The sequence below is a fragment of the Chamaea fasciata genome, unplaced genomic scaffold (genome assembly GCF_029207755.1).
Source record: "Chamaea fasciata isolate MVZ Bird 193981 ecotype frontalis unplaced genomic scaffold, bChaFas1.0.hap1 SCAF_5, whole genome shotgun sequence".
Classification (NCBI taxonomy): Eukaryota; Metazoa; Chordata; class Aves; order Passeriformes; family Sylviidae; genus Chamaea; species Chamaea fasciata.
In genome coordinates this window covers 51,827,780-51,898,368 of record NW_027094090.1, presented here as the reverse complement: position 1 = coordinate 51,898,368, position 70,589 = coordinate 51,827,780, and the positions used below count along the sequence as shown (strand labels likewise).

Below are 70,589 nucleotides of genomic sequence, written 5' to 3'. Positions count from 1 at the left end.
AGCTAGAAGTTTGGATTCCTTTTGCCATCTCTTAGGTGACTGTGACCTTTGGGCCATGATTTATGGTAAAGTTCTGCTACCGATATTATACTTCAAGCGTGTATTTGGGTCTTTGCCTCCGTTTAGATTGATTCTGAGCTTGAATAACATGGGAGATGGTAAACGGGTTTTGTTGGTAAAGGGCGGGGAGGAATTTAATACCGTTTTAATGGGAGCAGTGTGTTCTTTATTTACCTAAGTGGCTGTCAGACTGCCTTTCAGGACAAAATGGGAGATATGGTGTCTTTTTCCAGTTCGTGGAGCTGGGAGAGAAGAGGGATAGGCAAACTTTTGGGTAGAGAAAAAGGCACATTGGGTTTGCGGTGGATATTTGAATTTTAATTCATAGAATGGCAGATGATTGGAATGACAATTCCAGTCATATTGGGATTGGAAGGGACTTTAAGGATCGTCCAGTTCTAACCCCCCACTGCCATGGGCAGGGACACCTTCCACTATCCCAGCTTGCTCAGAGCCCCCTCCAGTCTGGCCTTGGACGCTGCCAGGAATGGGGCAGCCACAGCTGCTCTGGGAAAATGGAATTGGAAGCAGTGATTGGGCATATAACCACAGCTGGTGATAATTTACGCCAGCGAGACCTCACAGAGTTACGGAACAAGGGAAAACGTTCATCACTAATCAGCTTACAGTGTAAGGTAAGCACAACAGGGAAATACACAAAAGTGGGAGAATACAAAACTGTAATTAAATATTATTTGTTGGTGTCCCAGTGGAGAGGCATTATGAAGAGCCTGCCACCAATAATTTTTGCAGAAGTAACAGCAAAAAATCCACTGAGTAGCTGAAAGATATAAATCATTACTGATTTTTTAACTTTGAGTGGCTCTCAAACTGCCTTTCAGGACAATATTTTTCCAGTTTGTGGGGTATGGGGAGAACAGGCATAGACAGACTTTTGGGTAGTGAAAAACCTCCTTCAAGCACTGAAATTCTGCTTGGACTTTCTGGTTTGAGTTCTACCAGCTGAGGTAACAGAATATAATTTATGCCTCAACTCACTCTATCCTTTGGATCTTCTGGACATTGTGTCTGCAGTGTTAGTGCCCCTGTGTAACTGATAATCCCTAACCATGTTGGGATAAAACCTTCTTCAGTGTGCAAATGTCAGATTGCTCCCAGTCCCATCCAACCTGGCCTTGGACACTTCCAGGGATGGGGCAGCCGCAGCTTCTCTGGGCAAACTGTGCCAGGGCCTCACCACCCTCATAATTTCTTCCTCATATCCCATCTAACCTGCTCTCTGTTAGTGTGAGGCCATTCCCCCTTGTCCTGTCACCACATGCTCTTGTATATCAGTATCCTAATGATGTCTTGCCTCCATTGCTCCCAAGTAGCCCCTTGAGGAAAGGACCAGCTTTGAGGCAATATCCCACATATCATGGATCTGGCTCTTTGCATCTCTCCCTATCTCTTCTCTTCAGAGCTGTGATACAGGAGGATTGCTTCCTCTGCTATATTTTACATTTTTACTGAGTATTCTTGACTTGCTTCACCTTAAACTCACAGTAAGCTTTACTTGCTCTTTAAGAACTGAAAGCCTTTGTCTGCTCCTTCCCTGTCTCAGTTTGGTCCTTAACTTTACCAACAATTTCCCAGGCCTGCTCCCCTCTGACCTCTCCAGGTATCTCTGAAACAGCCCATCAGGAGTCTCAGCATGGGGTATTAGAGAAAAAGGATCTGTGATGAGAAAACCAATATAAGCTGTGAGTTAGCAGTGCCACGTCCCTGTTAATGTCCCAAAATCTCTCCTGTTCCCTGTTGCAGGGCATGGAATTTCTGTCCTGACTGCGGCACCGTCGGTGTTGCAGCAGCACCGGCAAGTCCATCACGCTGTGATCCCTCATGGCAGAAGTGGAAGATCGTCTGTCAGTGGCATTGTGGCCACTGTCTTTGGAGCCACAGGTTTCCTGGGACGATACGTTGTCAACCGCTTAGGTAATGCTCACCAGGGGAGTATTGGTTAAAATGACTACCCCAAAAAATGTTTAATGAAACTAGTAGTCTTTAGGTTGCAGGGTGATAGCAAAGTCTCTGGCATTTTGGATCTTTAAAGTGTTTTGCAGTCTGCTTAAGTTCCAGTGTGTGACAAGGAGTAAAAAGTATTTTAATTGAGGGAACTTTGGAGCTTTTTGAATGTTCGGGTCATTAAAAGAAGTCCTACTCCTCTGTAAAATGCATGTCTGAGGAGAGCTACAGCATGTGTTTGAGTCTTCTGTTTTTAGCCTTGTTAAGACATTTTACTGAAAGGTTTGCAGGGGTTTGATTCGAATTCTTCAAAATTGCCCTTTTGAATTTAAATTTTGGAAAATAACCCATGCTGCTTTTTTCCCCCTCTTTCTTTTCATGCAACTTAAAAAATGTAAATATGTTTGCATATGTTCCAATTTTTTAGGCATTGTTCTGTGTTTATAGGACTCACCATTTTTGGTGTTTGTTAACAAGCTTTGACATTTTGTCTAACAAGCCTAAATATTAAGGAAAGAATCCTGTTTAAGCATTTGAATTATGTAGGTTCAAGAAGAACTTTAGTTCTGTTCTACTTTTAGTTTTGCAGGTATGCATTCAGGATATCTACGTCTAATTATAGTGCTTTAATGCCGGGGAGAGAAGGGAGTTTTGTTTATTCAGAAGTTCGTCTCCTTAAAGGGATGTATTTGTTTGAAACTTTGGGGGTTTTTGTGGCCCTTTAGGTCGCATTGGCTCTCAAGTCATCATCCCCTATCGCTGTGATCAGTATGACCTGATGTATCTGCGGCCCATGGGTGACCTGGGGCAGCTTCTCTTCATGGTGAGTCTGCCTTAGATGAAGCACAACCCCCTGGTAATCCTTCCCAAAGACACAACTCCAGCTGTTGTTCAGCCTTTAAATGGCAATGGTGTGAAGGAGCTTGCTTTGGTGATGCCTGTTTACACCTTATGTCATCTTTTCCCCATTTGATGCTCTGCTTGCAGGAGTGGGACTGTAAGGACAAAGATTCCATCCAAAGAGCCGTGGAGCACAGCAACGTGGTCATTAATCTGATCGGAAAGGAATGGGAAACAAAGTAATTTTCCTTTGTTTTTTTTTCCTGTATGTGATAGATTTGCACCAGGTATTGTAGCCATGTTTTGCAGCCTGTGTGTGCAGTGATGTTGCCAATGTTCTTGGCTTCTGTGAAAAGACAACCCCAACATTTTGCATGTAAAATTTCTTTAAATGGTTGACTCCAGTCCTGGTTGTGATCTGCTTTGGAAAAGTGCATTCTTTCCAAAATTTTCCAGTGTGCAACTTTTGTTCTGTCAGAAAATTCAAATGTGCTGCTTTCACATACTTCATAGGGGGTCCCTGAGTGCCTTCCTATAGATGACAGAGACTCACCAATTTCTTATATTTATATTTACACTGACATATTATTTATATTTAACTCTTATTTACATTATATTTATGGTTACATTATCACAGAAGCAAGATTTCATCCTGTCACTTGGACATAGTGATGAGTTGTAGCCTGCTAGGAAAAGCCATGATCAAACAGGAATAGCTAATGGAGACTCCCTAAGATTATGACTAATAACATCATTCCTTGATAGAATTTTGGCACAGACAATATTAGCTACAGAATCATTCTTGGTAATAATTTCTTAGAGTAGTTCCTTTTTGAAATCCATTTAAAATTTCCCATAGTTTACATTAAAAATACCTGTTGCAACCACTTTGTGTGTGTGTTCGTGCAGTTATGTTCCTTTTATTTAAAGCCTTGTGCAGAACTGCCTGACAAAAATTTAATGGTGAGACTTGCCTTTGTATGGTGCATAATTTTTGCTCTGGTAGAGCAAAATTTGTAGACAGAAACAAATGTAGACCCCAGTTTCATCTCTCTTTACAAACCTGATGCTTTTGTTGTCCTTTTTTCAATGAACAGCCCTTTGAGGTTCAACATTTCTGGACTCGTGTAAGAAGTATGATTTATAGAAAAGAGTTTATTTTATTATTAAAAGGAAGTTTGAGGACAACAACAGAAAGTTCCATTCTGTTTAAATTCCCCAAACTTTCTTCTCTGTGCATTTTCATTAGATTCAAACAGACAAGTCTTGATCCATGTTTAAAACTTTCAGACATTACAAAACTTGACCACTGTGTGGCACGAATGTGTTGATCACATATTTTATGCATGTGGGGATCAGTGGTGGTGCTGAAACCCTGAGATCATGTTCTCTGGTTTGTTAAATACGAGGTCAGAGTAATCATTGTAATCATCCCAGAGCCTGTGAGGGACTTGGAGAGGAAGGAGAGCAAGATTAGATAGACAGATCAGTCCAGAAAAGCAAAGCCTGCCATGAAATACTTTCCTCCTTGCCTTGTACTTGTGTCCAGGCTCCTCTGTGTGTACTGAGTTGTTTGAAACTCCATGGTTACAGGAGGGATGTTGTTCATTCTCGTGTGTTTCTAAATCTATTTTGGGGAGCAGAACAGGAGTGATGGTTCCCAGGATCAGATAGTTATTGAAAGCTCAAAAATAACTTTGTATTTTTAAGGCTTTCTTTGGACTCCAGTGGGATCTGAAGAGCTGTGGGAGGAGATAAGGTCACAGAGGGAGGTTTTTAAGATGGGGATGTTTGTTACCCAAAGCAAATGGTCAAGATGCAGGGGTGCTTACAGGGACAATACAATGACATGAGAAGCCAGTTCTCTTTCTTGCAGTCTTGGGATGGTTGGAAAGAATTTTGGGACTCTTGGCAGCCTATAAGGTCAGTTCTGTGTGGAGACAGAGCTTCTGTATTGTTCTTGATCAGATACCAAACTGATTGACAGTATAACCCCCTGATTTAGGCCCCCTGAATGTCATAGAGTGAGGGGTGATTTCTTCTTGCTTCTCCTGGAAGTCCCTTTCAACTCTGAAATGGTTCTAAATGCTCTGACAATTTTTTTTTTCCATTTGCATGAGCACCTCTGTGTTCTTTGGTTTGTTTTTGTCTGCTTCTCCCCTGCCAAGCATCTGCCCTGACTTGTGCTACTCAGAAATCTTGAGCTTCTTTGTAGTGTAATTAGTATGTCAAATCAAGGCAAATTTTGAACAGGATTTGTAAAAATACAGCCTTGCTCAGGGTTCAAGATGCAGGAGTGCTTCTTTTAATAAAAGTAATCTGTTTTCACTTTCACTGGCAGTTTTCTATTTGTCACAGACAAGTGGGCAAGAGGATTTTTCATATTGATTTAATCTGACCAGGTGAAAAGGCAGCGAAGCTAAAATTGAAGACTACAGTTGCAATTTCACTTGCCTCTAATCTTTATTATATGAAGAGTCCTTCATTAAAGGAAATTTTGTTTCTAATGAGTGTCAGTATAGGTTTTTGATAATACGTTCAAGTAATACATAATAATTGATTTTGGGCTGATTGGCAGCCATTGTTGATTGCTCTTAAAGTAATATTTGGATTTTGCCTTGCTTTAGAAACTTCAAATTTGAAGATGAATTTGTAAATATTCCTCAAACTATCGCACGGATAAGTAAGGAAGCTGGTGTGGAAAAATTCATTCATATCTCTCACCTGAATGCTAGCATGAAGAGTCCTTCCAAATACCTCAGGAACAAAGTAAGTCTGGAATCCACTTAAATATTTATTTCCTGAGAATGTACTTTGTGTTCAGTGTGGGTTTGGTTTTTTCCCCCCAGCTAGGTCTGTTTGAAGGAAATCAGTGTACGAATTTACTAAAGACTCTTTTCTGCTGCTGAGAAATGTTTGGGCTTTCTGTGAGACCTTTATCTTAGTGCAGCACCTCGAGGATCAAATGGCTTAGATATAAATAATATTAGATAAAAATAATTTTTGTACTACTGGTGGCATAATTTCTTTCAGCTCTGTAGTCAAGGATGCCATCTGTTGTGAAAAGCATCCTCTTCTGCTTGGTTCAGCATGGATCTAATGAATGTGTTTGTTTTAATTGATAGGCTGTTGGAGAGAATGTAGTGAGGGAAGAATTTCCAGATGCTGTAATTTTGAAGCCCTCTGAGATGTTTGGGAGAGAGGACCGATTTCTCAATCATTATGCAAGTAGGTACTCTTGGAGTAGTAAACCCATGTATGATTTGTGTAACTGCCTGTAGAGAACAGAGAGAAAATGGGATTTGCTTCTGGAAAGCAGACCAGGTGTGTTTTTATCAGGAGTGTATGGGATACATAGCAACATACTAAATTCTCACCCCTTGATAGAATTCTTTCTTAACCTAGTTAGATGTTGCTCTTTGTTTTTACTTTTGTAATCATTTTATTTTGAGGGGAGGACACCGAGCCACTCTAAAGAAACGGCAAATGCAGCCCTCCCATTGCTATTAATATGGAAACTATATGTGTCTTGAAAGAAATGCTGCTGCAATTGGCTGGGAATTCTTCCCAATTCTTGAAAATTGAAAAGTCAATTTTCAGAGGAAATCCACACTCAGTGTGGTGTAAAATGTCTTGGTTATTCTGGTACTGAAAGGATCCCCAGATTCTCTCTTTTTTTCCATCAGACATGCGCTGGTTTGGTGGTGTGCCTCTTCTTGCTCTGGGCAAAAAAACAGTCAAGCAACCAGTCTATGTAAGTTTTCCATGAAATCCCAATCCCAAATCCTTGGTGGGTGGATGTGTTGGTCTGTAAACCACCTCTGAAAGAAGAGTGTGTGCATGTGTTCCTGTTTTCTCTTGGTAACTGTTGGACTTTGTTCCTCACAGGTGGTTGATGTAGCAAAGGCAATTATTAATGCAATTAAGAATCCTGATGCAAAAGGAAAAACATATGCCTTGGCTGGGTAGGTCACTTTTTCTGATTCTAATTAACTGTAGTACATCTTTTTGGTGTCATTTTTTGGCATGCTGCACAGTACATTTAATTTCTCCATCCATGCACTCAGTTTGAGCTGCAGTAAATTCCACCTCCTTTTTGGGAGGAAAAATGGCTCAGGCTCTTACTGTGAGCACTCTAAAAATCCTAATCTGGGCCCCACTGCATTTCATGTGATGTATGTGCACACAAAGGAATAGGCAGCTAGGGAAACATGCGACAACATGGATTTGGAGAAAATTCTGGTAAAGCTGTCTGGAAACCACCTGGAATTAGAATGACTTTGAGGCAGTAGATCTACAGTTAGGGACTGAATTTACAGGTTTCCCAGACAAGCTGTGGCTGCTCCATCCCTGGAAGAGTTCAGGGCCAGGTTGGATGGGACTCTGAGCAACCTGGGCCTAGTGGGAGGTGTCCCTGCCCATGGCAGGGGGTTGGAATGAGATGATCTTCAAGGTCTCTTCCAACCCAAACCATTCCATGATTCTCTGATCTCTTGGAACTTTTCTGAAGAACATGTTGAAGGCTCAGTTTTCATGCCTTCAGACCTTGGCATCTGTGAGATCCTGGGTTTATCAAACTGCTCAGCAGTGTGCTCTTGTGGTGTCACGGAACTTTTCAGAATGTTTTGCAATGGCAAAAATTTGCCTGGAAAGCCAAGGGAGATACCGAACAGCTCAGTCATCTAGAGAGCCTAAAATACCAAGGCAGAATCTGAACAAGAAAGGAATGGGAATTCTCAGTGGTTTATGTTACTCTTAGGCAGGTGGATGGAAGACTGCTTCATTCTCTCCATCTTGAGAGAGGGGGAATGCATTTTTTGGACAATTCATCTTGCTTTTGAAAAGAACAAGATATTCTTAGTCAAGTAAAGGCAAGTGAGTCAATATCCCTACAGCCAATTCCTACCAAAGATGGGATGTCTTGTTAGTAAAGTGTCCTTAATTCTCCATTTGCTTTCTGGCTTCCAAGTGGGCTTGAGTAAACTCCTGTCACAGTGCTGGAAGTCTTGAGTTCAAAATTGGAGTCAGCATGGAAGGAGGCACATTCAGGTGTTCCTTCAAAGCACACAGAATGCACTTCATCCAGTGTGGTGGTGGTGGGTTAGCCTTGGCCAGCAGCCAAATCCCCACTGTTCTTTCCTGCCACTTCTTTTCCATGCTTCTTCCCAGCTCCTGGATGGGCCCTTCCACAGGCTGCAGTCCCCCAGGATAAACCTCCTCCCTGTGAACCACAGGGGAGTCTCTGCTGAAAAATTATTTGGATTGAAGAAACAGGCTTTTTGTAGCCTTGGGGGTGGAGGGTTTCAAAGATTTTTTTTCTCTTGGTGCAAATACTGAAGTGTAGCTGGCTGAGGTGTGACATTTGCTGCTTTCCCTTGCAGCCCTCACCGATACCTCCTTTACGACATGGTTGAGTACATCTACGCTGTTGCCCACCACGCCTTCATTCCCTACCCCCTGCCACGGCCTCTCTACCAGTAAGTGGGACCCTCATTCAGTGAGCTCTTGGCAGCACAGGAGCATAAATACCTGTTGCATGGGTTCTTTACTCTGCCCAGTTGTTATTTAACATGGTGGGGTTGCAGAAGTTGCCATTCCTGAGGTACTCGTTCGCCAGTTTTGAGCCTTCAGCTCAGGGACAGGCCTATATTTGATGGGTTGGTACATGAAATGCATACTTTTAGTGAATTAACATAGCTGTTCATTCCAGAGTCGTTTCTCCCTGACATCTAGGGACAGGATGAGAGGACATAGCCTCAAGCTGCACCAGGGGAGGCTCAGGTTGGACATCAGGAAGAGTTTCTTCATAGAAAGGGTGGGTGAACACTGGAATGGGCTGCCCAGGAAGTTTTGAGGAAACAACTAGACATGGCATTCAGTGCTTTGGTCTGGTTGGCAAGGTGGTGATCAGCAAAGGTTGGACTTGATCATCCTGGAGGTCTTCTCCAGCCTAAGTGACTCTGTGATTAAATGGGTTTGCTGAGCCAAGAAGTAGCAAAAGGTCCTAATCTGATAAAATTAGTAGCAAACCAAATTTTTTTAAAAAATACCACAGGGAAAACGTGTGTATGTTGCTGACTACAGGCTGTGACAGATTTTTGTGCACAATCTTAAGGATCTGCTACTGAGCCTGGGCCTGATCCTTAGGGAATAGTCGTATCTTTCTGAAGAGCTATCCCAAATGCCATTTCAGAAGTAGCCCTCAGCACCATGGGGCTGTGTTATTATTTGGCATCCTGACCCTCCTCATTTTTAGTAAAATGTAAATTAGTAAGCTTAATTAGTCACCAGAGTTGGAACCTTCGTGCCAGTAGGACTCAGCATTGGATCCATGGCAGTGCTGATGGCTAACACTTTTAGAACATCCTAAACTGTAGTGGCTGTTCCTCTGTTGGCTGCAAGAGGCATCAGGTTATAACATGGCTCAGGTGACCCAGAGCAGCTTGTGAAAAAGGGGCTCTGTGGGTGCTTCTTTGTTTTATTCACGTTTGCTGCAGTCCATGTTACGCTTTTTTATTTATGGGCTAAACTAAGTGATAGCTCATATTTTTGAGAAAAGAATGCACCTAAAAGGCAGATGAACCTGGTTGTGTTGATGTGCAGTAACTCAGTAACATCCTAATCTGGCAGGTGAACACTTCAGCAAGAGGTCCTGCCTGTAAGAGATTGTGCTGTTGGTCTCGAGACACTGAGCAAGAGCTGTAGCATTATTTTCTTTTCTCTATCAGATTTCCTTTCTTTCAAAGGAAACCTCATTTCTGAAAACTGCAGATATCCCAATCTTCACCCTTTTTATAGATAGCTCCAGATTCCACCAGCATGTTTGTGTTGCTGATAACTCATTGAGTTGTCAACAAGTTTGTTTTCTCCTGGAGGCTTTGAATCCAGCTTCGTGACTAATTGTATTGCTGCCTACACTGCAGGGAACAGAGTTGGGATGAAAGGCAGGGGCAAGACTAAACCCTCTGGTGTGTGGGGAAGTGGATGTGGGGTTTACTTTCCCCACCCACTAACGCTCATTTTAACTTCTAGAGATCTGCTTCTCCATTCCATCCAAAGTAAAATAATACAGGATCTGATAATTCAGGAACAGTTCATTACCAGAAACACAACTAAGAACTTGGTGGCTGGCGCATCTAGTGCTTTAATGAGCTCAGAGCTTGCAAGAACAGCTTCAGAGCAAGTTCTTGCACACTGTCTATTAAGTTTGAAATAATTTTTACCAGATTTCTGTGTATCTGGATAAATTACTGCAGTTTTGCCGTATTTCTTCTGTTCACAGTTTAGTTGCAAGATTCTTTGAGATGAATCCGTTTGAACCGTGGTTGACACGAGACAAGGTGGATCGGGTAAGTGTGGGACCAGCCAAAAATCCCTCTTGGGAAATGTTTCATTGTGCATTTGTAACTCTCACTTGCAGTTTTGCATTCCCAAAAACACGTGGGGTTGGAAACAGCCAAAAGTAGAGGTTGGATGTGCAAAGTGAGGAGGGCAGTGCTCCCTGCTCTTAGTCCCTTTATGTACCTCTAGATGCACTAAAACCACTTCCATCATCCAGGGAATGGTGTTTCCAACAGCTGAAGTTGAACTAACACCCTGCACACATTCCAAAATCTCACTTAACATTCAAGTGCATTTCTTGGGAGAATGTTGCCACTTCATGTTTATTCCTGACTTCTCAGAGTGTATTCATGAGGGTGGAGAAATAACTTGCAAAAAAACAACTGCAAACAAGGAAAAAGTAGGAATTGGCAAGTATTAATGTCAAAATTTGGCATATGTGTAGGCTAGCAAAGATAGTCATGCACATTCCGTAAACTTTCTGCTTTCTGAATTATGGAGTAACTCTCCCAACTGTTCTGCAGCATTGGATTTCAATGTATTTTGTCATAACACAGTATCAATAGCCTACTTAACCTGATTGTCCCCCAGGATATAATTGTAATATCTCCAAAAAACTTTCTTCCAGCTGCCTTTGTAGTTTCTTGAGTTAAATTTCATAAAATAAGCCTGCACCAAATCGCTAAAGCTGCTGCAAGGCAGCTGTAGCATGAGTAGTGTAAAAGGGAGTTTCTCTATGTCACTTCTGGGTCTGATTGTTCCTCTTTCCAAGACTTTTCTCTTTTCTTCAAGACTTAAATAATCTATACAACATTAGATGTGTTTGAGTTAAAAGACCTTTCAAGAAACACCAGCATTAGAGAAACCTCTGTTTTCTTGGATTAAGACATATGGGTTGCAAATACAGTAATAGAATTAACCATTTGTCCTGTGCAGAACCATATTCTAAACCATAAACAGAGCTAAACAATCTACCAAAGGTGATAATTCAACACACATTTTCTTGACAGATCAGAATATCCATAATTGGAGTTCAAGTATAGCCTTGGAGGGAGTTCTGCTTAATTTTGCGATGCGATGCTCCCTGATAATGCATGGAGAGAAAAGGAAGGCACTTCCGGCATGTTATTAATTCCTGGATTAAAACCTGAAGGACTTTTTGCTGGATGTAGAATACCTGTACGGCCTGTTGAAGGTCTTGGTACACAAGACCTTGTGTAATTATGCCACAGTTCTGTTTGAATCTTTCTTCTTCCTCTACTTCTTTTGGCAGGAGAATGATTGCATTGGGTATAAAGCTGTTCATTTCAAGTGAATTATCTTTTATTCTTTTCTTACCCTCCCCATTCTTGTTGAAGTTTCACACAACAGACATGACATTTCCTGACCTCCCTGGTTTTGAAGAGCTGGGAATTGAACCAACCCCCCTGGAACAAAAAGCCATCGAAGTCCTGCGCCGTCACCGCAGGTTCCGCTGGTTGGACGCTGAGCTGGAGGAAGCAAAGCCAAAAACACAGCCCATGTAACAGCTGGCAAGGGGGATACCTAAAGCTTCTTAAACTGCCTTTGGATGACCCAACTTCTTTGAAGAACTGTGTACATACTGAGTAAAATGTATTAATCATGTAAACTGTATTTCACCAGTGTTGTCTTTTCAGTTAAGGGGGGACTGTCACAATTTCTCTCTGCCACAAAAGCAAATAACACGGTTGCTTAGCTGGTGAGCATCGTTATGTTTTGAAGGTTGGGACTAGAGGGAATGTGCCATAACAATTGTCCCTTTCTCCCTTGGCTCTCAAAGCAAATGTATCACTGAGCTTTAGGTGCTCAAATGGTTTCAAGGGTGTTGCAGTTCAGGACTAGGTCACCCAGAACGTGCCCTTTCCAGTAGGGATTGCTGGGAATGCCACTAACTCAGACTGTGAGATCTCACACAAAGCCCTGGTTTTAAGTTTTTGACTCTTCTGAACTTGGTTTTCTACGCTGAACACAGGTCTTAAAGAAAGTGGCAGCCTCCTTTCAGGGAGCTGTAGAGAGCCGCGAGGTCACCGAGCCTCCCTTTCTCCAGGGTAAAGACCTCCAGCAAGCTCCCTTAGCTGATTGCTGTAGCCAGAGAACAGAATCTCTCATTCTCTCTGTACTGCCAAACTACTGTGAAACACTTGGGCAAAGTGTTTCTCAAATTTCAAGAGCTTCCACATCTTGTTGTTCCGCATCAAAACTGCTGCTGCTAATGTTTACTCTGTGAAAAAGAGGTGGGCTCCTGTGATAGTGAGTTTTTTGATCCTGCCTGCGAAGGAAATACTAAATTTGGCTCTCATGGATTGTTTATTTTTCTTTTGATAATGTAAGTTCAATGCCTATTTTCTGCCAGTTCAAAAGCTAGGGCAAACTGGAAGCGAAGTGCATATTGTAATTTGAGCCTCAACTTTTATTATTTTTGACTGCCAGCTTTTCTCTATCAGACCCTAACTCTGCAGTCTCATTAGCACTCATTTGCTAAGTGTGGCCCTGATCTTGATTTATTGCATGTTGCTCACATCCTGCTGTGAAAGCACTCATGTTCCTGAGCTTCACCAGAGTACAGAGAGATGTAATTATCACGTAGCCCTGCATGGCTAACAAGCAGTTTCCATTTTCAGATGGCAAAGTGCTGCAGGAAAAGCTGGCAAAGGCAGTGTTGGAATGTGAGGTGCCAGTTCTGGAAATGTTTTCCCTGGTGCAGTGGTTTATCCCAACCCCCCCTCAAAGCACAGTTTTTTCCAGTTGCACCCCTGAGCTCTCCTACAGGATCTTAATTCAGATGGCTATTGGAGAGTGGAAAAGAGATTAATATCCATGAGAAATATACCTGAAGCAGCTGTTCCACATCAGGAATATGGGTGAAGAGGAGCATCACACCACAATACTTTGCCTTACACAGCACTTCCGCTTCCCACCATGCAGAAATGATGCTGTGATTTCTCCTTAGTTACCTTTCTGAAGCAATTCCTTTACTTTGTAATACAGCTCTGAGTACAGAATTGCTGTAATCCATAGAATTGCTAAGGTGGGAAAAGACGTCCAGGGTTGTTGAGTCCAATCTTTGGTTACCACCTTGACAATTAGACCAGAGCACTGAGTGCCACATCCAGTAGTTTCTTCAACACCTCCAGGGGTGGGGATTCCAGTGTCCCTAAGCAGCCCCGTCCAATGCCTGACCACCCTCTCCATGAAGAAATTCTTCCTGATGTCCAACCTGAGCCTCCCCTGGTGCAGCTTGAGGCCGTTTCCCCTTGTCCTGTCCCTTGTTCCCTGGGAGCACAGCCCGACGCCCCCGGCTGTCCCCTCCTGTTAGGGAGTTGTGCAGAGCCAGAAGGTCCCCCCTGAGCTTCCTTTTCTCCAGGCTGAGAAAAGCTTAAAGATTTCTCCAGTTGCTTTGAGGGCAGATTTTAATGATTGAGAGGAGCATTCTTGCTGGCAGTAATTATTTTGTAGTTACCTATCTCTCCCTGCTATCATTTCTTCTTTTCTCTCTGCCCTAAGGAATGCACATGGAGATGATTCTATGAAATGAGATCAGAGGACTTGTCACATTTAAAGTCATGCAAATTCTGAGTAATTAATGAGAATATTATTATAATTTCTTTGAGGTAGGGGAGCAGAAGGTGAAGGGCACTGACAAAAGAGCAAAGGGAAGCTGGTGGCAGAACTGAGAACAGAGATGGTATGCTGCTATAGGGCTTCTTTTCTTTTTTCCAAACACCATTCCATCTTGGAAAAGCATAACACCAGTTGGGCATGTTGCAAACTACAGAATGGAAATTGCCTTTCTCATCTTCGCTAGGGAACGTCAGTGATTTTGCTGTCGAGATTCTGGCTTGGAGCAGGATATGGAATCCGCAGCTGGAGAAACATCTATAGCAACATGTGTCCGTTGCCTTACCCCTATAGCTACAGACCTGGCTTGCGCTGAATCGCCAGCAGTCGGAGCTGCTGCTTAGCAAATCCTGATCCCGGTTTTCCATCCACCTCTTCCAGAACCTCCTTGCCCAATATTCATCCTCTGGGCTGATCCTACTGATTAAAAAGGCATTAAATACCTCCCTTCAAAGTCTTTTTTGTTTATATACATCCAAAGGGTAGTGGTTAACAGATCACTGTCCTGATGGACACTGGGGACAAGCAGTGTCCCTCAGGAGTTCATACTGATACTGGGACCTCTGTTATTTAATACCTTTTTTAATGATGTAGTCAAAGGGATCGAGTGCACCCTCAGGAAGTTTACAGATAACACTGAAGCAGAGTTGTCACATCTGAAGGATAGGATGCCATTCATGCCTGACACAGGTTGCCCAGAGAAGCTGTGGCTGCCCCTGGAATTGTCCAAGGCCAGGCTGGATGGGGCTCTGAGCAACCTGGGCTGGTGAGAGGTGTCCCTGCCCATGGCAGGGAGTTGGAATGAGTTGATCTTTACCCTTCCAACCCCAACCATTCTGAGATTTTGGCAACAGAGGTGCATGTTCCTTGCTTTAAAACCATTGAGTTCACTTGTCTCAAGATTATCCCTGCACGTTACTTTTGCAAGCCTCCTCTACATGGAGGAGGTGCCTCTCAGCTTCTGGTCCCTGGTCAAAGCAGCCTGTACCAAGAAAGAGAAACCCGGTTCTGCCAGAGGGCCACCTCAGGTGCTGTGAGGGATTTGTCCAACTGCCTGCACCTGAGGAGCCTTTCAAGTGTGCTCAGGTGTGGCTGAAAGGAAGACTCTGGGCAAAGGTGACAACAAGCTGCCTAAAGCAGCCCTAGGTGGGAGTGAGGGAGGCAGGTGTATGGCAGGGGGTCAGTTTGGCCCTGGCAGTGGTGGCTGGGGGGGCTCTGGTGAGCTGCTGCTTCCCTTTCAGCCAGCAGTGCCAGTACTTTTTTGCCTTTTTGGTGTCTGAAGTATTTGTCGTGGGATTTACGAATTCAAGAATGGGTGGTTTTGCAACCTGGAGCTTCAGTCAGCAGCTGAAGAATTCTCCCCTGGAGACATCTGATTTCTTCTGGGTTTGTGTCTTATGGCTGGTTTCTCAGGGCTATAATGGCATCAGTGCCTCATTTTGTCCCTGTTAAGATGTTTGTGTTGTCTCCCTGCCAGGGAATTAACTGGTGTGGAAGGCTTAAACTTGTGTCCTAGTCTTTCTACAAGTGGGTAAAGTGCAGGGTTTTTTTTCTCTGTGAGTTGGTACCCTGTCTTTGGCCAACAGGACTTACTGAGGCAAGGGTGGAAAATAGGAGCACATACATGTTCTGTTGGTACAATTTTCTTAGGAATTTCACCTCTAGCTAATGTTGCTGTTAATTAGAATAAAGCTGGTGCTGCCACTGCATTTTTTGAGCTTCTGAAGGCTGAGGGCAGCTTGGCAAAGCAGAGGTTGTGTCCCAAGAATGTGTCAGAGCAGTAATTTAATAACACAATTGAGTGGAAACGAAAGCAAAGGATGGTCGCCTGTTTCTAGTTTTGCTAGCATTTTTCTTACCTGTTTCTCCCACATACACCCCGTGCTTTATACCCTTAAGTTGGGCTTGGGTAGGAAAGAAAGAGCCGGTCATTTTTCCATGTTTTTTGTTCCCCAGGCCACCTTCTTCCTTTTCTTTTTTTTTTTTTTTTTTCTGCCTTTAGAGTTTTCCCAGCCTGCACTTCAGTGCATTTATGAATCTTTAACAAAAGGAGAATAGCCTCTCACATCCTTGTGTTTTCTTGAAAGAAGAAAAATCTAGTGATACAGCATAAAGTAAAGAACAATCCCCTTCCCCATTAATTTTCTTTTGCTGTAAATATTTGAAATTTTTTATGCTAGTCTTCAAAAACTGGCTTAAGTCTGAAATTCCTAATCTGACTTACCCAGGCTACTGACTTCATTTTAGAACTACAGACTCATCATCCCTGGGCAGTTTATCCCAATGCCTGATAACCCTTTTTGCGAAGAAATTCTTGCTGAAAAGGAGAAAATTCAGAAATGCAGAGGAAATTCTTCCCTCCTTGGCTGTGTGCTCAAGCATGGCTTTACTGCATGCGCAGCAGGAATCCACCTTGGGAGGAAGAATTTGAAAAGGAAGAAATGGTTTTATTCTGTAGTGTCTGGTGGAATGGAAAGAAGAGCTGGTCTGGACACTGGAGCTATTTAAGGGACAATTAATTGGTTCTTTAGGGAGAAACTAAATCAGAGAACAGACAGAAGAATTTAATCTGTTGCTGTGGGTTTTGATTAGTTCTGATAAAACTTTGTGTGGTGAGAATGTGATAATCAATAATAAGATAATTTTAAAAAACCGCACTGCTATCATTCACATCTTTTTTTGCTTGACTTCTCTAAAGTCAGGAGATAAATTTAGATTTACCTTTTCATTTTCCTCCCTCTTTGTGAAACTGCAGCTCTGTTGAAACATCAAGTGTGATTGTTATCAATGGGGTATAGAGCCCTGCTTGCATCAAGTGTACTCCAATCAGGATCAGTTGGCAACACTGAGCCAAATTTTTATTTGAATTTCATCTGTGTCCTGTAAAAAGCAAGAGAGGGAAAACTGTAGTTTTCAGAAAGTTAGATTATTTGCTATTGGTTTCATCTGTTTGTCATTATTCCTGTCCATATCACAGCACAAGTTTTCCATTTCCATTCAAATACATGTAAGTCCCTTCATTCTCTGTTTTTTTTTTTCTTACTTGGTTAATGATCCTGGGCTTTGTTGATGCTATTTAACCATCTGTATATCACTCTCCCTGTACCCATTTTCCAGTGCAGTGCATTTTGCATTAATTTTCTGGTACATAACCTGAGTTTTTTTAAATATTCAGCAGACTGGAAGCCTTTTTCCCTTGTGCTGAGACCCAGGTGAGGTGAGGACATCCACCAGCTTGGCAATTAATTACCAGCGCTGAGAGGGCAGAGCTGCTCACGGTTAGCCACCCAAAAGCCCTCAGCAAACTGCGCAAGACCAAAGACTGCCAGTGACAGGGAGGGTCCATGAATCCCACAGGGCAGATCAGGGTCACATCCCATCCTGTGTGCCTGGAATCTGGGGCTTTGCATGGAGCTCCCTGCTTGAAACCAAGCACTGACAGTACCTGGGTGTTCAGCTCAACTTTCTGTAGCAAATGTGATTTTAGCAATTGTTTTCTACTTCCCTGACACCAGCAGATTCTGTCTCCAGTTATCAGTCACGGCTGTAATCTCAGATCAGATTTCAAACCACGTTTTTCCTGATTTTCAGGAGCTTGGCATTACTTTGGAGTGTGTTTTTCCATCTGTTCACTGTGAATCTACTTGGAGTCCCTAGTTCTCCCAGACAAGGCAAAATGGTACCTGGCAGTGTGTATTTGCCTGCAGAATTCCCCAGAAATGTGCCATCTGTTTCCAAGTGCCTGAAGTAATAACGGTAATGGCAGCATCTTTGAAGCTGAAACCACACCTTACTTGAGCCCTGCTGTGGTGGGCACACAGAGCTCTGAAGTCAGTGCTGGCTTCTAATTCCATTTGTATTCCTGTTGCAGTGGTTCAAAAGAGATTTGCAAATGTAGGTCAGTTCTGTGTGGATTATTTAACAGGAACTCTCGCTGGAAGTGTTATTTATGCAAGTGTCAGGACTCAAATCTGGGAGCTCCATGGTGCAATGGCACACATCTTCCAGCTCATGCTTCTGTGGGAAGGGGAGTTTGATATAAGAGAAAATTCTTGTCCTACAGAGGCAATTTGAGGAGGTATTGTCAATTTGCTTTAATTTGCTGTGCTAGAGCTCTACACTGCCAGCCACATCCAAAAAAGGCTGAGAAATATTTGCAAACCTTTATGAGCAACTCCATAACATTGCCCAAGCTTGTTTTTGCACCTTCTTTAGACTTTGAATTTGTGTGTCTGCAGGGTGTTTGTTGTTGCTGAAGGGGTGTAAGTGCTGTTAGTGTGGATGAACTGAGCCTGGCTCCTTCTTCACCCCACCCTAGAAGTGCTCCCTATTATGTTCAGCTCAGTCTGCATCAAGTTCAGTGTCTCTGGGACTGGCGTGCAAGTCAGTTGGTTTAAGTAATAGCACACTGTGCTGCAATCTGCTGCATAATTATACACTTAATTAGATTCACAGTTTGCTACCTATGTCACACTGTGACAGGGCTTGCTGCTCTTTAGGGAGGGCAAAAAAACCTCGTCTGCTTATAGCTCAGAAAAGCATCATAACATTCGATTTTCTCCCTGAAGGTTTGAGTTCCTCTTAGAAGAACCTGCAGAACAGATTAAAGCTCAAGTAATTACTGTTTATTAAATGCTGGTGGTGAACACACCCCAATTAAAACAGGCCTTTTGGCCTGCAGGGGAAAAGCCCTGAGAACAAGATGATGGCAAACACACTTAGAGCTATGGGACAAACAGAGAGGAAATTTCAGTGTGTGAGTTCTGAGGGAACTGTGATTGTGAGGTCTTACATGACCATCACAGAATGGTTTGGGTTGAGAGGAACCTTAAAGCTCATCTTGTTCCAGCCCCCTGCCATGGGCAGGGACACCTTTCACCATCCCAGGTTGCTCCGAGTGCCATCCAACCTGGCCTTGGACACTCCCAGGGATGGGGCAGCCACAGCTTCTCTGGGCAACCTTTGCCAGGGCCTCCCCACCCTCACAGGGAACAATTTCTTCCCAATATCTGATCTAACCCTGTCTAACTCTGTCAGTGTGAAGCCATTCCCCCTTGTCCTGTCACTCCAGGCCCTTGTCAAGAGTCTCTCTCCATCTTTCCTGTGGGTTCCCTTCAGGCACTGGAGGGCCATAATGAGGTTCTTATCTCATGAGGTGAATCACCTTCACGCAGGGCAAACATGCTCTTATTTGTTATTCGACAAAATATTTCTCTCCAAAGTATCTTCCTTATACATGCTAAATCTGCCTTAAACTCTTGGAGGTGGGCACTGCTTGTCTGTGTCAGCAAACACAAAATAGCCTTCATTTACCATTATTCATTTAAAATAATAGAATGTTTTGGAATGGAGGTATCCACAGGGCTCTGAGCAACCTGGTCTAGTGGAAGGTGTCCTTGCCCATGGTAGCAGGGTTGGAACCGGATGATCTTTCAACCCTTCCAACACAAGCAATTCCATGATTCTATAATTATGTCATTTGATCTTTCACAGAGAAATTCTTCCATCTTTCTCTGTGAAAGATGATAAATGGGCATAAAAAGTCATTTCTCATCCTGTTCATCCTCTTCCTTTCAAGACAGAAACCTTAGAAGTGTCTGACTGCTTGAAGCCTCCACAGATGGGCTGTTTCCCTAAGCACGACACTGCAGCAGTGCAGTATTTCAGGGACTGTGTCAAACTGTCCACACTTTTAAATGTTCAGACACATAAGCCAATGTCTCCCTCTGTAAGGCAGGAGTCCTTCACAACATCGTGCTGGTGCAATTATGGCAGATTGCATTGCACAGACCCTGCTAAGCTACTGTGAAGTTGATTATTGTGCATTTCACTGAGCAATGGCAGGATTTAGGAGCCTATGCTGGTAATTAGGGACGTGCCATCTGTGCGTCCCTCGGCACTGGTGAGGCCACACCTTGAGTGCTGTGTCCAGTTTTGGGCCCCTCACTTCAAATAAGGTCCCTTCTGTTCACACCATCCCAGCCTCTTTGCTTGATCACCCCATCCACCATTTCTTCACCAAACTGCTGATCACTCTCTCCCTCCTTCATCATTCTTAGTTTAAAACTCTCATCAGGTTGGACAGTTTTCTGTCTTGGCTTTTTTAACTCTGATGATTTCATCACCTCAAAAGGATTACTAGGAACAGGAAAGATTCAGCAAACTTTGACCAAAAAATATAATTTAAATAACAGTAAGGCCTGTGCAAGTGTTTCATACCTGTGATCTGTAGAAGTTTCCCATAATGTTGTTTAGGGTAATTTCTCATGCATTCAAAGAGCACACAGCCCATAAATCCTGCAATGGAAGAACCACTCAAGCCCTGTGTCAAAAAAGGGCTCCTTTGCCTCCTGCTCATGGAAGGCTGTTCCAAAACTTCATCGTTCTGCTCCTTAGAAACTTCTCCCCAATTTTCAACCCACATCTTTCCTTGGGAAGTGTAGATGAACAAGTCCATATGTTCTTCTTAAGCCAGGATTGTCTTTTACCTTACGAATTTCTCTCTTTCGTATTTTTCCCTCCTGTGAAACCAAAGAAGCAATCAACTTCAACTTCTTAGGCATTTTAAATTTCATTTTCTTAGGCAAAATAAAGTAAGCATTTTTTCTTCCTAGTTTTTTTTCATTCAAAGGATTTTCTTAACTGCCTTCATAGTCTTGTCCTATTGATCTCTTGTAGTCATCCTGTAATCAAGCAGCAAATGGAGCCTTCATTCTTTCTCAGTCTGAACACAAAACAGAGGAGAAATTCTGATCGATCTCTGAATACACACTGTTTACTTGGTTTATTTCATGTGATTTCTATAATTATAATCGTTTATTTCACCCAATTGTTTTGATTTATTTCCCAGCCTTTCTGAAAAAGCCTGATTTAACAAACTAATGAGATGGCTCTTCATTGTCATGGCTGTATAAGCAGCATTTTAGAAGTGATATCTGGAGGAGAAACTATCAACTATTTTTGGCAATGAGAATGAAAAACCAAGCAAACCACAAAGCAACCAGATCTCCTTGTCCTCTCCACTTAAAGAACAGATGTTTTATGCAAGATACTGCCTGTGGGGGAAAAAAAAAAACAAAACAAAACAAAAAAACCAACAAAACACCTGAAAATACGTAACTGCTTTAACAATAAAAAGGGCAGGAAAGTTTGTCTCCATTTGAGATGGGAACATTGAGTGGTCCTCAGCCTTGAAAATAAGGTTATGGGGGCAGGAAGGTTAAGGGAATGTACAGATTGACATCTCCCTGAACCAGTTTTGGAGTTTAGGGAGAGTGTGTTTCAAGGTTGAATGAAGTGCCTCTGGAGTCCACAGGAAAGGACACTTCATCTTATTGTCAATAGGACTGAGAATTTTTAGAAGGAATTATTGATTTTTGCAAAATTTGCTTCCACCCAGTCCCAAGGCTTGAAGTCCTCTGGCTTCTGCAGAGCATGGCTCTAGAGCAAACTTTGTGGCTTATGTCCAGAGGAAAGGCAGGGGGTATCCCAATTCCTTTCTCCACAGCAGGAGCCCTGGGAGGTTTCGGATCAGGAAAACCTGTGCTGCTCTTGAACATGAGGCACTTCAGAGCTGGGTAAGGCTCAGGACCATGTGAGAAGCTGTTGCTCTCAGTTGGATGCTGCACAGCTGAATGAGCAGCTTCAAGCCGGCTCTCAGGGGTGAACACACAGGGAAAGAAGGTGAATGCATTCCTCAGCATGGAGCTACCAGAGTGGGGACTCTTAGCAGCCAGGAGGGGGAGCCCCCAGTTGCCAAAAGTGACACAAAAATTTGGAGGTCACTGCGAGTTTAGGTGAAAGCAAGGCAACAGTTCAGCCAGGTAAGTCCAGTGGAAGTGTAGTAAACACAAAGCCAAACACTGAAATATTTGCAAGACTTTAGGAAACATTCAGAAAACAGGGGCCTTGCTGTTTTGTGTCTCTGTTAGCATTGCCTAAATTCCTGCATAACCTGGAGGTTTGTCTCTTTCTTCCTTGAATGGTTCTTTTGTGTTCCCAACACCTCTAGAATTTATTTTATCCTCCCTGTGAAAAAATAGAAATAAAACCCCCCCTCAAAGAGCACATTTTTCAATGGCCCGCAGTATCTTTGGCTGAAGATTTGGTAGCAGAACAGTTCTTAACGTCTTTTAAGTTCAAGTTCTTGCTGGGCTTTGATTCATCTGATTTTTTTCCCTGCAGATCCCTACCACATCCTTGCAGTCCTCTGGCACAGCTGCCCTTTCTTCCAAAGGTGATGAACAACTTTTTTTTTTTGTCCTGGGTTCTAGCTAAGTCTCCCTGTTCATCCAGGCTGGTCTTCTTCCCCAGTGTCTCATCTTTTGGCCCATGGGGATGTTCCTGCACCTGTAGGATTTTGTTCATGGAGAATTTCCAGCCTTCCTGGTCTCCTTTGCCCTTCAGTAATGCCTCTCTAGGGACTCTGGGACTCACCTCAAACAGGCCAAAGTTTGACCTCAGGAAATCCAGGTGGAAGTTCTGCTGGCACCCCTCCTTACTTCTCAGAGAATCAAAACCTCGCGACTCTGTCCAAGACAGCCTCCAATCCCCACATCTCCCACCAGTCCTTCTCTGGTGCCTTCCCTTGTCAGCTCCCTCCCAGCTGTGCCAGGAAATTCTCTTCCAGGAACCTCCTGTCTCGTTTCCCCTCTGCAGCATTGTATTTCCAGCAGAAACCTGGTAAATTTAAGTCCCCCACCAGAAGATGAGGTTAAGAGGCAGTCAGCAAATGAAATTACATGTGGATATTCCCTTTCTCTCTTAGGGATTGTGATCAGGGAGTTTTGATTATTAACCCCCAGTGTGCTGTCTTCAGGCAGAAACTTATGTTGGACACCTGAAGCAGGAGAGGGTCTCAAGATAGGTTTGAAATTAGAGAAGTTATTACTAATTTTAGGTTTCTGTCCAGGCTTGCAGCTGTGCACAGCTCTAGTCTAGATGTAATTGTGTGGGAAGTAAAAAGTTCTGAGCTGCAATTTCATGTCTGTGATGAGGACTCCTGTATCTTCTCTGATGTGATGCAAGGAAAAAGGTTTTCATCGTGGGAGTTGCTCACTGTTGGTAAAGCTCCAAGACACAGTGAAATCTTCATCCTTGGAGAGTCTCAAAGCTAGGCAATTTTTCATGGAATCGTATCAAGAATGGCTTTGCTTGGAAGGGGCCTTAAAGATTGTCTAGTCCAAGCTGCGGTTACTGTGATTGATCACTGGGAAACCAAGGAACTGGGAACCGAACAGTGGCTCCTCCATCTCTGTATGTGGACGCTGTGCACCTAAAGCTGTTACCAGTCTCAACAGAGCCTGAAGGTATCTCTAGATGACAATTTAGACTGCTTTGGGACCCACCTTTGGTATACAGGGAGCTGAATTTCACCCAGGAGATGGAGATCCTGTTACCTGCAGTGCCATCCCAAAGCCAGGATAAGCACTGCACTTTGAAAGGGCTCTCCAGCACCCCCAAGGAAAACCAGATTTGATGGAGAGGAGCAGCTGATCTGCCACCCCCTTTAATTTAAGAGATTTTCTTTTCTCTGTGGCTGTTTGTGTTTCTTTTTAATCACTTTAAACTACCCTGGGACAGCTCAGTCTCAGCTGCTGCTTTTCTTGAGATTTGTGAGGGATGAGCTGTGAATTAGGAGTGCTCAGTGTTGAAGTGCTTTCCTCATCCAGGAGGTTTAAGGCACCTGGCTGAACTTCCAGACAAAACTCCTTAGTTCCAGCACGATGGCTTAGTGTAGATCCTGAAGAGAGATGTTCAATCAAGAAATTCAGCATGAGCTTCAGAATTAATTGATGGCAGGGCTGATTTCTTTGTTTTCTTTTTCCATGCAAAAGTGTCCTTTCCCCCCCAATTTTCCGTGAAGCCTGTAGTGGTTTGGGGATTTTTTTTTTTTCCTTGTTCAACTGTTCAACTTTTCCACATCTCATTCGAACCATTTTTAAATAAAGTGGGGTCCCCCCTCTCTCCCACCCTAAGCAACTCTGTAGATGAGAAACTAATCCTATTACTACAGAAAAATTAAATTTCCAAGTGATGTCCTGCATTTCAGGAGTCATTCCCACAACTTTGAAATCAATATCTGCTTGCCTGGGGGGGATTTCACCTCATCTTTCCCCTGTGGGACAAGGTCTTCCCAAAGTCATAGGTCTTTGCTGTTGGAGAAATGCAACTCTACCTGTTCGTTGTACATACTTTTTGATGATGGAGGAAAGCTGCATAATTCATCAGAGAAGAGTTCTGTTTTGTAAATAGTTGAGCTGCATTTCTTCCCACTTCCTACTTCTGTCTATATTCACCCCCTGATTAAAGCCAGGAACATGCAGTGAGATAGGCAGGTGGGGATTTAACCCCAAATGTGTCTCCCTCGCTTTCCAAAATGTTAACAGACCACTTACACAAGCTCCCAGCACGTTTGAAGTGTGGCCATCCTGTAGGAAGAGGCTCTGCTGAATTTCTCAGACATGGATCAAGATGCAGGTTCTGTGCTGCTTCCCCTGCTCAGCAGCCCTCGTGTATCCACTGCAAACCCGACATTTTCCTAAGGAATGTGTGTGCAAACACCCGGGGCACACATCAGGAGACACCTGAGCACTGGAGCTGATCACATCTTATTTCCTACACAGGCATTCAGGGATGAATTGTGTAAGGATTCTGCTCTGTTAACAACTGTTGAGGGTTTTGTGTGGGTTGGTTTTTTTTGTTTTGTTTTGTTTCGTTGTTTGGTTTTTTTTTTTTTTTTGTTTTTCCTTTGGAAGGGGAATTTCTAGGCTTTCTCTTCTCAGTGAGAACTTGCTATATCAGAGATTTATGTCTTTCTGTTGCACTTAGTTGAAATCAGGCAGTGGTGGCACTGCTAGAGACACGAGGGCAGCTGCTAGGGCAGAGAGGAATCAGGTGGCACTTGAGTAAAGAGCAGTTCTTGGACACTTTTAGCACAGGTCCTGCTCCGAGGCCATGTTTTATGGCTTGTTTATAGATGTACTGGCATGTGAGCTGTCAGGGAATGAGCTAGTGATGATTTCTAAGCCTGATTTGATTCAGGTGTTGCTGATAGTGGTATAGAGGAGCCCTTGTGTCCTCTGGGGAAGCATCAGTGTTCCTGGGGAGTGATTTTCATCTCACAGATAGGAAAAGTTGTGGGAGCTTGGCTGTCAGTGGTTGGTGCCTCAAGATTCTTTGACAAGGGGTAACTTCACACACACTCCTATTGAGTTTGGGAAATTTAACCCTCTAAAAATGTTACTATAAACAGGCTCAATTGTTTTAAAATACAGTTTATACTGACATAAACCATGCCTGCCATGGGCAGGGACACCTGCCACTAGCCCAGCTTGCTCAGAGCCCCCTCCAGCCTGACCGTGGACACTTCCAAGGATGGGGCAGCCACAGCTACTCTGGGAAACCTGTGCCAGGGCCTCACCACCCTCACAGGGAACAATTTCTTCCTGATATCTAATCTAAATTTCCTTTTGGTGTGAAGCCACTCCCTTTTCTTCTATCACTACATGCTCTTGTAAATAGTCTCTCTCTCCTTAGCAGATTATTATCAAAATAGTAAAAAGGTGAGGAATAGATAGATACTTGGATAACAGATAACATGTCTGAAATGGATTCTTCTTCCCCACCCCCAGTAATAAATCCAGCACCCTGGATTTACGTCTTGATGAGGGTATGAGTCTGCAAATATTCACTTGTATACTTCTTCCAGCTGAGAAGAGCTGCATATGTTGGTGGAGTAAAATTTCATAATGAAGCTCTTATTATAGAGTTTTGGCCTTAAAGTTCATTTAAGGTTGGCAACTGGTACAAAAATGTTGGCCTGGCCTCAGGATCAAACTTTTATTTTTAATACAACTGATGGGAGCAAAACTGGTTGTGCACTTCTCATCAGAAAACAAGTTTCAAAATAAGAATACGACAGAGCTCAGCTGCATGGAATTTGAATTTGAATGACTGGCTGGGGCAGGAAAAATCTCTGGCAGTGTTTGTGCAGCATAATATAGCTTGGATGTTACCTTTGGGAAATGCTTTAATGGGGACTCGAGGTACCTACTCACTTTATTTTTGCATAGAATAGTCCATCTGACATGTCTAATGATGATGGGTGAGAGACTTTATCTAATTTTTCCTGTATTGAACTCAGGAACTAATTCATGTGCTCTCTCTAGTTAGATATAACCATCACATTAAAAAAAAAAAAAATTGAGAAAGAGTAAAGTCATCCATGTGAAGATCAGGGTATAAATGCAGACTTTTCTTTTGCAGTAAAACTTCTAAATCATGTCTTCCTAGGCTGAAAACTCAGTGTTTGCACATGAAATTGCAGAGGAGAGGATATTTACTTTACCTGATCCCTCTGGTTCTCTACTTAAAGAGTGAAGAGCTTTGATCTGAAGTTAATGAAAAAGAAGCACAATCTGTATAAAACAGATGTACCCGGGAGACTTTTCAAACAGCTGTTCAAAAAATATTTTGGTTTTCACTGGGGGCTAGGAAGTTGGGCCAAAAAAAAAGAAGAGACCTTTTTTCAAGTTGAGATGCACAGTCATTTTTCTATCTGACTCTCTAACGGAGGCTACATGAGGAGGTATCACTCCTTTGACTCCTGAGCTGATCCTTGTCCACACAGATTTGATTCCCCATCTTCCTGTTGGAAGATTCACGTGGTGGAGAATTGGATTTTTATGATTGGGATCATAAGTGGAGTGGCTGCAGGGTTTTTAGAAATCTATTCAAGATGACTTTTATATGCACTTCTTTTTGACCAGTGAGTTGCCAGAGTTCTGCTGAGGAGCTTTTGAAAAATCATGGAAGTGCTGGCTGGAGGGCACCTCTGGAAATCCTCCTGCAAGGGCAAATTGCCACCAGGTCACACCAGCCATGGCTTTGCCTGTCTGAATCTTGAAGGTTTTTGTCGATGAAGTTTCTGTGACACAGGAGCCCTTGAAAATGATACCTTGTCATTTGTGTGAACTCATCCCTCCACAAAAGCTTTGCAGGAATCTGTGGCTAAAGGAGGAAAAAAAATGTGCCCACAGCTGCAGAAATAAAGATTAATTGGTTTGTTGCTTTTCAAATGAATTGGCGTATTGTATTTTAAAAGTTTAAGCTGGTTCTATATTTAGCACGTATACTTCTAGAAAAGATTAAAAGTCTTTGTTCCACTGATCCTTAGGATAATCAGGCTTCAAATTGGAGATCAGGACATGCAGAATGGGATAGGAGAGTTAATTATTCAGAAACTGAATGGCTCAGACTTTTTCCTGTCTTTCAAGAGCTCTAAAGCCTAACTGTTTTTCCCAAAATAGGGGATTTTCATAGAATCAGAGTCATAGAATGGTTTGGGCTGGAAGGGGCACTAAGGATCATCCAGTTCCAACCCCCTGCCACGGGCAGGGACACCTTCCACTAGCCCAGGTTGCTCAGAGCCCCATCCAACCTGGCCTGGAACACTTACAGGGATGGAGCAGCCACAGGTGCTCTGGGAAACCTGTGCCAGGGCCTCACCACCCTCACAGGGAACAATTTCTTCCTAATATCCAATCTAAGCCTGTTCTCTGGCAGTGTGAAGCCATTTCCCCTTGTCCTGTCACCCCAGGCCCGTGTCAAGGGTCTTTCTTCCACTGTGCATGCATAGTTTCAAGAAACACCCTCATGGCCTTGGTCTCCATCTTTTGTCTTTCCAGGGAATGGTTTGGGGAAGCCTTGGAAGACAGGGAGCCACATTGTGTTCTTTATAAGTTTTCGTGTGTTCGCACAAAACACAAAACAAGCCAGAGCTGCATAGGCCTCTGAGCTGCTACCATTTTATGGCATAATTCAGGGTCACGGGGCTTAATGACAGAATTACTCAAATTAATCAAGTATTTCTGGATGTCCATAGTCCAGCCTGCTGCTCATAGCAGCATTATATCTGAAGTGAGATCAGGTTGTGCAGAAATGTGTCAGGTTGGGTCTTGAAAGCCTTTAATGCCATAGAATGCCACATCTCTAGGCAACCTCTTGCTGTGCTTTGGTATTTTGCTGTGCCTTTTTTCACCACCCTTTTGTTCAGTAAGAACTCCTCTTGCTTCAATTCAGGACCATTCTCTATTGTTCTGTAGCTCGGCATGTGAGATCCCAGCTCTTTGGCCTTGGCAAAAGCTTGTCAGGGATTGGAAGGTGGCTTTAACATGTCCCCAAAATTTTATTTGCAGTGTAATCAAGCTCCATTGCCTCAGCTTCTCCTCACAAGACAAACTCTCAAGGCTGGACAGCTTTGGTGCCACTCCACTGAAGTCATTCCAGTTTGCTTTCAAAAGATTCCCTGAAATAGCTGTTCATGCTTTACGAGAGTTTTATGATTCACCCCAAAGGATGGATAATCGTGGACTGGCTTTTCTACAGGCCTGTGCTCAAATATATGAGCACAGCATCTGTTTTGTGTAACCCTGACTTCCTGTCTGGGTCATCTCTTTAATTTTGTGTCTCCCCCATGACACCCAGGAAGTCCTATTCTCCTGCCACAGAGAAAACACAGAGGTTTTGCCTTGGACTTGAATGAAGCAAAAGCAAAACCAAAAACAAACAAAAAAAACCCCAAAACAAAACAAAGCAAAAAAAATCTGTGGTTTTTCAGGTAGGAAAAACCCTGGATATTGCTGCATAAGTCCTATTATCATGGTAATTGTTAAAAAGTCCAAGTAATGTATGTTAATATTGAGTTTTCCTGTCAATTCAGACAAGCACATTATGGATAAAGCCCGAATTCCCAACCCCTTGTGCCACTACAAAAGAATGTTCCATCCCTTCTCAGACTTGGTCAAGAAAATTACTTCAGGAATAGAAATGAATTATATAAGGCTGTACCCTGGCTATCTGACAACCTCACATCTTCCCAGTAGGCACAGTACTAACTTTATCCCAGCACAGTGCTCGGGCTAATATGAGTCATCTGATAACCTCCTCATTGTGCACTGACCTCAACCTTGGACCAAAATAAACAGAAATTCAATTACAAACCTCTCCTTGGTGCTCTCACCCTCCCTCCAGTGTGTCTGAAGCTCTGAGGAGCGTGGCAGACTCGGAGGCTTTGCTTTCTCTCCCATCCGGCTGTGGTGAAACAGGAGCCTGGGATGGGTTGTGTTTGTCCTCTAAAGAGCCTCAGGCTCTGATCCCGTGTTCAGTGGGTTCAGCACATGCTCTGCTTACTGCAGGTGAGTTGCTGCTGCCTGATGCTGAGCAGGAGTCCTTTGTGATCTGGGAAAAGCCTTGCATCTTCCCCTGAAGGCAGGGCCCCATGTCTAGTATCTCATTTCTTCACTTGCCCTGCTTGCATTAGCAGATGGGAAAGATTTTTTGTAGGCTTCTAATTGTTTGCCATTCTCCCTTCCTGACAGCCAAATGCAAGTTCGGGATCTTCAGGAAGAGAATAGGGTACTTGGGGAGGGGAAAGGTCAGGGCGGATCAGCGGTGGGCATTTCTGGGACAAGTTTCCTCTGAAACAAGTCCAATTTGAAGACACAAACCTCTGTATCCAGGAATGACCAGCTGCGATGTGCTTTGTGTGACAAGAGAGGGATGGCACAGTGCCACACATGGACATGGGCCTATTAAAGCAGTGGACTGAGCACAGATAACTCCAAGATAACCTCAGCCCTGCCACTGAAGGGTTTTTTGTGTCCTTGGGCACTCAGCTTGTGTCTCTTCCCCATCTACAAAGCAAGACCCATCACAAAGGTTGGCTTGCTCCAAAGCCATACCCTTTTTAGGGTTTTGTAGTTTGTCTGGAGAAGAAGCCATGGGGCTAATTAATGGAGGGTGCTGAGCATCCCTGCACCAAAAATGAAGGTGCTCATCTTCTAAAGCCTTAATTTAAATCTCACTGAGCTGTTCTCTGTGAGTGAATTATAGAACAATTTTACCTTGGTCTCTGGAGCAATCTAGTCCTGATTTCTCTTGAAATAAATATTTGAAACTTTACAGTGAAAAGCAGATGTTAAATTTATGTTATTCTGCAGTGCCTCTGAACTGTTTGCTTGAAGGTAAGCCCCATTTTCCTATTCTTTCTGTGCATTGGTCATCTGTTCTCCAATATCTGAAACCACTAAAACAGGAAAGTTATCCGTGAGGGGGGAAAAAAAAAGGTAATACAACAGTTTTTAAGGTGCATTTTCAGATGCATCATGCAAAAACTCCTTAAAATATTCAATAACATCATCACGTATGAATTTACAAGGACACATGTATTTCTACAGCCAGGGGATCACTCTGTAAATAAGCACAGCCCTGCAACCCAAACATACGTGCAAACATACCCAAATATACCTAAGACTTGTACAAAGCATGCACTTACTTGGATTTAATAACTACCCACATATCTGGGCAGAGTAAAAGTGAATCTGACAAAAATTCTAAAGGTGAGTCAAGAAGTTTGGGTGGAAGGCGCTACTGAAACATGGAATCACTCTGTTTAAGAAGACCCTTTAAAAGTTGGGACTTGCAGACACCAAACTTTTAGCACTGAATGTGACAGAGAAAGAAAAGGTGGTTCTGTTCTGAGAAAGAGCCTACTCACTTAATTTGTACCCAAACTACCCTGTAATGAAAGGATTCTTTCATCTGAACCGTTCAGGCTCAATGCACCTTTTGTTTCACATGAAGCCTGAGGCATTCACCTCCTGTCACTTTGCAGGTGGAGTGTTTTACCGCCTTTATGACACCACCAGGAGATCTTTGTATTCAGCAGAATGTTTCCCTTTCATGTCAGTTAGTTGGGGAAGATCTGTGCATGTCGTTCCTTTGAAAAATGGATTAATGATTCAGAAGTGCATTAACTTTGACTGTCCATAGTCAGGCACCTCAGAGAGTGTGATCTTGACTAGCATGGAAAATTAATTTCCCCTTTCCAACATGTACCAAAACCACACAAACATAGCAGATTCTTGTGGAAATAACAAGCTCACACATAGGTTTACAACATTCTGTGAGTCTGGGGTAAGATTTCGGACTTCAGATCAAGTATAGTGCCTCTGTAATAAGCACAAAAGAGAAAAAAGGAGGTGGAGATATCGGTTTGCTTCCAAAGAAATCAATGAGAGATGATTTGGCATCGTGTAGTGCTTGGAACTCATTATAGAATTCCTTGGTGTAAGTAATGGCAATCACTTGGGAACAGCAGAGAGAAATCCATTTTGTGATGATCCCTAATTTTTTGTTCCTCACCCAATTATCTGAATTGCTATGTCTGTCTGTGCCTCTGACTTTATGAGCAGTCCACCCACTGAGAAGGTTCTGGAGCACACAAATTCTGTCCCTCAGAAGTATTAAGGGTTGTTTTTCTCTCACCACAAATTCTACCTGTTTTAATACCCTTCAAAGGAGTAGCTCTGTAGCTTAAATAACTATCAAGTTTATATTTTAAATTTAAATCTGTGTCTGTTGGAAGGTCCTTCTCCATTCATTTTTTGTTCTGATCCAGGACAAAGTTCTGCATACATTTGCTCTCCTGAAGTGAGAAGTCATTCCCAGTGACCTGTGGGTACCTTGGACCTCAGTTACCCTGATGTAATCCTGATGGCTGCCAGCAAATGTCTGCATGTTTACCCAGGGATAATCAATAGCACTTTGGGCTCAGAAACAGTGATTGTTCACTGGAGGCTCTTTCACTTGTCTTCCTGGGAATTAAAAATCGGGGATCAGATTCCTCCTTTCAAACAATGAGGATGGTAGTCCTTTTTTACTTCCAAAGATTTGGGAATTACATTTTAACCAAGGCTGTCTGGGAATCTTCTGTGAGCACAGTCCTCTGATGGAAAATGCGTATTATTAGGCATCATCATCAGTTGAGATTTGATGCCAAGAAAGCTTTTTATTTCTCCCTCTCTAGGATGAATAGAGGGAGTGATTCTTGGTTCTCTGCTCAGAGGAAACTGAGGAGCAGCTGCCAGGTGGGGATGAACAGCAGCCACCTTCCTGCCTGTTCCACTCTGCAGCATCCTTGGAAGCCAGGCACTGGGGAAGGGCAAAGCAGAAAGACACAGGAGGCTGCTGTTCAGCCTTATGGTTCTTATAAACAACCACTGTTGAATCCTCTTTCCCTTTAGGAGCAGGCAGGGAAAATGGAGGAAGAAAGAAATGCATGGTTAAGGCACCAAATCCCTTAATGACAAGCACTTAGAATTTCCACAGGTGTATTTCTGGTGCATTGAACTGATAAAAAGTGGAAGACAGGCACATGGTGTTCCCTTAGGTTATCATTTCCTTGGCTGTCAGAGGTCAGGTGAATTCATCTGACATGAGGCAGGAGTGGACACAGAATCATGGAATGGTTTTGGTTGGAAGAGACCTTTAAGATCATCCAGTTCCAACCCCCTGCCATAGGCAGGGACACCTTCCACTATCCCAGGTTGCTCCGAGCCCCGTCCAGCCTGGCCTTGGACACTGCCAGGGATGGGCCAGCTACAGCTTCTCTGGGCAACCTGTGCCAGGGCTTCCCCACCCTCACAGGGAACAATTTCTTCCTATTATTCAATCTAAACCTCCTCTGTTTAAATCCATACCTCTTTGTCCTTTCACTACATTTCCTTATAAAAAGTCTCTCCACATCTTTTTTGTAAGTTCCCTTCAGGTGCTGGGGGCCTGAGCAGTTTGATGTTGCTTTGTTGCCACAGTGCTCTGCTCAGCTGGATCCAGCTGCAATCTCCCCATAAGTCAGAGATGAACAGCAGATGAGGCATCTCCTCAGAGCAGGAGCAGCACAGCCACAGAAACCTCTGAATCTGTCACTGCAGGCGGGATACGCTTACATATAATTGAAGGAATGCTGGAAGCAAATCCATTAAGTGAGTTTTCAGTAGCACCAATGTCCTTCTAACAACACAGGCAGAGGAATGACTCTCAGGTCAGTGTTGCCTCTACAAGGAGGCTGGAGTTCCTTTTTCAGAACATGTTCTTGCATTACCTTTGCAGAAACATCTGCCAAAGGGGCCCACTGGAGTGAAAAGCAGCCTGATCCTTCCAGTGTTCCTGGGGGATATGCTTGGGAGAGAGCACTGGTTGACTGCAGAGAAAGAAATGTGTGCAAGAGCCTTCCTCTGAAGGCTTGGCAAATATTTTTTCTTGTGTAACCTCCCTCGTATGTTGTTTGGGAGTGCACAGGGAGTGTTTTACTGGGCTGCAATGATCTCCACAGCCTGGGCATCAGGTGCTGCAAAAAGCTCAGCCTTTGCAGAATTATCTCAGCATTTGCAGAATTATCGGTCATTTTGGGCTTACAGAAATAGATGTGATCTTTAAGGCTCCATTCCAATAGCAAGCTCTGATGACAGCTCAAAATGCCTCACAAAATGAAGTGCAGTTAATGCTATTTTTGTCCTGAGCTGATCTATGGGGGTTTTTTAATTATTATTCTTAAATATTAATAGCAATGTCTCCGCAAATGATCCGAAGTTCAGAATTCCACATTTCCTGATCATTCCTCAAGATAGGTGCTAGTTATGTTATGGTTTAAAGAGCACTTCTCAGCAGGGTAAAAATCTGCAGGATTGGGATCACTGTCCTTAGGTGAAATGGTTCCCTTGGGAAAAATCCTACAGAAGCTGCTCCTGAGAACCTACTGAGAAATAAGAGCAGTTTTGTTTGCTTTTTAAAAGTCCAGAATACTTCATTTATTTTTAGATGTCTGGCAGTGAATCTGGCTGCTTTAGGGATCCTTAAGCTCTTCTTAAATTCAAGTGAGGTTCCTTGTTTTCCCTCCAACACCAAGATGCCAGCAATAGTTTTGGTTCCACAGACCTGTCAGTTCAGTTATATTTGCTTAATTGACAGTCTGATAAAGCCTTGTTTGCAAATATTTTGGTTCCAAGGGTTTGACTGGCCCGTCACACAGGCGGGGATATATAACAGGAAAAGGTTAGGAGATGATATATGTTGTAAAGAAAGCTTTTCCTAAAAATCAGGGGCTACTCAAAGTAGAGTTCTAGAAAGGGTTACTATGTGTTGATGTGTGCAAACAGGAACTGAAATTTCTGGGTTTTCAGGGCTGTGGAACTAAAATATGATAGTAGCTTTATGGCTCAAATTAAAAAACAGTATTTATGATAAATTTAAGGCTCCAATTCATCTTTTAACAAATAATTTAGGTATTTTCCCACAGAGGATTATTGACTTCAGTGAGAGCAGAATTAGAAAAGAATTCCAGTCTGAACTGAAGCAACTGGAGTTTGAAACCTTGCTATGGGAAAGGCATTATGCATTTTTCATAGAAAGCAATAAAATATTAATTCCTTTTAGTGACTTAGATGAGCACTATAAAAAAAATAGTATTAGAACTAGGGCAAAAGAATTGCATTATTCAACCACATCCTCTTCATTACATGTTATTAAAGAGATGTTAGACATTTTGAGAGGAAAAGGGCTTTTATAGTTCTAGTTATTAGAGTAAAAAGTTAAAATTTTGTCAGTCTTGGGAGAGAGAACTGAGGCTGAGGGAGATGTTCCCACTCCTTTCTTTCTAAAGAAGTGAGCATCAACATTATAATTAAAGAATTTTGCTTGACCCTTGTGCTGGAACAGCATTTTACAAAAATGTTCATCAGAAAAGCCCTCAGCAGTGTTAGAGCCTGGCTCCACTGACATTCCAGGCTCCCCCCCAGTGATCCCAAAAGAGGTCAGAGAGATTCCACCAGCCAAGGAAAACCGCTCCCATGCCTGTCCTTCCAACAGTACCTAAGTTACTATAAAAGGCTTCTCCCGAGTCCAAGATTGTGTAGCATGTGTTCCTTACAATCACAGTCCATTGGGTGCTGACATCTTCACAGCAAGCCTCGAGCTGGTACTGCTATAAAAAGTTAATTTTATGGATTTCTCATTAAATTCCAAAGGGTGATTCAGAAAGGTTTGTTTTATAGGCAGCCTGTGCCTGTTCAGGGTGAGTTTTTTTTAAAAAAATATAGAAATACAAGTGGTGCTGCTGTTGTTTCTCCTCCCAGGAGCTGAGGCCTGGTTTGGCAGCCATTAGGAAACTGTTGGATATAAGTGGATAAGACAGATCTAACAGGAGAGATGTCATGGAAAGAGAGTGATTCACTGCTTTGGGCTGTGCATAGGGCTCAAATCCTTGGTTTAATCTGGTGTTAGGTGCCAGCTGCACATCTAAAGTTTGACACCAGCACAAGGACAGAGCTCTTTTTTCCTTGGCCCCTGGTGATCCTGAAACTTTTCTTCCCCTTTTGAGGAGCCTTTCCTGCATGCCTCAGGTTGATCACATCCCAGTGAGATAATTACATATTGGTGCTGCAGATATGTTCTGCAGGCAGCAGCTGGAGCTTGGAGAAAACCCTTGCTCTCAAAGAGGTTTACAGAAAAGTTCTCCCAGATCTGCTTTCAAGATTGACACAGAAGGCTTTAAACTGCATCTAGTTCTTAAAACTGTGACTCTGCCAAGCTCCAAATCTTGAAAAAACCTAAAATTGGAGGTCTCATATCAGACGAATTTGCAGTATAGCTCCCACTGCAGCTTAACACATTGTTCAGATTCCATTAAGTTGTAGCACAGGATGTAGCCAGGGAAGTGCAATGGCTTTTGTTTCCTAGATAATGGACATTTGAGGAGGAGACAAAACTGTATTCCTGATAAAACAACAGGGAGGGAGGCAACATTGCTGGGAAAACTAAAGGAAAAAAGCCAAAAAGCAGTGAGCACCTAAGACTTTTTCTTGTCCTTTATATGTACCTTCTCTGTCTCACTGAGTAATTTATGTATTAGCTTTTCTTGTGTGTGTGGTGGTTTTTTGGTTTGTTTTCTTTTTTTTTTTTTTCTTTCCCCGTTTACTTATGGATCCAGTTCCTCTTGCCCTGAAATCTGATTCAGACTGAAAGAATCAGAGTTTGTGGCCCTCCAGTGGTTTCCAGAAAGTCCAGGAGCAGACACAGATGATTTTTGCCTGGGCGATTTCTGTCAGATATTTTCCATCTTCACCTTATCTGTGACTCTTACTTTTTTCATTCAGCTTCTTTTGCAATGCCCCACTGCTTTTCAGCAATTTTCATGCAGGGGAAGAGATGGCTTTTCTTACAGAGCTGATCTTACATCTGTTTTTTTGTTGCTGTTTATTTGAAGATTGACTTCATGTTCCAGTGGTCAAGAAGAGGGAAAGTTATTTCTGCCCTTTATAGCCAAGAAGGTGGGAAGCCTGTGTGAATGGATTTAGACTGGTGCTGGGTTTTGTACATCAGGTTGAGCTTTAATCGAATTTGGTGTCTGTTTGGTTTATATTCGGTAATAATAATCCCAAAATACTAAGTTCAACGATCATACTACTGTTATACTTGAGGAGTCTGGTAAAACCCTCTCTGCCCCAGCTGGAAGGTTTCTTGTTGATCTGAAGACTGCTCAAATAGGATTTTTTTCATGTGGCTTATTTACCTCTGAGCTAATTTGCTTGCTTGTTTTTATTTGGAAAGCTTCTGCTAAAACAAACCAGGGGAAAAAGAAAAAGATTTGACTGTCTCTGAAATAAAGTTGGTGGAAAATGTTTTGCTCTGCCTGTCAGAAGTTATTACACTCATTTTGCTACAAAGCTCTCCTACTTTTTGAGCAGAGCCAGAAAATTTGGCAGGGAGACTATTCTGACGTCATGGTGCTTTCTGCCATTCTTGAAGAAATTTGCTCAATGCATTTTCTTTTTTTAACATGTATTCCTTTAGAGACTTGTCAGAGCTTTACTATGGAAATCCCTGAGGATTTCTTAGCTCTGGCAAGACCAGATGTTCCCATATCAGTGGGAGGGACGGTTCTGGACAAGACCTGCTGCTCCTGACAGGAGGGATGGGGTAACAGGTGGCAGGCTGGGAACTGTCTCCAGGGCTCTCCATGCCTGCAGGCAGGACACTGGGAAGTTGGAGGGCACAGACGTCACAGAATGGGATGAAGGGAGAGGCAGCCTGAGGTGAGAGAAGGAACACAGGGCTGCCAGCTGTGCCCTCACAGGTGGGGACGTGACCCTTTTTTAGCCAGATGACCTCTAGAAGTTTCATCACTTCCATTCCAGGGGTGAACAGAAATCCCTGTGAAGGGCAATTCAAAGTTAGAGAAAGGCAAAATCCTTTCCCTCTTTGTGGCTGGGACTGTGGACAGGCAGAAGGGGCAGGGTGGATGCATGACACACAACGGATGAGGGCTTCCCATGCAACAGGGAGTTCCCTTCACATCAGAGCAGTGCACATCTCACTAAAATCTTTCTTTATTGTTCCCTCTCAATAAAAGAGACGGTGGCATAAAATAAAGTGAGTTTCGTTACAATACAGGCAACATCTAACAGCCTGTTAGAACTTGTAATGACTAACAAATGTAAGTGTAATGAATTTCCACAGCTGAGGTGTTCCTTTGCTGCTGTTTCTTGATTTTCTCTTGGGTTTTGTCTGTCTGTTTTGGTTTTGTTTATCTTTTTAATATAGTTTATACAGGCTGCAAGTGCATGTGAGTGTAGAGATGCCCTCAGTGGAACTTTCACTGGGTGACCTCAAGCTCTCAGGGATGATCGTTAAGGGGTGCTGTAAGTGACCAGCAGTTCCTAAACTCTCCCCAATTTTCCACACTTTCAAAGGCCCCACTCAATTGTCACAACTCCTCCTGTTTCTCATTGCTCTCATCTGTTGAAATTAGTGACTGAATAATTTTGTAGTTTGTAATTTCTCAGTTATCTCTTTGTGTCTCTGTGTGTTTTTCTTTCAGTTTTTCCCTTTATTATCACCTTTCATAGAATCATAGATTCACAGAATAGTCTAAGTTGGAAGGGACCTTTAAGATCATCTCATTCCAATCCCCTGGTATGGATGGGGACACCTTCCACTAGCCCAGGTTGCTCAGAGCCCCATCCAGCCTGGCCTTGGACACTGCCAGGGATGGGCCAGCCACAGCTTCTCTGGACAACCTGTACCAAGGCCTCCCCACCCTCACAGGGAACAATTTCTTCCCAATATCCAATCTAAACCTGCTCTCTGTCAGTGTGGAGCCATTCCCCCTTGTCCTGTCACTCCAGGCCCTTGTCAAGAGTCTCTCTTTGCATTGAAAGGATCCTTGATTGGACCTTGATTAAAGAAGCAGAAGCTTTCTCCTTCCACATACCCTTACACAGGATGTAAGGCACTGATCATTTCCTGGGCCACTTAGGAAACATTGCACCACCAGCTGAAAACATCAGAGGTGCCACTGGCAGCATGTACAACCTGCTCTTAGCCAGGGCTGCTTGCAAGGGCATTCTGGACTTGGGCTAAACCAATTTTCCTCACTGTACATTTAGAAGCACTGGATGGGCACCCAGATGTAGAGGGACCAAATTCCACAGCAAAATTCTCAAGAATCTCCTGTCATTTTGGAAATCATGCCTTTCTCTTGCATGGAAGCAAGGCTTCATTGAAATATTGGGGTTTTGGTGTGAGCCAAAGTTAAATAAAAGGATTAGAAGCAGAAGGAACAGGGAAATGAGAAATAATAGAACAACAAACCAAAAAGGCTGGGAGAAGATAGAAAATGGGAAGGAGGATGGGACATGGACAGGATCTGAGGCACAGGATGGAAGGATAAACACTTGGGACCACCTCAGGGCCTCTAGGATAGAAATAAATTAAAGAACGGAAATTAAATGTTGGAGTGCAGGAGCAAAAGGGGTTGAACAGACCCACAAGGGGACAAAGATCAGCTTAAATATGAACAGAGCAGTCAAAGCAGTTGCATCTGATGCTGCAAAACCTGACATAGTATTTGTACACCTCAGTCATTTTAAGGTGCCCAGCAAAAAGTTGTTAAACCATCCATCTTTCCCTGGTGAGGGGTCTGCACAATGCTGTCACTGTCTGTCACACTCATTCATTTGCTTACACACCACAGGGTTGTGTTGTGAACCTAGAAACTATGACAGGCCAGAATGATTTTCCTCAAGTGATAAACAGAAATGTGAATTCCCTGAAATACACACACAATGTCTCTCTGGGAAAGGGCATCTGAAAAAAAACCTAAAAAATCAATGTCCTTACACAGGAAATATTTAAGGGATTTAAAAAAAAAAAGGTTTAAAAGTTACCCTTCTATAGATAGTTCTTTTGGGGAAAACCCAAGACAAACACAGTATTAAAGGCACTTTAGGTTAAGGGAAGTACTTGAAAGCTAGGAAATATTTGTGTGAAAGTTTCTGGTACAACCTGTTTTGTCTTCCCCTCCTCCATTTATCCCAGTATTGTGACAAAATCTTTAGTTATATGATTTTATATTTTTGCCAGTACAAGAACACACGGAAAGGACAGCGTTCCAGGAATAGTCTGGGTTGACCCAGGGAATGGGACTATCGCCTTCACTTCATGGAGTGCAATTCTTCGTCCATCAGTCAGCAGTGGTACCAGCACCCTTTTCAAAGGGCAGTATAGAGACTGCCCAAGGTCTGGCTGCATGGGGCTCTGGGCTGCTTGGGCTAGGGGAACATGTCCCCCCTGCTCATGGCAAGGGTTTGGAATAGGATAGCCTTTAAGACCCCTTCCAACCCTGGCCATTCTATGATTCTAGGACTAGGATGGATGGTTTCCCATCAGAGAATAATCAGGGTTACATCTGTTTTGAAAAAACTGGCATTTTTTTATCCCTGCTCATTGTGGTTGATGCATGAAGTCATGATGGATACGCAGGTATTGTGCGATGCCCCAACTCTCCTCACCTTGTTGCTGTCTGGTGCTTTGAGATCTGCAGTTACATGAATTGAGAATTCTTTGTGCATTTTTTCCCTCTTGGAGTGTAAAACAAATAGGAAAGCCAAGATTTCATTGCCCATATGCAGTGAAATCACTGCTCTTTGCTATCCTAAGTGAATCTGGCATTCTGTGAGTTGCAGAGCAATGTTTCAAACCCAGGCTTTCACTTGGAGCAGAATAAAGAGGCTGAAGGTACTCAGGGCTCTGACCACGAACATTTGATGCTGCAGCAGTTGATTCTCGGATGCCTGGAAGGATGTTAATAAACATCCTTCAGGTTTCTCCTGCTTCCTCATGAGAGAACAAACCAGGAGAACTCCTGTTTCCGAGTGGTGTGCCTAACAGCTCCAGGGCTAAAGCTAATTCTGCTTCCCTCCCCTGTTTGACACTCTCATTTATAGATTTATGGCTCTGAGTAAGAAGGGAAGTATGAAGTTGGCTGTAATTGGTACGTGCATAAGTGTAAATTACCATTTCAAATGGGGATGCTCTGCCAGCTATTGCATTTTTAAAAAAAATTTCCCTGTCTATTGCTCTTTTTAGACTGTGGGGATTTGTTTGATGTGTGGAATATTTTGGCTCCTGGGAAATGAATCCTACCCCAGGGCCTCCAGCCTGTGGGAGGTTCTGTTGTGCCTCCCAGGCTGTGAGTGAAGGTGTTGATGGATGATTTTAGAGGTGCATTGATCACCAAAATATACTGCAGGTATAGAAGGTGTTCTTGTTTCTTCATCTGGTGGGGGTGCGTGTTACAAGATGTTACACGAGCAAAGCATGTCAAGCTGTTCTGCTGAAGGCTCAGTGGTCAGTCAGCATCTCCAGCACTTACTGGACAGCCTTCAGCCCCAAAAGGAGTTTCAGAAAAGGGATGTGAAAAGTATTTTGCTACTGGGCTGCAAGCAAGTGAAGAAACTGTAGTAGGGTTATAGGGATGAGAAACTCCATAAGTGGGAAAAGTTACCTGAATGTGAGAAGCAGAAGATAGCGGTAGCACAGGAGCTGTGGAGAAGGGAATTGGAAAGTTCAGGAGATGATGGGGTAACTGGGAAATGCAGGAAGACAAGGAAGTGGCTAAAAAGTTTTGCATGCCCTAACCTCAAACATGGATTCCCACTTGGGACATCTTAGTTTTGGAGTGAGGGTGTCTGGGTTTGGCTTTCCTGCAAAAATGCTACACAGACGCAACATTTTGGCAGCTGCAGTGCTGATCACATTAAATCCTGCAAAAGGGAGCTAAAGGAAATCCAAAGGGTGGCAGTGTTACCCAAAATGCTGAGCCACGTTTTGGGGTGCATCCAAGGGAATGGTTGAAACTGAACTCCTGTGCTGCAAACTGACAGTGCCTGTATGGACCAGGCCTGGAAGGACAGTGTCCCTCCTGTTTTTGGAGTAGGATGAGAGCCCTGGGTGTCCTGTGCTAGTCAATACAATTTTCCCCATGAATCTCTGAAGGGATTTTTTGCACCTTGGCATAAATGACCAATACAGCCTGCCAGAGGGTGTAGTCATCAGAAACTCTTGAACCACAGCGAGGTGCCAGACCTGAGCTTGGAGATGTGATCACAACCTCTTTGTGCTTCAAAGAGGAGCTTAGTGGCACCCTGAGGTGGCACTGCCCTCGTGGTGCTGTCTTCCAAGCCAGCCCCCAAATCTCTCTCCAGGGAGCGTTATGGTGCAGCAGTGTGGCTTTTGGGAACACTGTCCTTGTCCCTCCCGACGTCTCCTGGTCTCCCTTGCCTCCAGTTCTGCAAACCGTGTGCCATGGGGAACTGCTGGCCCAGCAGGATCTGCACGGAGGCTGAATCGTGGCAGCTGGCATTGCCTCTTAATATAGAAGTGAGGGGTGTGGCTGCACAGGCACCGCGGTGCAGAGCGCCTCGGGAACAGGCTGCGTGCTGAAAAGAGTTGTGCTGCACACTGCCGGGGCTTCTGGCTTTCACACCGAGCCCGAGGTGCGCTGTGAGCGCACCAAAGGAGGGACAGCGGCTTCTGAAGGGCTGCCAGGAGCAAGCCCAGGTGGTCCTGAGTGCCTGCTCGGAGCTGGGCTGTGTCTGCAGGGTGGGGAGGGATGGGATGCAGGGAGCACCTCGGCTGTCTGGAGCGCTGCTCGCCCAGGTAACGGGAAGCCCGGAGCTGTGGCAGCATGGAATGTCTGTGTGGGCTGGAAAAATGGTCCTGCAAACCGTGCTGGAGCTCCACGCTGTCTCTGCTCTGCTGACTGAAGCTTGCTCCTTCAAACCTAGCAAAGGGTGAGCTCTGTCATGTAGATGTGCCCTGTGTGTCCTCTTAGAAACCTCGGAAGCTTTCCCATCCCCCCGGTCAAAGCTGTTTTGAAGGGACTTCTCAATAGTTAACCCTGCAAATGAATAAATCATAATTATGATTCAAGTAATCCCGGGAATGAATAATTCATTGTAATAATTGAAAAAGAAATTTCAGCAAGAAGCATTTTACTATTACAAAAGCAAACATCGATTTTTTTTTCAAATAATAGGTATATTCTCCAGCAAAGTCTTTTTCATCTGGCTGCCATACCCCAATTATGTATAATATGAAACAAAAATACGCTTCCTCGTGTGACAGCCATCTCCCCATAAATGAAAAAAATATGCTTTCTTTTGCAACAGCCGTCTTCAATGCTAATGAGTAAGAAATGAAAGGGGATTAAGTGACATTTAAATCATATTCACCTCCTTCCTGAGAACAGAGCCGAAGAAAGCAGCCCAAGTCAGCTGCTCAAAATGTCCAGAGCCTGAACCAGGAATCGCCAGCTAGTTAGGAGGGAGGGGTAAAAAAAGGGAATGTTTTCCTCTAGATCCGTGCTGCTAAGAGATGGTGTAGGCTAAGCACATGGCTTACAGCCAGCAAAGGCATCAGATGCTGCGATGAAAAAAAGCCTGGTTAATAACATTTAGCGCCGACAAAGGGCTTTCAAGGGAAAGATAGACTTTTGTCCTGGGAAGGATGGAAGCAGAGTCAACTGTTAGCCCCATTTTCGGGTTGTTTCAGGAGAAAGTACAATGTCGTAAGTTTCTCTGCGCTTTCAAACGCCGAGCGTGACAGGAACGGGGCAAGCCACAGGTTTCTAAAGCCAAAAGAGCTGGTAGTCTGATTGCTTGTGAAATGCAAATTGTGATTTTGGAGGGACTTAGTGCTGGCTATGGTGGTGGACCAGGAAAAAAAAAAAAAAAGGAAAAAAAAAAAAGAAAAAATGAGCAAGCTCACATGTTTGGTATGTGGGAAAAGAGGCAAAGTCAATCCACCCCAAATGACGACAGAAGCTGTATTTACCTGTGTCTTTCCCCGCTTGCACTGTTTACCGTGACAGGTTGTCTCCATCTGTGGATGGTCCGATGCCACCGTCGTGCTTGCATCATGGCAATGACATTTATAAATGGAGGTCCGCGAGCCACAGGCATGGAGTGACTGGCTCAAGGTCAACTCCAGCCTGCGGCGGGGACGGGAACAACACCGAGTTCAGCCCGGTCCCACGGCTGAGCTCTGAGCCCTGCCCAGAGCCGGCGGTGCTGGACAGCCCCCGGCAGGGGTTCGCCTGAAGGGACAAGGGCAGGATTCCAGGGGAGAGAGGTGGGCGAAAGAAGGGCGGCGGCGGTGCCGCCCTTTGGACCAGCTGTTGCTAAGCTCCTGGCCGGAGAGCAGATCTCCCAGCGGCTTCCCCTCGGGGGTCTCCCCCCAAAACCCGGCGCCCCTGGGCTGGGGCTGCTGTGTCCTCCGTGGCGAGGGGAGAGGTGGGGCGAGCATCCCCCGTCGGCGGGTGCGCGCATCCGTCTGTAGCTGAGCGTGTCGGCGCTGGCGCGGCGTGCGTGTCTGTGTGTCTGTGTCTCCTTGCGGGTGCCTGCGTGTGTCTGCGTGTGCCCCTCTCCCCGTGTGTGACACCGCGCGTGTGTGCTCCTACATCTCCCTCTCCCGCTCTCTCTCCCGCGTGTCCGTGTGTCCGAGTGTCCGTGTGTGTGCGCGGGGAGCCAGCGCGGAGCCGGGCGCGGCGGCGGCGGCGGCAGCGCGGTGCCCCGAGCCCCGCGGCCGGAGGAGGAGCCGCCGGCGCCGGGAGCCCCGCGGAGCCGCCGGGCGAGCGCGGCCGCACCGAGGCGCAACAGGCGGATGGAGGCGGGCGGCGGGCGCTGAAGGCGAGCGGGGCGAGGCGGAGGGCAGGGAAGGGCAGGCGAGGAAGGGCAGAGCCGGGCAGAGCGGGCGGGATGCGGGCGGAGGAGCCGCTAGCGCTGGCGGCCCCGCGGGCGGGCGGCGAGGCGGAGGCGGAGGCGCCGGGCGAGGAGCGGAGCGGCGGCAGCTGCTGCAGCAGCGAGCGCCTGGTGATCAACATCTCGGGGCTGCGCTTCGAGACGCAGCTGCGGACCCTCTCCATCTTCCCCGACACGCTGCTGGGCGACCCCAGCCGCCGGGTGCGCTACTTCGACCCGCTCCGCAACGAGTACTTCTTCGACCGCAACCGGCCCAGCTTCGACGCCATCCTCTACTACTACCAGTCCGGGGGGCGGCTCCGCCGGCCCGTCCATGTGCCCCTCGACATCTTCCTGGAGGAGATCCGCTTCTATCAGCTGGGCCAGGAGGCTATCGAGACCTTCCGGGAGGACGAGGGCTTCATCCAGGAGGAGGAAAAGCCCCTGCCCCAGCACCACTTCCAGCGCCAGGTCTGGCTGCTCTTTGAGTACCCTGAGAGCTCCGGGCCAGCTCGGGCCATCGCCATCGTCTCCGTGCTGGTTATCCTCATCTCCATTGTCATCTTCTGCCTGGAGACCCTGCCTGAGTTTCGCCAGGAGCCCAAGGGCCCCCAGCCCGGCTTCGGGGAGGCTGCGCAGCTCGGGGACGAGACGCTGCTGCTGCCGCCGCTGCCACCGCCAAGCGGGACCCCCCCGCCCCTGCGTCCTGCCGCCGGCTCTGGCCCATTCTTCACAGACCCCTTCTTCCTCATTGAGACTCTGTGCATCATCTGGTTCTCCTTCGAGCTCCTCGTGCGCTTCTTCGCCTGCCCCAGCAAGCCTGAGTTCTCCCGCAACATCATGAACATCATCGACATCGTGGCCATCATCCCCTACTTCATCACCCTGGGCACTGAGCTGGCCCAGCAGCAGCAGCAGAAGCAGCAGCCCGGGAGCAGTAGCAACAATGGGGGCCAGCAGCAAGCCATGTCCCTGGCCATCCTCAGAGTCATTCGCCTGGTCAGAGTCTTCAGGATCTTCAAACTCTCCAGGCACTCCAAGGGGCTGCAGATCTTAGGGAAGACTCTCCAGGCCAGCATGAGGGAGCTGGGCCTCCTCATCTTCTTCCTCTTCATCGGGGTGATCCTCTTCTCCAGCGCCGTCTACTTTGCAGAGACTGATGACCCTGACTCACTGTTCACCAGCATCCCTGATGCTTTCTGGTGGGCGGTGGTGTCCATGACCACCGTGGGCTATGGGGACATGTATCCCATGACCATTGGTGGCAAGATTGTGGGCTCCTTGTGTGCCATTGCGGGTGTGCTCACCATTGCCCTGCCTGTCCCTGTCATCGTGTCCAACTTCAACTACTTCTACCACCGAGAGACTGACCACGAAGAGCAGTGTCAGTACACCCATGTCACTTGTGGCCAGCAACAGTCACCCTTCTCTGAGCCCAAGAAGGGGGACAGTAATCAGTCCCTCAGCAAATCTGAATTCCTGGAAGCAGAAGACCTGGAGTCCATGAAATATTCCAACTTCATTCCTCCCAATAACCAGGGATATAAAGAGAAGAAAATGCTGACAGAGGTGTGATGGATTTTGTTGTCCTGGGTCCAGATATGGAGCTCCAAGCTGCTGTTACAGTTGTCTTCCTACAAGCAGCTGGATCTATTCAGCATTTACATGCCAGACTGTGAATTGTGATACCGTAAACAGAATGATTGTGATAATGGGCTCTTCTGGCCTGATTTGCTGTTTCTCATTACTGTGTGCAGCCAGAAATGTTCGTGCTTTATTCCGTGGAGTGCTAGCTGTCATCCCCACTCCCTTGTGCATTTCTTTCTCTGCTGTTGATGACTGCTTTAATCCAACATTTTCTCCGAAACCAAGTCTTGTTACTCCACTAGCAGAGAAGCCCTTGCCACTGCTTCAGCAGAAGCATTCAGCAGAGTAAACAGTTAAAGGGGCTACAAACATCTGGCTCGAGCCGTGCTCTCAGTCCCTGTGCCAGCGCAGTGCCCTTGGCTGTGGGATCAGTCACGCCTGCCATGCCATTGCCTTTGAATAATGGAAACGCTGCAGCCAGGATCACAGGGAGCTCTGCAGCTGTAGGGGAAAGCCAGCAAGCAGATGCCTGCTTTCTTTGCAACCCCCTTGGCATGCAAAAAGATCCTCATGGTTTGTGTTTCATAAAAAAGGTGCATAAATCTAAAAGCTCTTTGCTACTTGTGACCATACATCATGTATCAAAAACAGGCTTAAAGCAGTCAACAGGCTTGGTGAAGATTCTCTGTGTTTTGAGCTTATCTCAGCCTTATTTATGCCAGTGCCCTGATGTTAATTGGCTTTTATAGTACCAACTAAATCTTCATAGTGGTAAGTGCCTTCTGATGCAAGGCGTGTTTGAGTAAATTCATTTGTTATCTGCAGGGTTCATCTTCACACAATAGCTTTTAATGAGATGTGCTTTGTGCTTCAGATACCCAGCTCTGTATTCGGGCATGTGAGAGCAGTCGACTCCGCTGCTTTTTTTAATTGGGCATTTGTGTAGCTGAGGGAAGTTTGCATGTTGGCGTTTTGTTGACGTGGCAGAAAAATCCTGACCACAGACAGCTCTGCACCTGTGCTGTGCAAAGGATGGTGCTGGTTTAGCAAGTCACAGGCATAAAATGCCTCAGGGTGAGTGTGTCAACATTTGAAACTGAGACTGGCACGCGTACAAACTTCCCTAAGCTGTCTGCATAAAGTCAGCAGCATCCTCCAGACCCTTTGAATGAGGGGAGAAACAGCGAGCCTTGAAGAGATGCTTTTGCTGTATTTATTGCTGGCCTAGCCAGTTCCTGGCATTTCATGGATAGGAGGGACAGCAGTGTTTTTGCACTTGGTTTTATGAGAGCAATTTGTGCCAGCCATGCAAAATATGCATAGCTTGGCCTGCAGTGCTGGGTTTGCCAAGGGACCAGAGATTTATATCTTCAAATACATGTTTTGCTTCCCAGATCATTTCATTAGTTTCAGTCAGCTCTGCCTTACATCTAACTTTAAAAATGTTTCAAGCTCTGCCAGCAGGTGATAAAGGGAAATGGATGCTTTCAGATAACGCTGGCAGATTTTCCTGCAAGGAAAAGTCCTTGTTTTAATTCTAAGTGTTCATTCTGCATTCACACATCTGCATGTGTATGAAAGCAAAGGCAGCCATTAATGCCTTGCATCATACTGTATGAAATGCATATTGGAATGTACTACATATTGCATGGGACACGTGTAATACGTTAACCAGGCGTAATGCCAAGGTGCAAAAATACAGAGAATAGATTTTTGTGTATATACTGTGTTTTTCAGCCATAAGACTAAGAATGCTAAAGGCATATCATAGAATCATAGAGTCACCTGGGTTGGAAGAGACCTTAAAGGTCATCTCTTTCCAAAGAGGAACACCTTCCACTAGACCAGGTTGCTCAGATCCCCATCCTTTAATATAGTCAAACTATAGCTATAGAACTGGTTGTGAGGTGGGATCTGCTTGCATCTTCAATATCCTGCCTGTTTTCAGTTGTCTTGAGGTATGGCTCCATGCCTAGAGTGCTTTTATTGTGGCCTCTCTCCATCCTGGCTCTGCTCATATGGTAGAAGTTGTTTGTGCAAATCCTAACTGCTCCATTTCTCCAGAGTCCCATTGCCTTGTCAAATATTTTTAGCGTGCAGGGATCTCCCTTAGGGTCAGCACACAACCACTATAGTAAAACCTCTGCTCTCTCTCTCTTGCTGAAATCAGTAGGAAAATGCCACTTGTCTCAGTCTGGGAGACACAAGGTTGATGTGGTGAGGGCTCATAGCTCAGAGGGGTTTGCCTGAATAAAGCCTAATTTCTCTTTGCTTCCTGGAATTGAGGAAAAGGTTGTGAAGGTCTGGGCCTCGGGGACCATTATGCATCCCTTGTCACATGTAATCAGCTGGTGGGTAAATTGTCCTGGTGAATAAGTGGGACTGAGGGGCATGGTGGCATCTCTGTTGATTTTGTGTAAAAGTTGTCCAGTTCTTAGTGTGTCTTAGTCTTGGTGGTGTTCTTAGTTGTGTTCTGGGGTCACCTGAACGAAATCTTTACTGTGAGGCTAGGAGAGGGTCTGTTCTTCAAATTTTGTGTTGCCAGAAACTGGCAAAATGAAGCTGCTGTTTAAGAGGGATGTTTTGAGGCTGCTGCCCTCTCCCAGCAGAATGCCCATGTTTGGGGATATTGTGTGCCTGAGTCTATCAGCTGATAAAAGTTCCCCCAAAGTAAGATATAAAAAACTCAGGTTGAACACAAGTTCAGGAAGAAGTCATGAGACACGCTGAGCCTACGTCAGAAAATTCCTGTGCTCGTTTCTCCCCCTGGGCCTGGCCCTGTTGGCCCTGCCAGGCAGGAGTCCTCCCTGTCCAGAACAGGTTGTTCTCCTGACCAGCACAGCAGGCAACTGGGCACGGAGACTCCAGCAAGAAAAAAAGATGTGAGGCAGATCACTGGTAGCAGAATCCCAGCATGTCTTACACAGATCCTCTTGGAGAGAGGTGTCCTGCCCTTGGGTGGGATCCAGCAGTGAGTTTCCAGGTGGATCCAGCAGTGAGTTTCTAGTGGGTTTTGGAATCTCCTGCCCACAGATTGCACTCACGGTGCAATGGAATTCTGTGGTGAGCAAAGCAGCTCTGCGCAGTTTTTGTGAGCCATGTTTGTGAAAAGAAAAGCGCATGTGAAAATGTGTAAAGTAGGAATGGTGTTTGCTCCCCGGGTTTTCTGTGTTGGCTCTAAGAGAAATACAGAACTCCAAGAGAAGTGTGGAAACTGTAACCTTGGGACTCACTTGGGGCATGTAAATCCTTCCCTAAGCACCTCTTGAAAAGCAGTGATGTCCCAGAGTCATCAGTAATGCTACATGTTACAGAACTTGTGGAATTTGACCTTTTTTAAGGAGCCTTCCGTTTGGTTGTTTTTTTTTTTTTTCACATGACTGAAGTGACACAGTGGCACCCATGCTGTTGACTTTACCAGAGGTCTCGTGCCACCGAATCACAGAGATGCTTTCAAAAACCTTACCTCAAGTTCTCAGCCCTTAGCACTCCCTCCGGCTGTTCAAAATGCAAATCTGTTTCCTTCTGAAGGTAGAGTACATCCCTGTGAAGCCAAGTAGGCACCTCCCGGGACTTGTTTCCATAACAACCTCCCGGACTGTTTCTCTCTGTGCTGTGACTGTGGCTACAAGCAAAAGCACTCCTTGGATATTTTGTGTTCAGATATCAGCACCTTATCTTTACAGATGTTTTCTTTGCTTACTGGAGCTGATCCCATCACCTTATATCGTGTACAGCTGCCCTGTCCAACTTCAGGTGGGCAGTCTCCAGTCTTTGAAAGCAGGGAGTGCAAACCTAGAGATGGGAAGAGATTTGATTTGTCCATCCTTGCAGATGGAGAGCTGGAGAGTGTGTGAAGGACAATGTGAGCACTCAGCCAAGGAGCTGAGGGTCAACCAGCCTGTGAATGTAGAGTCATCTGGGTGCCTGGTGACAAGGAATGCAAGTTAAAGCATTACATTAAAGACCCAGAAATTTCTCTTGCAGCAATCTCACTAGGAAATAGTTTTGCAGTGGAAGCGACTATTGCACCTTCCAGATCCTGTGGCTGGTTTGTGACAGTTGGTTCCCCTGATAATTTTCCCACAGGATGTTTTGTACCAAAGCAGGACAGGGCAGAAATCATCTTGGAGATCAGGAAGAAAGGAAAGGTAGAATTTTACTAAGGACACCATTCTTTTATCCACACAAAGGACTGGAAGCATGAGAGGTGTGAAGACCTGCTCTGTGGTGTTTTACTCGTGGATTCCTGCTCTTACCTCCAAGATGAAATTCCAATTCTGCTCCTTCTTGAAAAACATTGGAATTCGGGATTTTTGAGTAATTTTCTGTTTGGGTCTTTTGATCCAGCTTTTGTGGATAAAAATTCACTGCTACAGCAGCCGTGGGGGTGAAGGTGACTGGACTTGGTCTTCTCTCCTGGATCCTCTCATTCAGAGATCCCTATGGGATAAAGAAGAGCGAGTGTAAAGAAAATTCAGGGCAGCAAGAGACAGGGTAAGGACTGAAGTGTCTTCCACATGGTGATGGAAAGAACAGCATCAACCCTAAAAGCAAAGGAACAAACAGCTCCAGCATCTGCTGCTATTGCAGAAATAGGTAAGGTTTCTTTTTTGTTCTGGGAAATTAACGACCAAGAGTTTCTTGAAATTAATGAGGAAGGATTTCCTAATTAAGATTTGCAGCCTAAAGGGAGAATCTGGTTCTAGGTGAAGAAAGAAAGATAATTATAAACTACAGAAAATGTAGTATGAGCCAGATACTCACCATCTGCTGATTCAAGCTGGCAAAACTCCTTTTAGTGCAACTACCTTGGATTATATTGGACTCCACCTTCAATCTTCTGCAACAAATGCAGGCATGCGTACTGTTTGTTAAATTGCTTCTTTTTGTTTGTTCTTTTCTCGAGGTCCTGTTTACATCAGGGAAAGATCTGCAGATTACAGTAGGAGTCAACCACAGCATTCCTAAAAGCTCTCATCTGACTCAAATCCAAGTAAGTACTACCAAACTTGGCAGAGCTAAGCTTAACTTTAAGTTTATATTGACGGGAATTAAGAGCAGCAGGATTTTATGCATTTATTTCTCAATGGTGGAAAGATATGGACAGATTCATGGGGGATTGGAAGATACTGCCCTCCATGGCAGATCCGGGAGCACAGGATAGCCCAGTATGTGCTGATGAAACCAAAATCACAGCCTTGAGCCCTTCACCATTGCTCCTTGAAGCTTGCACTAGAGACAGATCCCCTTCTGAAGACATTTTCAGCCATCAGTTTTCAGCAGGTTCACAGGAGAATGCCTGAATTGCAGACACCTGCTTTAGGCATAAGGAGGAGAGCAGGTGTTGGCAGGATGAAAAGGCTTAATCCCCTGATGAAAGGAACCAGGGGATGCTGCGTGTCCTTAGCTGCCACCAAAGAGTGGCTGAGGAAGTTGCCTGCAAGTTTCAAGAAGCTCTTCTTGTTCTGGCTGGGGTCCTACATAACACAAGACCCTACCCAGGGAGATAAATCCAGAAAAATGCTTTGGGAGAAAGCAGACAGGGACTGTGTTAATTAACAGTGCAGCGTATGCTGTTAGTACATGTTAATTCCACTTGCTTTTCCCTTTTTGGGTGGGTTTTCCCTTGCTCCAGGGAAGTCTGTCTGGGGCCCGTTGGCTGGCACAAAAAGTTTGAATATCATAACATGGCTTTACATTTTGGGTAACTCATAGCTGAGGTGCATGTGGGTTTTACAGTCCTACAACATTCCCTGATGAACCCTCACCACTGGAAATATCCAGGTTGTCTGTAGTGCCAATTAATAAGAGGCAGCCCAAGAAATAATTGAGTTTTGCTGTGTAATGCTTCTTCTTAGTGAAAGGAAAGAAAGGATTTGCAGGAGGGAAAGTGCTTATCAGTTTCTGTGGCCACCATAAATACTGAAGCTGTGTTGACTATTCATTGGAGATAATTAGGGGAAACCTTTGTCTTCACACAAAATATCATTGAAAATTCAGCAAGTCTTTCTTTGGCTTCATTTTCACTAAATTAATATAAAGATATTTATTCAGTGGTATAAAATTTTGGAACACCCTTAGTCCAAAAGTGGCATAAGTCACAAATTTGCCTATTTAATTAACAAATCTAGACATTGTGTGTTTAACAAAATGAGGGCCTCGATTCTGCTCTCTACCCAAGGTTAGATAAATGTTTCCTTAGGATTGTGGATGGTATGACTCCTGACTTAAGTGAGTGTGAGAGAAGAATCAGGCCCAAAGAAGAGGGCTGTAAGTGCACATGACTAGACTGTAAGTGTTTGGGGTGTCTCAGGTGCACATTGGTCCATTCACCTAAAAGGTTGTATACAATTTTACACCAACAAAAGGTTTAGCTTTTAGAGTACATATTGGTTTATTCTCTTACATTCTCTGGAGGGAAATCAAATGATATTTTACAAGAAAACTGGAACATTACCATCCCTTCTTGCTGCTCCTTGATGCATCTGTTGTTTTCAATTAGCTTGATGGCATCCATTTTCAGAAAGCAGATGCTGCCCTCTTTTACACTGGTGCAATTCTGGAATAACTCCACTGACGTCAGTGAAGTGACTCCAAATTTATCCCCAGCAAAAGCAGAATTGGACCACAGTCTCTTTGTCTGCCTCTCTGCTCTGGGGAAGATGTGCCACTGCCACACCATAAGGTGAGGGCGAGTCCCTGTCTGCTGTGCTGTGCTTGGCATTTTTGTGTCCTTGACACCCCCACTCACGTGCCTGGCTGGAGCAGGAGCCAGGCTGGCCTGGGGCATGCATGACCACCAAATTCCACGTGCTGAATGGAGCACTTTCTGGCTCTGGATTCCTGACCACTCTCCGTCTTAGCTTCCTCCTGCCTGGACATATTTCCCAAGGAGACAGCTTTTTAAGCAGAAGAAATGTAGTTGCAATTCTTAAGCAGTAGAACAACAGAAGGGCGGCAGAGGTAGATGTGGAGACAAGCTCTGTGCCTCCTACATTTTTTTTGCTGTTAGGACAATGCAAAAATCATTGCAGTCCTGGTAGGTTGGCTCTACATCTGCTGGTCTCAAAGTCTCCATTTACAGGGAGTACTAGGTTGGAAAAAATGGGGCTTTCCTGCTCTAACGCTTCTGATCTCAGTCCTGCCTTCCCTGAAAATGGACAGAAAGCCTCATGTAAAATTATCAGTTTGCTGAAAGGGAAAATACCACTGGAGATGGGACAGATGAGGGTGAATAAAAGGAATAGTTGTGGAATCATGGAATAGCCAGGGTTAGAAGGGACCTTAAAGACCGTCTCATTCCAACCCCCGGCCTTGGGCAGGGACACCTCGATTGCCCAGAGCCCTATGCAGTCTGGTCTTTAATATATCCAGGGCTGGGACAGCCACAGCTTCTCTGGGAAACCTGTTCCAAAGCTTCACCACCCTCACAGGGAACAATTTCTTCCCAATATCCAATCTAAACCTCCTCTCTGTCAGTGTGAAGCCATTCCCCGTTCTCCTGTCACTCCAGGCCCTTGTCAAGAGTCTCTCTCCATCTTTCCTGTGGGCTCCCTTCAGGCACTGCAAGGCCACAGTGAGGTCACCCCAAAGCCTTCTCCTCTCCAGGCTGAACAATCCCAATTCCCTCAGCCTTTCCTCACAGCAGAGCTACTCCATCACTCTGATGCCCTTGGTGTCCCTGCTCTGGCCTGGCTCCAGAAGCTGCCTGTCCTTCACTCAGCCAGAGTGCCAGTGTCACTAACTGAGCCACCAGAGTATTGTAGCCATGAAAATCGAGGTGCAAGTCTTGGAAAATCTCAGGACAAACACATTCAGTAATACCTGGGAAATGCTAATTCTTCAAGGCCTCATCTGGAATGCTGTGTGCATTGTTGGTGACCTAAATTTGGTCAGGCAGGATGCACAGAAGAACAGCAAGAATGATCAGGTGGATGGGAAAGTGCTTTGCCAGTGGAAGCTGGAAGAGCCTGACTTTTCTAGGCCAGTAAAAGACTGACAGGACCTGTAGTTAGGAAACTACTGGGGGCAAAATAACCAAAAAAGAAGAAAATATGAGAAATTTTAAGATCTTCTCACATTTCTTATGTCTCCAGATTGTTTGCCATACTGCACTTTTACCTACAAAACACCAAATCCTGGTGATTTTACTATTAAATGCTTGGGGTTTGTGGTTAGGAGGGAGATCTAGGAGAGGAACTGTGAGTCTTGGGAGGTTTTTTTTTTTTTCTCTGTGGGACTGAGGAGAGAGAAGGAAGTCCTAGGAGTGGGGTAGAATGGCACAGCGGATACCATATCCCTCCAGGAGCTGGTCTGGAGGCAGAGAGCAAATTCACACCCTTTAAAAAACCCACCAAACTCTGTTCACTGCACTTCCCCTCAACCTAGAATGGCTGCTCACCTTGTCCAGTCCTTTCTCACTATCCAGAGCTCTCCAGCTCTTTCCTGACCTTACTCCTTCCTGGAATCTGTGGTCATTTCTCACTCCCGTGAGCTCCCTGGAATCACTGGAACGGTGCATTGCATCTAATGTTTGGGAAAGCCTTGAACCAGCCCTGCTGCAGCTCAGTTAGATTATCTGATTTGAGCGACCTGCTCTGGTGGAAGATGTTCCTGCCCCTCTAGCGGGAGGGTTGAAATGAGGTGATCTTTAAAGTCCTTTCCAACCCAGACCAGTTGGTGATTCCGCGTTTTGTTGCAGAAATGAGCAGTGATGCATGGTCTTCAAGAACTGCTGCTCACAGAGTCATTAAGGTTGCAAAGGTCATCAAGTCCAGCCCTCAGTGGAATATCACAATGCCCAGTAAACCAGATTATGAAGTGCTATGTCCACTCATTCTTTGAACATTTCCAGGGCTGGTGACTCCAGCACTTCCTTGGGCAGTCTGTTCTAATGCTTAACTGCTCTTTCAGAAAAAAAAAAAAAAAATCCTAATATGCAACCTGAACCTTCCCTGATGTGACTTCAGGTTCTTTCCTGTTTTCCATTCCCTTGGAGAAGAGGCTGACCCCCACCTGGCGACACCCTCCTGTCAGGGAGTTGTGGGGAGCAGCACTGTTGGGTAGGAAGTCAGGGCAATTGATCCCCATGGCCACTCTGGCCTGAAGAGATGAGCCGAATAGTTTCCTATTGCATGCACTGTTCTGACACTGACAGAACAAAACTTCACATTTCCTCTCTTACCTCTCTCAAATCGTTTCCCCTTGTGGAGGTGAAGACCCCCCTTAAACTCAGGAGGCAAAGAAAGTATTAACTGAAGTGGGAGCTTCATCCCTTCAGCCAACTCTGTGTACTCTGTGTCACAGAAGGGTCAGGAAGGAGCTGTCCTTAGACTTTGTCCTTGAGCTTTCCTGCTTCTTGATGCTCTTTGTTCACTTCAGTGAGGAAACTGTTGTCTTGTAATTTCCATCTCTATTTTGGCCAACCAGTTCTGCTCTTTAGCTTTTCTTCTGTGAGTAGAAAGATGTTGAAAGTCCTGGAGGTGAAGCCACATGAGGAGTGGCTGAGGGCACTTGGTCTGTTCAGCGGGAGAAGAGGAAACTGAGGCCAGAGTTCACAGCAGTTCTGCAGCTTCCTCACAAGGAGGAGGGGCAGACCCTGAGCTCTGATCTGTGTGACCAGGGACAGGACCCAAGGGAATGGCTGGAACTGTGTTAGGGGAGGGTTAGGGTGGATTTTAGGAAAAGGTTCTTCCCCCACAGGGTGCTGGGGCACTGAACAGGCTCCCCAGGGAATGGTCATGGGCCCAAGGCTGCCGGAGCTCCAGGAGTGTTTGTACAACACTCCCAGGTCAGGGTGGGATTGTTGGGGTGTCCTGCAAGGCCAGGAGTTGGACTCAAAGATCCTTGTAGTCCCTTCCAACTCAGGCTGTTCTATGATTCTGTGATTTAGTGAGGAAAAAAAGAAAAGCCAGGCATTGGAAATGTTATGAATATCCATGCACATCACCAAAGCCTGTGAATATGGACGCCACTTGTGCTCTATCAGTGGCATTGGCAGGATGGTGCACACAAATCTGGTGGGCCCTAAGATGTCTTAAGAAGCTGTCCCAAGCACTTGGCATCATTTGAGTTACGGCTACAAGCCACATTAGAAAGGAGTTGTAAGAAACACAGATGTAAACCAAGGAGTCTGATTTGAGCCATGAACACAGCGTTGCATTTCTTTCTGATCTCAGTTTACTCACAGAATTATGGAACAGCCCAAGCTGGAAGGGACTCTTAGCAGTGTGTAGTTCTCAGGCTCTGAATTATTCTTATATTTTAGCATGTCATAAATAGCACTGTCTGGCACATTCCTGTGAGAACTGTAGACTATGGCCTTTCACGCTTTTGACAAATCAATTGATCTTTGTAGTCTGTCCTTGGAAGTGACTTTCAGAAACATTTTGGAGAGTATTCACTGCTGCATTAGCCTGGTGTTTGATGATCTGCTAGTTTTCAGCAGCGGACTGCAAACATTTCTCTAGGATGTATTTCCCTCAAAAGGTGCCCCTTCCTCAAAATCAGCAATATTTGTGAGAGAAGTTTCATTCCAGTTCATTTTGGTACTCTTTGCAAAAGGCACATTTGGAAAATTTTGTAATGTGCACAATCCCTTTCTTAATATTCTAATTCTTTTTTTAAGAGATTGCATTTAAACAAGGTAAAATACTGAATTTTGCGAGTAGTTTTCTGGTTTGGTTTGATTTGGGTTTGTTGGTTTTTTTGGGGTTTTTTTTGGGTTTTTTGGGTTTTTTGGTTGGTTGGTTGGTTTGGGGTTTTTTGGGGTTTTTTGTTTGTTTGTTTGTGTTTTTGTTAGTTTTTTCTAACTTTGATCTGGAATGAAATATATAAAACATGGAATTGGGGTTTGTGGTTTTGTTTTTTTTTTCTTTAGGAAGGGAGGGGATTATCCTCGGTTTAGGGGAGTTTATTTTTAATATTTTTTTTTTAAGCAGTGTAGTGGTAGGCATTGGCAGTTCCTGTTCATTACCAGTGTCGCTCCAGTGTCAGCTCCAATACTTCCTTGAATTCAGTTATGTGGTACTCAAATGCTCCAGAAGAGATGGAATGACAGCCCAAACCTCATGGATGCTACAGCATGTATTCCCAGTGACAGAAGGGATATTCCAATGCTTTGGCTATGGCTGAGCCAAGCCAGTTGTTTTTTTCTGCAGCTGCAACACCTGCCCAGGTGAGAAAGTTTTTTTTTTAATGAGACCAAGCTGCTTTTCCAGCACTGTCTGACTTGTTAGAACATGTCATTCTGAGCTGTGAGCTCCTCCTGTTCCCACTCAGCTGATCAGCTTTTAGGATCTTTTTACTTTGAGATTATGTAATAAGAAAAAAAAGTTTAAAAAACTACAAAAAACTAGTTACTGAAATTTTCTGGGTGAATTGAGGATGGAAGGAAAAGGTGCTATCTACAGAGGACTGTAGCTCTACCTACTTTTTTTCTTGGCCCTTTAAAACCAAACCTGTGCAGATCTGTGAGCTGCCACTAACACTTAACTAAGAGGATTTCAGAGGAGATGAGCTGGGACTTCCTTGCACAGTAACCACTAATCAGCATCCCCATAGAAGGTGTCTGAATACATATTGATCAAGCCAGCTGCAGCTGGGAGGGGTTCTGGAGGCTGATGCAGCTTTCCTTTCCATCCTCCATTCCCAGTCATGGAAACTGTAGAAAAACCACCCACTGGTACTTCTGGCCCTGGCTTTTCTGCTTGTTGTAATTGCATCAAAAGGCTGCATGGGGTTTTTTGATAGTTAAGAGACTACTTAGGAAGGAAGGTGATTCAATGCTGGGCTTGGAGTCAAGGGGACAGTCCCCAGTCCTGTCACGTAGCCTTTGGATGTCCCTCATATCTCAATGCCTCAGCAATAAGATGGAACAGTACAAAGACATTGGTTTCCTTCTTTTCCCGAAACCTTTTAGACAGGGAGATCTTTCTGAGTGTTCCTCATCTCCTCCCTGACACCTGGATAATGTCAGGCACAGCTGGGGACCTCTCCTCCCTCAGGACATGGTGTTGTGCTGCTATCACAACAGCAGTAACAAACAGATGGGCAGTGAGGATGAAAAACAACACAGCAAAATGTTTGTCCCTGTGCATGGGACTCATGGAATACCCAAATGCTGGCGAGTCCTGCTGTTACCTGGCTCTGTGTCGGGCTTGGCTGATCTGATCCCTGCTTTCCAGGCTCAGGCACAAAACACTCAGAGCAGGCCCCTCGTTTGTGACTCTCCCTTCCCTTGCAGGCTGCCTGATAATTAAAAGTGTGCAAAAATATTTCTGGCTGACAAAGCCCAGAGCTGACTTAACTGCAAGGTAAATTGAAAGCTCCTAGAATGCTCGCACCATGGAGATAAGAGGCTGACATCACTTTTCACAGCTAATCCCGACGAAGGGAATTGAAGCAAGTTCCTCTCTTCTACCCCTGAGTTTCCCTCAGGGACCAAGGTGTTCAAACAGCAGAAGAAAAATATGCTGGAGGTGGAAGGAGTTCACCATCTCTTTCAGAGATTAGTGCCAGCTCTCCAAGCATGAAGGACTGGTACTGAGCAAACAAATCTGCATTTTGAATCTGGAAAGATTGGTTTTTGGGTTTTTTTGCAGATTTCCACTGGCATTGTTAGGAACTAATCCTCCTAAATTATTCGGTAGTTTTTCTTCCTTTATGGTATTTCAGGGAGATATGAGGATACATAGAATAGCAATTACAGCTCTTCATGGTTTATATTTAGTCATATATTGGTGATTCACAAGCAAGCATATGCAAAAAGGCCCAGATGAATCCTCTTGCAAATTCCTTCCTGTACTACAGCACATTTAGGTGCTGGAGTCTTACAAGCAATGCATGAGTCTTACACAAACCTTATATTTTTTGGAGAGAGAATATTGCCATGTCTTTGTGTCCACCATGATGCATAAAGTTTTTGGGGTTTTTTTGATGGCTGGAATGTTTTAACAGCCCTGCTGATAAAGAGACTTGGTTTCAGGCAAATGGAGCCAAATTCCCAGCTGGTGTTCATACATCAGCACATTTTTCTTCTGATGCCAACTAGGCAGCATGGTACAGGGTGCTTTAGAAGCCTTTTTTATCATTTGGGGGGGGTCTATTTAGTGTATCATTGGGAAGCAAGACCTGTTTATCTTGAAAATGCAATGCTTTGAAGTGTAACTAAAATTCCCATTTGAATGTTTTTTGAGTTGTGACTCATGTGCCACAGCACCACTCTGGTCTGTGGAAAGACTGATGCTCACAGGCACATTCTGGGTTGGGATCTGGGATAGAGCTAAGATTTCATTTTTCCTGTACCTTGATTCCTCTGACTCTGGAGGAGAAATAACATTTTTCTCTCCTCAACATGCAGTTGGGTGTTTATAAGTGGTAAAGTTCTAGGTACACTCATTTGTCTTCAGATAATGCAAATAGCTTTTTTTTTTTTTTTTTTTTTTTTTTTTTTTTTTTTTTTTTTTTTTTTTTTTTTTCCCTGCAGGGAATCACATGCAGATGGTGTGAGGCAGGCCTGGGAAATTAGAATCTTAGAACTACAGAATGGCTTGGGTTGGAAGGGACCTTAAAGATGATCTCATTCCAACCCTCTGCCATGGGCAGGGACACGTCCCAGTAGACCAGGATGTTCAGAGCCCCATCCAGCCTGGCCTTGGGCACTTCCAGGGATGGGGATTGAACCTAGATGTGCATCTGGGGCAGCTGCTTACTCTGAGTTCTTCAAGGAGCTTCTCTGATCTGTTCCTGATTTCACATGGTTGTAACTTCTGTAAGGGATATAGTTATTTTCACAGCTGGGAATAGGATAAATGGGATGCTGACCCTCTTTACTTGCTTCAGTAATGTTGGTGCCATTAATAATTTATTTTTTTTTTAAGGAAGAAATATTTCCCTGTGAGGGTGGTGAGGCCCTGGCACAGGCTGCCCAGAGAAGCTATGGCTGCTGCATCCCTGGAAATATCCAAGGCCAGGTTGGTTGGGGCTCTGAGTAACCTGGGCTAGTGGAAGGTGTCCCTGCCCATGGCAAGGTTTGGAACCAAATGATCTTTAAGATCCCTTCCGATCCAGGCCATTTTGTGATTCTCTGAATATTTCCTTGTGCCCCTACATCCCTTTCCATGCTTTCTGTCCATAATTGGAAACCTCACTACTGTATCTTCAGGCAACTGTAGTGAGAGTGTAAATAGTTAACCTAGCAGCCAGGCACTCAGGAGATACCATAAATTCACACTTCCAGAACTTTGATGGAAGGTAGCATTTAGAAAAATGCCTAAACACACCGTGACCATTGGGAATTTTTTTCTAATGACTTTAGTGAAACACGGTTGGAGCAATAGCAAGTGCATTTGAAAATCCTGCTTCTTGGTCCAAGCCCAGCCCTGTGTGGCACATCTGGAGAGCTTTGTCCATTTCTGAGCTCCTCAGCACAGGAGGGACAGGGAGCTCCTGGAGCTGGGCCAGCAGAGGCTGCAGAGATGATTTAGGGCCTGGAGCATCTCGGACAGGGAAAGGCTGAGGGAGCTGGGGCTGTCCAGCCTCGAGAGGAGCCCCAGCTGAGAGGGGCCTCAGCCCTGGGTGTCCCTGTGAGCAGGGAGGGCTCCGAGCAGGGCCCGGGCTCTGCTCTGGGGGGCCCAGCAATGGCACCAGAGGAATGGGCAGGAACTGATGCCCAGGAGGTTCCAGCTGGACACGAGGCAGAACTTCTTCCCTGGGCAGTGATTGAGTCTCCTTCACAGGAGACATGAACTTGCTGCTTTTATTCTCATTGTATTCCCATTTTGATCACAGAGGAACCCTAAAGACCCTTGGGACAAGGGGAGAGGTAAGGAGTGGAGATGACTATGGCCACTGTCACAATCATGGCAGGAATTTCCTTGTCCCCAAGCCCCTTTCACACATTTCTTGGCAGCAGCTGCCATCCTAGCTTCCCAGGGCTGGGGTGGAAGCAGAGCAGGCAGCAGGACCATGGCTGTCCGCAGCAGGACCACGGCTGTCTCCAGCAGGCTGTTGTCCTTAGCAACTGCTGTCTTTGCTGCAGAGGGATATTCCAGACCTTGTGGCTCAGTATATAAAGTAAGGGAAGAAAAAGGAAGAGAAAGCTATGTTCAGGGTTTGTTTTGGTAGGATTCTGTATGCTGGTTCCCTTGGGGTATTTCAAAAAGGCATTTAAAACAGCTATGAAGAGAAGAGAGATGAGGATTTAATGAGGGCTAGCAATGAGGTTAAAGCTGATAAGGAAGGTTGGATTCAAGTTGAGTTGAACTCTGGTTGCTTCATCTTCTCAGCCACTTTAGGCTGAAAACATTGACCTTTGTGGCCCTTTGCAAAAATTTTAATAAGGACAGGCGTATCTTGTTGAATTTTAATTTGAAGTCATTGACTCTGCAGTTCTTCCAAAATATTGCTCACAAAGGGATACTTTGTGAGCCAAGGGAAAAGTCTAAGCTCTGTGTCATAGGCTCCTCCAGCACTGATGAGAAGACTTTGAAATTTGCACAGTCCAAATTTTAACGTCTGTGGTTTGGCTGCACCTTTGACCCATAAATGAGAAAGGACTGGGAAATTGTGTGGGTGCTGTAGCACATGAGCAAGAGCTTATGTGCCAGGTGTGTCCATGCATGGGGTGGACGTCAGTGCTGGAAAGCTGTAGGCTCCGCAAACTGCAAGGTTTTTGCAGTGATCTTAAGTAAAATGCAAATGGTGGTGTGGTAAATAGCAAGACTGCAAAGTGAATTTGGTTTTGTACAGTACTTTGAAGTGCGTTGGAAGCAGTAGCTGGACATAGAATCAGAGAGTAGTTAAGGTTGGAAAAGACCTCAGGATCATCAAGTCCAGCTGTCTGATCCCCACCTTGTCCCCAGACCATGGCACTGAGTGCCACGTCCAGTCATTCCCTGGACACCTCCAGCGATGGAGACTCCATCCCCTCTCTGGACAGCCCCTTCCAATGCCTGACCACCCTTTCCATGAAGAAATTGCTCCTGATGTCCAACCTGAGGCTCCCCTGGCACAGCTTGAGGCCGTTTCTTCTCATCCTGTCCCTTGTTCCCTGGGAGCAGAACCCGACGCCCCCGGCTGTCCCCTCCTGTCAGGGAGTTCTGCAGAGCCAGAAGGTCCCCCCTGAGCCTCCTTTTCTCCAGGCTGAGCCCCCACAGCTCCCTCAGCTGCTTCTCACAGGACTGGCTCTCCAGACCTTTCCTTGTTATTAATTAATCAGCACCAAAACGCGGTAGTTTTTCTGGAGGGTTGGTGTGTAGCTTCCAATGGACTTTTTTCTAGGGGGAGGATCACTGATGTTTATTCCAGCAAAATGCTCACAGAAAGAGAGGTGATCTTTCTGGGCAAAGACATGCACCGGCCTGGGAGATTCTGTGGAATTCTCCTGGATTCCGAAAAGCCTGAAAATTCAAAGGAAATTTGAATTGCAGTGGGAAAAAGTGTGACTTCGGGAAAAATACTGACAATTGCTGTCAGGAAGCAGCCTCGAGAGCCCGGGAGCAGTTTGAGGGGTGTCGCAGTGCCATCCTGTGGGCCAGGGAGGTATGAGACAAGGGACACCTGCACGGGTGCCCGGTGGGTGCTCCCTCACTCCCCACCAGCAGGATCCGGGAGAGAACGGGAAGGGTAAAACCTGGAAAACCTCTGGGCTGGGATAAAGCCAGTTTTATAGGGAAAGGAAGAGCAATGTATACAAGCAAAGCAAAACAAGGAATTAATTCCCTGCTTGCCAAGGGAAGCAGGTGCTTGGCCATCCCCAGGAGGGCAGGGCCCCATCACACTTCAGGGTGACATGGGAAGACAAATGCCATCACCCTGAACATCCATTCTTTTCCATCTTCTTCCCCCCGCATTACACACTGATGATGATGTGGTAAGGTCTGGAATGTCCCTTTGGTCGCCTGGGGTCACCTGTCCCAGCTGTGTCTCCTGCCACACACCCCCTTGCCAGTGTAGGAAAACCAGCTGGGTCTGTGTCAGCACAACCAGAACCATCCCTGTGTTATCAACCCCGTGCTCAATACAAACCCAAAACACAGGCTCTGGGAAGGAAATTAACTCTACTCCAGCCAAAACCAGCCCAGCCACAAAAAGGCTCTGCTCACATGAGCAGCATAGTCTGCCTCAGCATTTATTAATCCATTTCCTTTTATGTAAAGAAATTCAGGATTTTCTGTGTTATTTTTGTCTCCAGGGTTAGCTGTGAAGGAGCTGCTTTGATGGCAGCTGAGGACAGGCACCTAGCCCTGGGCTGGATTTAGGGAATGGATGTGGGACTTGCCACATGCTACATTTTCTGGAGCAAGTCTTTGCACTACAAGTGTAGTCTTTGCACAATGTCATTAAACCAAACAACGTCCTTTTAATATCAGAATTAAACACAACATGTGCTGGACAGTCAGGATTCCTCAAAGGAGTCCCAGATGGCTCCCAGGGAGAGAAGCGTGAGCTGCATATGGCCAGCGCTGTGTGGGGTTAAACTGGGGGTTTAATTTGAGGAAGGATGGTGAAGTGTTGGGAATTTCCTTGAACATTTTGATTCTCTCAGTCAAGCTAAAACAACCAATCTCACATGAGGCTGTGCTGGATCTTTCCACTCAGTTATGCCAGCTGATTTGATGTGTCCTTTGCCACAGAGAAACAGTGGAAGGCGTTCATTCTCTCGTTAGGAACAGAGCTGCTCACTTCACAATCCTGCTGCTCTTTTCTGCTTCTCTGCTTTAAGATGGGCACTATAAATACATTTATAGTATAGGATCTGGTCTGTTTAATCACTTCTCCCTTATCTCTGCACAGTGTGATAGCTTGGCTGCCACAGGGGTCTGTCCTAATGAAAGCGAGTAAAATTTCCTTCAGTGGAGTAACACCCACTTGAAGTAACTTTCCCTACATTTCTGCCATACCCAGGGAGATTCAAAGCCTGAAATTATTCTCAGGTAACTCTCTAGAAGTTGCTTCTGTCTGTAGATCTTACTTGCATATATAGTCTGAATGGAATTTCATCTCTCACCATTGAGGGGGATTCCAAGACCTTGCATGGTAGCAGGAGGCACCAGTTGGATTTTAAACATGAATGTTATTCCATGTTTTCAATTCATAAATGTAGAGGGTGTCTGAAATGGGGATGAAAATTTTCCCAGGTGAGTTTAGATCCTGTTGCAGAGCATAGTCCAATTTTTCATCTCTCTGGTCTCAGAAAACTTCACTGAGGAGTGTTGAGTTATTTATTATTAATTGAGGCATCAATATCAGGCTCTCAAAATTAGGGACAATAAAGAATAGAGAAATGGGTGCCCAAAATTAACCCCCTGCAACCCTCTACACATAAATGAAGTCCACCTTGTAAAAAGCTACAGCAGTGTAGTTGGTTTTGTTTCTGTACAAGACCTGCATTCTGCTTTCTGGAACTCAGCCCCTTTAGACTTCAAGCTGAGCATCCAGTGTCATTCACCACATGGGGAATTCTTGGTTTAATTTTGTACTTTAAATAGTATTTAAAAGTAACTAAGCAATAACTGAGTAATGAGTAAGTCATAGGCAAGGAGTACTTTGGAAGTTTGTTTCTCTTATGCTTCACATTTGCCTTCATGCCCTTTCCTTTTAGGTGCTTTATTACTTTTGTATTTATAGAGTCACAGACAGAAGAATCTTCTTTGGTCCACCTGCCGCTCTTCTGGTCCAGTCCAAACCTTTTCTGATGCTTTCTCTGTGTGAAAGTAATCATTGTTTTGATGGTGCTTTTCATCAGTGTCATAAATTTGGATATAGGATGGTTTCGTGCCAGCCTCTCTCTACTGTGCTGTGCTGGTTAAACCCTGGCTTAGTGGACAGATTCAGAATGTGAGGTTTGCTGGCCACAACTGGTTGGGTTTTTCACAATATTTGCAGTGTTGAATGATTGTTTGTTCTGCTGTAACTGAATAAAACAGCTCAGTTATACCTTCTAAGCTGTCTGCAGTGTTTGATCCCTGCAGATGCTTTGTTTCTAGAATACCTGATGAAAGGTTGTCCAGAAAAATTTAGACTTGGGCTTTTCGATTTACAGGTGATTCAAGAAAAATTTTCATGCTAAACTCAAAAACCTGTTTATTAAATTCTTCACCTTTTTATTTACTGGAACCATTTCTTTTGCACAGCCCTTGCTTTGAACAGGGAGGTAACATTACACACCTTAAACATGCAGCACTTCCAGTTCAAGAGGAGTCACATTTGGTCCAGAGAGTTTTTGTAAATGAATTTACAAACCATAAATCTTCTCCCTGCAGGTCAGAAACAAGCTGTAAGAGAGTATATTTTACAATTTCTAAGCATTTTTTTTTTAATATAGATGATGGATAAAAGGAGATCCTAGACATCAAATATTGACTATTTACAGTCTCACCCTCTCCTCTTTCCCAGTGGAGTATCTTTACTACCTTTGGGGAAGATGCATGTCATGTACATAATTGTAAAACTAAAATTAGAATCAGACCAAACCACCACTGTGATTGCTCGCTCTGCTGGGAGATCCAGGGATTTGTCGGAGGTTCAACCAATGCAGCTGCTGCAGACATATCTTTCTGCCTCAGAATTGTCTGGTGGGGTCTCTGCCTTACCAAACTCCAAGCAATCACTGGGATTCAATTATTGCTGCTCTGAATCTCTTGAAAACTGTGAGCTGGCCTCAGCAACTCAGTTTGTTAATCCTCTGTAATCCCTGGAGTGAAAACTCTCTTCTTCGACATATAAATCCACAGGAAAAAAAAACTGACATGAAAGAAAACTCGTTGAGGGAATTTTGCTTTGAAGATCAGCACATATTTAGCCTGGAAAACAGAGATTGCTCACAACTGTGGTGAACTCAAAGAAAGCAAGTTGTGCATTTTGTTGGTAGACCTGGCTTTTCTTTGTCTTAGAAAACTTTCTGAAAAGCAGATGAAAACGTGTTGATTTTGATTTATATTTATATTTATATTTATATTTATATTTATATTTATATTTATATTTATATTTATATTTATATTTATATTTATGTAAGGATGCATATTTATATTTTTTTTTGTGCTGCTGATATTTTCTCCTTTCAGAACCTAAGCAGAGCTCTTGACTTGTTCACTTTGTAGGCTTCTCCCATCTCTGATGTTTCTCTCACTTCTTTCTCCTCCTTTGGGCTTTGGCAATGTGACAAACAACCTTCTGGTCCAGGGCTTTCTCACTGCCACGCTTTTTACAGCCTGTTCTTTTTCTTTTTCTGGCTACTTGAGTCATTGCCAAGCAGTAGCAAGAGCTGTGGGAGCTCGGGGACTGGAAAGTGTATGGTTTTCATAGTGGAATAAGCTGCTTTCAAACCCCTGCACTGAGTGGGAAAGGGAATCGTGGTAGAAAATGCTGTGTAAAAACATAAATGGTGCAAACTCCTTGCAGTGCAAGGCTTGAGCTGCTCAGCATTTTGGCAGGCACAAGCTGAACTTCTTTAAGCTTATTACCAGCCCTGCTCACACAATGAAGTCTGGACCTCAGAGTTTTGTTTAGCCCTCAGGAGTCCCAAAATTATGAATTCAAGATCATATCCCATCCATGTACCTGTGGTGGGTTAACCCTGGCTGGATGCTGGGTGCCCCTCAAAGCCACTCTGCTGCTCTCCATCCCCAGCTCCACAGGGGAGAGAAAATATAGTTAAAGACTCCTCACACTCTTCCTCTGGTCCAGTGGGGTCCCTCCCATGGGAGTCAGTCCTCCAGGAACTTCTCCAGCATGAGCCTTTCCCATGGGCTGCAGTTCTTCATGATCTGTCCAGTGTGGATCCCTTCCACAGGGTGCAATCTTTCATTTATTCCAGTCATTTCTTTTTTCTCCTTCTTTTGTTATGGAAGACTGCTGGTACTTTTAATAACTTATTAATAGCTCTTTAGATTTCATGAGTCACCAGCACAGATGCAGCTGGAATGGACTGCACAAAAGTGTGACAATGGAGAAGTCCCTAAACGAAGATAAGTTCTTGCAGGCCAAACTTTTTTTGTTCTCCTGTCTCATAAACTGTTTCAGATCTAATTTAAAAAAAAAAAAAAAAAATCCTTATTTGCTTTGATAGACTTTCCTGCCCCTGGCACAGAGGGAGGGTCTATAAGCCAAATTGTCATTACAGTTCTGTTTTAAAAGGACCTAAAATTAGATGCCATGAAAATGGCTCTGAGAATTTCCGAAGTCCCAGTTACTGAAAGAATCAGACCTTGTGTCTCTGTCCTTGAAGACCACAGCATTGCAATCCATCCTAAGAAACATTGCAACCTTCTAATAAACATATTTCATCTCATGCAAGAAGACAGGTCTGTAATTCCCAGGAGCTGCAAGGAAAAATTGGCCCCAAAACCAATCCCAGTATGCATCCAGGTAAGCAAAGAAATGTGGCACTTTCCATTTTAGCCAGCTGCTGTTGACAACAGATTTCAAATTCAGGTCCTTCAAACATTCTTGTGAAGAAATGAACCCTTAGGTTGTGGCTTTACTGTGGTTCATGTAAAATAACACCTTTTTCTTGTGCATTTTTTTAACACAACACTTTTTTTTGTTTTTTCCTTGCTAGGCTGAATTCTGGATGCTGCAAGGCTGTCATGTTAGGACACTGCAAAAGAGGTTGCTGCATCTTCTTTCTGTAAAGTTGTTGGAGTTTCTCTCTATGCAGGGAGTACAACTTTTATGGTCAGGAAACTGTTTTCCTTGCTTTGTGGTTTTCTTGTTGCTGTTGCTTTTAAGGGGATCAACACTCTTAGTTCCAGAAAACTGAAACTAAATGTGAACAGGGACTGGAGGAAGGAAGCAGAGAGAATCCGCTACAAGATTCCAATGCATCTTAATTCCAATGCATCTTATTTCTGGGAAAACTAAATAAAGCAAGAGTCAACTGCCAGTGGCTAAACAGCAGCAATTTATGAGCTGTTCCTCAAAAGCCCCAGACAAGCACTGAGTCCTGTGGGAAGCTGGAGATTGACACAGGACGCCTCCAGAAGAGTCGGCTGTTGAAACTTCCTTTAAGCCTTTTTTTCAAGGGGAGCATCCAGACCTGGCAAATGCATAAGGTCAGCCCTTAAAAGAGCAAAGAGCTGTCTCCAAGAAAATCAAATGAGTGGCCGAAGTCTGTCCATTTGTCTGCATGTCTTTTTGGCCTTGGATTACTTCAAAGCTGTGCTTTCATAACTTGGACAAAAAGGTAGATGTTTTGTATGGCTCTACAAGTGGTAATCATCCTGTTCATGCAAAATATCTGCTACCTGAGGGATGGGCCCAAACCAGAGGTGTTTCTCATTTACCTGCAAAGCGTCTGGCTTTAGCATCTGTACAGTCAGTTTTTGTGAACATGTGAGTCCATTGCCTGCTCTAACGGAGTTAGTGACTTATTTTCAGTGGTTGTAGAGAGTTTCACTGAAATAGAACTGTTTGTAGTCCATTGTGTGACTTAGGAGATACAATAGCCAGACAATTCTGTGACTGTAATATAATTGTACGTGGCATTCCCAGGAAATGCTCTGAAGTCTTCTCCCGTTGCACCATTGTGATAAAAACCTCTGCTGCTTTTCAAGCTCCACAAGTCCATCTGTGCTGTGCTGAAAGTGAAAGAAAACCCAATTAGCTCTGAAAAGCGAAGGGCAGAGAGGGGTGTTCTGGCCTGGAATTCCCTCCCTTTGGCAGCAGCCAAGGTCAGCTGTGCAGCCAAATTTCCGTGACCACATGTGGATTCAGCCTGTGTGTGTTGCCAGCTCTCTGCAGAGGAGGGTGGGAGGCTGGGTAGGAAGAATTGATTCTGGAAGGGGAGAGCTTGAGAGGAACAGTGGAGTTAAATGTGGCAGCTGGGATTTTCAGAAGGTGGTTTGTTGGATGCTGGGCATCCAGCTTCCTTAGAACTCTTTATCAGTAACACCCTCAATATCTTCCTGAGTGACTTTTAGCCTGTGTGGAAGTTTTCAGTGTCAGTGTGTGAGGGAAAAGAGGTGGGAGGCAGCTCTGATTTGGCAGCTCTGGGACTGCAATACCTCCTTGTAGCTGCTGGCTGAGGGTCTGGATCTCTGGGGAGCTTCTTGATTACCTGTGGCTCCCACAGGCCTGTAGGACTGGGCTTAGAGAAACCCTGAGCTGCCAGATGGAGGCTGCTTCTGGTGCAGCTCTTCTGAGTCGTCCTGGCTGTGGATGTGAGCCTGCAGTCCTTGGGAGGCAAAATGCACTCCACAGTCCAAAGGGACCTGCTCTCTCTCTCAGTGCAGACCAGCTGTGGTAACCCCTTTCTCCTGATCTATGTGTCAAGGCTATGTGGCTGACCATGAGTGACCAGAGCTGCCATGGACCCTTCTTGCAAGGGTAATCATCTTCAGAGTCAGTGTAAGTGTAGGCCACCTTTGGAAAATTGTGAATATCCTGGGGAGATCCATGGGGCAGAAACCTTGGGCCATACTGTGTGCCCACACTATCAACAGGGGTGATATTGACAGGGGTGCTTTCCTTTTGGTGTGAAACCTTGCTCTGATGCATCATTCCAAGGAAAACAGCTGGAATTTGATGGCCAGATTATGGGGCGAGATAAGTAATTCCAGCTCCCTTACTGGAGCTGATTTATACAGGTCAGGTCCAACATTTCGGAGAAATTGTTGATGGTGGGGGCTTTTTTTGTCTGTTTCACTGAAAACTTGAAGCCTTTCAAACAAAGAATGTGAGGTACAGGGAACTTTTAGCTGGCATATGTGCTTCAGGATGTTTGCTGCATTCAGGCTTTGAGAACACAAATTCTCTGCAGAGAATCCCACACACAGTGGGAGATGAGGTTATTGGGCTTGGAAGTGCACCAGGGAGATGGGACTCAAGTGAGCTTTGAAGAGTAATCATTGTCATTAGTGGTGGTGCCATAATATGTGCTTGACTCAAATCCAGCGTTGCACAGGTGAGAACCTGATGAAACCTTGTAATTAGATATTTGTGGTTGTTCCTGCTGGTGTGATCCACTGTTGAATAGGCTAGACATGAATAAAATCAGTATTTTTTAAAGTGTTGTGTGGGAGTTTTTTATGTCAAAAAGGCTGGTTGCCCTCTTGGACTTTACTGTGTTCATATGAAATGTTTGATGTGGCGTTAATACAGCTCTGCAGCTTTTTTAGGACAGTCCACATCCCCTTACAGAATTTCACCTTCCCGTCCTCAGAGGTGGGTGCTGCAGTGCTGCACCGAGCTCCTGCCACAGGGAAAGGTGGGAAGATAATTTGGCATGTCCCCCTGCTGGTCCTGCAGGGGTGGTTCCTCTGCTGTGACAGCTCTGCCTGCCATCAGGTGGAAATGATCTCCTGGGTGAAGATCAGTGTAGTGCTGGTGAGGGATGTGTCTGACTCCATTCCAGCCTTTGCTCAAGGAAAGCAAGGGTTTTGTTTTTGAAGGGGCTTTTCCACCTCCCAGATTATGTTTCTGTTTGGATGCCAAGACAAAACAGAGCTAACCTGGGCACTCCCCAGAGTGTTCCCACCTTCCAACACCTGTCCCGCTCCATAGTGGGCACTGCATGTGGGAATGCTCAGTGGAAGTCTCCAAATTACTCCTCACTCAGCTTTTGCTTGCTTCTGGACTGGGGAGCCACAAAGGTAAGCCCATGTACATGGCATTTATCCATGTGTCTGCCTCACAGTCACACTGGAAGAGGGCAAGGAGGCAACAGTCAAGGAAAAAGTTTTGTTCCCCCACTGGATGCAGGAGTCTGTGTCTTGCTGAAGGGAAATGGTTCCCGCACAGATTTATTTTCTTTTTTCTTCTCCCCTACCACTGTGGCAGCTGTAACTGGTGAGTGTATGTGCTTGTCTGCTCCCTGTTACTCACCCAAAGCCCTCACTGCCTCTAAATTTGAGCCCTGGACACATTTGCACATTGGAGTTAATCCACATCTTTTGTTTGTCTTACAAAGTATTCTGTTCTCTCAACTGACACATTTCAAACCACACTTGCTTACTTTACTTCATCTCTTTCCCCTCTTCATCCAGCCCAGATGATTCTTGACCACCCTTCTGGAGGGAAGTTGCTGTCCCAAAGCACACTGCATTAAAGCGAGTGGCACAAATGCCACCGAGGAGCTGTGCTTTGGATCCCATCCTTACAGATCCCATCACTGCAAGCCTGCATCAGCAGTGCTCCAAACCTGCAGCAACGTTTGTAGGATTGAGACTGCTTACAACTGCCAAAACATTTGACAGCTGGATGTATAATGTCCAGGCAATATCACATAAATCATCT

The 70,589-nt window shown here is 44.7% G+C and overlaps 2 protein-coding genes and 1 long non-coding RNA gene across 3 annotated transcripts in view; all 3 read left to right on the top strand.

Annotated features, from left to right (window-relative positions):
- The window catches only part of NDUFA9 (NADH:ubiquinone oxidoreductase subunit A9), a 12,210-nt gene extending 374 nt beyond the window's left edge, over positions 1 to 11,836 (top strand). Inside the window, exons 2-11 of the mRNA XM_066183660.1 lie at positions 1,825 to 1,995; positions 2,751 to 2,848; positions 3,013 to 3,104; positions 5,493 to 5,634; positions 5,991 to 6,093; positions 6,552 to 6,619; positions 6,754 to 6,830; positions 8,247 to 8,342; positions 10,148 to 10,214; positions 11,565 to 11,836. Of these exons, the coding sequence (XP_066039757.1) occupies positions 1,825 to 1,995; positions 2,751 to 2,848; positions 3,013 to 3,104; positions 5,493 to 5,634; positions 5,991 to 6,093; positions 6,552 to 6,619; positions 6,754 to 6,830; positions 8,247 to 8,342; positions 10,148 to 10,214; positions 11,565 to 11,732 (1,082 nt within the window). The 3' untranslated portion in view covers positions 11,733 to 11,836. The remainder of the gene's footprint in view (positions 1 to 1,824; positions 1,996 to 2,750; positions 2,849 to 3,012; positions 3,105 to 5,492; positions 5,635 to 5,990; positions 6,094 to 6,551; positions 6,620 to 6,753; positions 6,831 to 8,246; positions 8,343 to 10,147; positions 10,215 to 11,564) is intronic.
- A 31,906-nt stretch (positions 11,837 to 43,742) lies between these two features.
- Positions 43,743 to 46,239, top strand: LOC136290255 (potassium voltage-gated channel subfamily A member 6-like). The gene has a single exon (XM_066184631.1). The coding sequence runs from the start codon at positions 43,782 to 43,784 to the stop codon at positions 45,336 to 45,338; it is 1,557 nt and encodes a 518-aa protein (XP_066040728.1). The 5' UTR covers positions 43,743 to 43,781; the 3' UTR covers positions 45,339 to 46,239.
- Positions 46,240 to 49,780: 3,541 nt separating this feature from the next.
- LOC136289658 (uncharacterized) lies at positions 49,781 to 69,343 on the top strand. The gene is made up of 3 exons (XR_010720833.1): positions 49,781 to 49,949; positions 50,260 to 50,346; positions 66,916 to 69,343. It is a non-coding gene; the product is annotated as an uncharacterized lncRNA (long non-coding RNA).
- The last annotated feature ends 1,246 nt before the right edge of the window (positions 69,344 to 70,589 follow it).

Coding starts and splice junctions, on each gene's coding strand:
- LOC136290255 (XM_066184631.1), top strand. CDS start 43,782: ATGCGGGCGGAGGAGCCGCTAGCGCTGGCGGCCCCGCGGGCGGGCGGC.